Here is a 72089-nt window from a genome sequence, read left to right as displayed (position 1 = left end):
TGTTAAAACCTTGTTAAAACTCGAGCATAAACTCCCTCGAGATTCGTGGGGAAATTTTCCAGATTATTATATTTCTATCATCTGCTTAATTGTTTCTGGTCCTATATGTTATAACCAATTTACAAAACTCGGCTGGGTTTCTTCGCAACTCCATCGGGATTCCACCAATTTACAAAACTCTGCTGGGTTTCTACGCAACTCCCTCGAGATTCACACAACTCCATCGAGTTTCTTATGCAACTCACCCGAGATTAACCAAACTACATTATAAATACAACTCGTTCTCTTACTCTTAACGGATCAAAAACCAGCAAACAATGTTTTTAAACTTAAAAAGAAGGGAAAATGATGCCTTCACACTTAGAAAATATAACTTATACTCTGAAATCAAAAAAACTAACCTGATCGTTTGAAGATGACGAAAGGCACGTTTCAAACAATGGATCTTTCCGAGGTTAAAAAAAAACAATGGATCTTGCACGAAAGCACGTTTCAAACACTGAAAGTAATTGTTCTCTGCGGATGAAGAGAAGTACAAAAAATAACTAATCCATTTCGAATGAAACTAATTGCATTAATGATCGTACAAGAGGTTGGTGACTAATAAAATCTAGGTTGGTGAAATATATTGAAAACTCCGTCGAGTTCTATGCGATCTCCGTCGATTTTTTTTGGAGCTATACATTGTAGGTTTTTTATATAAAGCAGGGGCAGTTTCGTCATTTCACGGACCTTGATTTGTAAGCAAAAGAGGAATTGGGTCATATAAGTGAAAAATCTGAATTTGGGTCATTTGAGCAAACCTAAAACATTTTTAGGTCAAATCGGTCAAATTCCCCTATCTCAGACCTTCACACGCGAGTCTCAAACTCCCACTTCTTCTATCACTTTCCAAGTCTTAGACTCCCACTTCTTCTATCCCTCTTCAATCCTCCAAATCTCAGACTCACCATTGTCTCCTCCTTAAAAATCGTGATCTCGGACCGTTTACAATCTCATGTCATATTGAATCACAATCTTGAAGCCTCCCAATCTGATCACAATAAGGTTAGTGCACTCCAAATCCCCTCAATATTTTTTATTTGTTAGTTAGAGTTTTAATTTTCGGTGTTATTTGAAGCAGCCATTTGACTCTATTGAGTCTATTTTGGTGTTTTTTGTAGTTTGATTGTGTAAATCGTCATTTTTTCTTTGGAAAAGTTAGGTTCAATCTCAGATTTGATCCAAGTTGGTTTCCATTGGTTTTGATATGGGATTGAAGGAAAAGATGATATGGATATTATTTGTAGAGGCCCAAGATCAATTGCACCAAGATGATCCAGTTCTCCAACTCTGCCTTTCATCCCAGCCCCGATCCAAATATGTGATTATTTGTAGAGGCCCAAGATCAATTGCATCGAGATGATCCAGGCCTCTTATTCTGCCTTTCATCCCAACCCCGATCCTAATCGAGATCGAGACTGGGATGAAGGCAGAATAAAGTTTTTCTCATATTTTCAGTTATGGAAAATCTTTATTAACTCTATACTTGAATCTCAATGTTTGTTGTTTACGGAACTGTGAAAATGAGACTTAAATCAACCATGCAAATTGGTTTTTTGCCTAGTTAACGAACCTTTGCCCATTTATAAAAAACAGGATCTCAACCCAATTAGACATGTTTAAGAAAACATGTTGTGGTCCCATCATGGATGTGTACATCGTATTTAACAGTCCATTGATCCATTGCCTATTGTTGAGGGGGGTTGAAGAGCCTAAACCTAATGCCATTAGTTTGGACTTGTTAGGAAATAAGGTGTCCTTTAGCAAGAAGGAGTTTGACCTAGTTACTGGGCCCAAGCATTGAACGATAATTTAGATGATGATATCTTTAGCCAGAGACTTAGAGTACAGTATTTTAATGATGATGTCCATATTAAGAGTAAGGAGTTGGGAAAAAATATTTAAGAACCTTAAGTTCGATAATCACGAGGATGTAGTGAAGATTATTGTAGGTACTTTACAAAGCTTGTCATAATGGGTAAGGAGAGGAAGAAATTTATGGATATTAGTCTCTTAGGGATTTTTTTTAGGACGGAGAGACGTTTTGCAACTACGACTGGAGTACCATGATTTTTTATAGGACTCTTGGAGCTTCCAGAACGTCCTAAGAGATATATTAGCGACGTACCAAAAGAAGTCGAAGAATGATCCTATACGCGTCGAGATTTACCGTCTATACGATTTTCCACATGCTTTTCAAGTTAGTGTTGTTTTTTAAAAATATATCTATAGTTATTTAATATTATTTATTTAACTACATGTTTATATTACTTTGATATGATTGTAGGTATGGGTGTATGAGACTATTTTGACGTTGACTACATGTGTCGCACTTATGCTGAACGATGTCATTGATGCACTTATTCTTGCAGTTTTAATATGCTAGCCACTAATATCTTCGAGTTGACCCTTGTAAGTGATATATAATGTATTCTTATACTTGACTTAATATTTATTATTCATGTAAAGTTGAACATTGTGTTTCTTGCAGACAGAGATTAAATTACGTTTGGAGGCAACGAAGGTTGAAGAATAGCACATGGATCGTGTCATGCATCCACCGCAAGCTCGCGTCATATCCCCTCCAACACCCATCATTGATGCAGGAGCCAATCTTAAACCAGTTTATGATCAAGTAAGTGTTGCAGCAAAGGGTTTACCGACTATTGGGTATTTCCAACTTACGTTAACAGCACCAACAATATCAGAAAAATATAGAATATCGACAGGCTAAGTTTCAACAATAAATTTAACAAATAAATGAGGTAAAGAGAAGAAACGACACACTGATTTATAGTGGTTCGATCAACATGATCTACATCCACTATGACGATCCATCCATTCTATTCATATCACCAAGAGCAACAAAATACATGAAGTATTTTCAAGCAAGAAAGAGCAAAAAATTCAGTAGAAAAGTCCCAATATATCTCACTAAAACAATCAACCCACTTTCATTAAGATGGATACCATTAGTGAGAAATATATCCAAGAAGTTTATGCTACTCATAGACTCACTGGCGGCTAACTCTCTCACCAACGGCCCTCTCTGACAACTTTACAGCTTGCTGCCATGAGGAGAAGAAACTCATCTAAAAAATTTGGTTGTTTTTCTACCTTCACAATAAAGTAGGTACCCTAGGTACGTGTCTGTTTTCAAAAAAAAAAAATCTGCATTGTCAGCTAGCCCATATTTAATTTTTTAGCACATGATAAACTTGGCCCAAAGCTAATACATGACCTAACACCGACCAAAGAATAAAAGGACAAAAGGAAGAAGATCATGATGGAGACAATAGAACATCATTCATCCGTCCATTCTCCAATGGCTGGTGACTGATGGGATGGTATAGTGACCGAAGATGATGGAAATGATAAAGTAGTGAAGAAGAATAAGATAAAGAAGAAGAATATTAAAAAGGGAAACTGGGCACAATGCTTGAAGCAATTGAAAAGACTCAATAATCAAGTGGGTGGCATTGAGGCCACTATAAAGAGCATTCAGAAGTATCTGAAAAAAATTTCCAACCAGTATTGTACATTTTTAATAATATTTTTTTAATTTAATTTGTTGAAAAACTTGTTGCACTTCCGCTTAATAGCACGAGGGTAAGTGCAAATGCATACTGTCACAAGTAATAATCTGGAAATATTCCAAGTTCGTCTCCATAGGGACTAGTTTTCTTTTAAAAAATGAATTTGTAAACTACTTGAATGAGCAATCGGGTTTGAGATAAAAATTTGGTGAATATGTTGAGAATACGATTTAAAAACACAAAAATTAAAAAGGCAACCCCCCTACTAAGATTTAGTTCTAAAAAGATGAATTATACCTATCAAATGTGTCCGTAATTAAACTCAATTTATGCAAACTAGTTAAACTCCTATTTCATACCGCTTTTGGTTTGTATTTACATATGTCTATGCAACTCTAGAATCCTAAATAAATCAAGTTTCAACTTACGTTTAACGGGTAAGAGAGCCTATGTCTAGGATCTTGTTTTAGTTCTTATTTCTAAGTAACTTCCCGTTTTACCTTGATGAGATCCGTTTGACTCTAACCTTTTCAGAATTAAATTTCAAACTAATGTGATTTAAACAGGTGGATGAATTAAATCAATTAAGATAAGCAAAAGAGAGCATAATACGCCGTGCTTACTGATAGATGTAATTTTAAATAAACGAACTAAACCATTCGTAGGAAGGTTGAAGAAATAATTTAGCTACTCATGGAAGTAAAATAAATAACAAAACAAGAGAAGATAACAAAGTGATGCATTTTCATTGGAATTGAAAGGAAAGTGCAAAATTAGAACAAATGTAATTGAAATAAAATAAAAAAAGAACAGAATTGAAATGCTAGAATAAAAATTAAAAAACAATAGTTGATAACAATTGGAAGGAAAAACTAAAACATAGAAAGAAAATGAGATGATTTGAAGTGATGCTTGGAAACTCCTTTTATAGGCCATGGAGGTAACAAAATGTTGAGAAATGCATGGGAGGTTAGAATCAAATGAGGTTGTAGAGATTTTAGGAACTAATAACAAATCTTGGACCAATTACTTGGTCAAAAAGTTGTTATTCCCGTTTTGACAATCTAGACATCGAATGTGGCTGAAGCATTGTAAAGCTGGAACTTTCAAAGTAACTTGGTTGGCTCATTCCTCTAGTAAGCTATAAATCCTGGTTTTGCGATGTATCTGATGCATTGTGATCATAAATCTTCACTTTTCCTGATAAAATAAGCATATTTACACAAATTAACCTTCATTTACTGTTGGGATTTTCTCTACCTTTAAAAAGATTAGAGACTCGTGCAAGCGCACACGGTCATAAGTAATACTCGGAAATAATCCAAGGTCGAATCCTCAGGATCTTGTTGCTTTTCAAAATCAAGTAATGCAGTGAAATGGTCCAAATATGCAATTGTGCTTTAGGAAGAAAAATGTGATGAAATATTGTCATTTGGGGTTTTAACTAACAAGCAATTTAATGAAACTCAACCTCCTTTTCTCCTACCTTAAGTTTGATGCAAAACATGGAAAACACACTATGTTGGGAAAATGCACCAGGCGTAATTCCTGACTTTTCTTGGGATTTGAGTCCTACTCTTTCACTACCGCTTTTGGTTGCTGCAGAGGCTAGGTTAACCTACAATCATATTCCTATGTGTGATTACAATCCTAGAGAATATCTACCAACTCATTTGCATTATGGGTCAGAGGGCCTATGCCTAGGACTATGTTTTATGCGCTTATTCCTAAGTCACATCCCATATTGGTTTCCTATTATTTTACCTAACTCACCTTTCCCAAGGTTGAGCTTTGATGTATAAATCAAGTTCCCACTGGCCAAATGGAAAAAAGACGTAAAGAGAACTTTTAGAAACCAACCCAAAAAAGTGCCAGGCGCAATCTGGCCAAAATCCCAAGCGTACTGAAAATCAAATCATTTGACAAATGTGTGGAGGTTGATAACTAATTTATAACATAATTAAATGAAAGTAAATGCACGAAAACATAAAGAAAGTATTTTTCATTGAATTTAAATGAATAAATAAGCTGTACGAGGAGTTCTAGCTTGACCCTCTTCTCTCTCGAGCGTGAGGGGAGTTGAAACTCGCTAAAGAACTTTAAAAGAATAGAATGAACAGAGAACGAAAGTAAGAACTCGAATTAAAAGCACTACAAAAGGTAAAAGCGTGAAAAACAAAGAAATGAACAACTAGAACATGAACATAAACCCTAAAAACGTGTTCTACAACTAGAGAGCGTCTAAAAGAAGATGAAATGAAGCTTGAAAGAGATGATTTGCTGAGGGATGGATGACTTCCTTTTATAGCACCATAGGTTGGTTGAAACTCCCCCCCATTTTAGGTGGAAAAGGGTTGAGATTCACCTAACCACCTCACTTGGACTTGGACTTACGGTTTTGAACATGTGGGAAATGTCCTCCTTGCCCTTCATTAATCAAAACGTGCGTTTTGACAAATTGCCCTCCAAAAATGTGTCAGGCGCAATTATGCAAAAAACAGAATTATGTTATTTTCTTCCAACTTTGACCGCATTTATCTCATATTTTTCCTAAAGTACCATAATTTGACTTTTATGTAGAAATAATCTATGTATGTTCTACTTTAAGAATATGTGGTTCTTTTTGGCAAGTAATAATGGGAAATGGGTCAAAAACGTGGTCAAACAGGGCTACCGACACCTGTTTCTGCAGTAAAAAGTCAACCCTAACATTTACCTATAACTAGATTCCAAAGTCCTTAATCACAAAATATGCACATTTTCCCTAAATTATATGTATGAACATATATTTTTCATCTCAAATAACCATCAACTAAGCATAGCCTTTAATCAAAGCTTATCACAATTGTATTTATTTAATCGTTTTCTTACGTAGGGTAAGTTCTGATCTGATCCAACTAAATATCTCAAAGGGGATGGTGGGCTGAATGAAGAGGGTTCATCTAAATGATAACCGATAACTCTCCATAAGAGAGTTTTTTTAAGAGAAAAATGTCTTGGGTAGTTAAGAAAATGAACAAGTTAGCTCTAATTACAAGTGTCTAGGCCTAATATATGATCATTCAAATGAGAGCTTAATTTGTGTTGTCTGGTGTTGAATAATATGAAACACCTCTGATTTTGAATGATTTATTGTAGCAAAGATGATGTTGGTGAAAGGATCGAATCCCAAGCGGAAGCGGTTGATCGCTTGTTATTTAACTCGATTTAAAAACGATACGATATCGGTTTTTAAAAAACATAACGGTTTCTATTTTAAAGTAGAGGTTAAGCGCCTTTAGAGGAAGAAAACTCATATTTGAAGACTGTTAGCAAATGGTTTTCCCCCGAAAACGAATTTTGTGACAGCACGAACAAATACTCTCGAATGCAGTAACCTAAAGGTTGGACACTACCACCACGTACCTTGCTATGACTCAAGGACTAAGAACCAGACTGTGGGATCCTCCTTTGGAAAGAAAACGTACAGAGAAGAAAAATGCTTGAGATTGGTGAGAGAGAGATTGGTTCTGAAGAACCAAAAAAAAAAAAAAAACCACAGGGAACTCCCAATATAATTAACATTTTATTTAATTAAATTAAAACTATTTTAATTTAATAGATTATATTTAATTAAATAAATAATTAAACTAAAACTATTTTAATTTAATTAATAATTAATTAAATCTTATTTAATTAATTAATAAATAAACGTATTTTAATTAAATCTCATTTAATTAAATTAATTGATATTTGAACTATATTCAAATATACATATCCCTCATAACCTATAGTATTTAATATGAATCCGATTCACATTAAATTTTAAACCTATAGTTTTAATATGGATCTAATTCATATTATTCTCTCATAATATATAATATATAATTTTATAATGTATCATCATACATTATACTAAATTGTGTCACACACAATTAACTCAAATTCCTTTAAATTTGAACAATTCAAATTCCTTCTAAGATTTAATGTTCTTAATTACCCTTTACGAGCTAGCAAGGGGACCTTATGGACCTATAGATCAGAAGCTCCAACGTTACGAGATTAATTAGTTAAACTCATTAACCACCTTAATCAACATACCTTAACTACGGGTTACTCCACTAAAAACCCGCAGATGAACTCTTCTCATTATAGAATATTTCTGTGTCCACGGATATCAACCAGTAACGACAAGTCAATTCTTCACAAGTGTTCGTAACCACAGATGATCAAATTACCGTTTTACCTCTGTGTTACATCTTGTACCTTAAGTACGGCTGGTCCTCTAATGAACAATCCGGTTATGGTTTGACCAATAACTGGAGTCCCTCTCGGGCCAGTGAGAGGGTGGGGCGGGGCCCCATTTTCAAGTCCCGGAATCAGCACTAAAGGGAACACTCATCTACTCCCCTAAAGTCGGGGAGGAATGAATTCCATCTTGTGTACTTATGTTCCCAGCTCCCCACTCGGTCTCATCCCAAAATGGTGGGAATGTTGAGTCGACGACTTGAGCCACACTCACGCATACAGATCAAAGAACGAGCCATCATAGGCAGGAGTCCATAACCCACTCAGGATTGAGAATGAGTTGCTTGGTCATCCTATGAAATAGCAATCTGTTAGTCAATGACGTTACATCTAAAGATTGGCTATTTCGTGGTTTGGTATTATACAAACTCATTGTATAGGAATACCCCCAATTGTATGTCTCCACATGAACAACCTGGATCAGGTTGTCTATAACATTTACAAAGTGGGTCGTATCCATAGTGTTGCCAAGATAAGGTACCCAACCTTATCCATATACTATAGACCCTTCAGGTTATTCACGGGATATTATCCTCTTGTATATCGAGGATATATCAAATATATACCCAGTATATATACTATCCCAGTTACATAACAATAACCTTGGATATTTAGTTTATTGGATTATATAATTGCGATGTTATAAATTCAACAACAAATTGATTAAATATAACGTTATTGAATATAAATTTGTTTTTACATAAATACAAACTACGAGTTTAGGGCAACACAACCAACAAACTCCCACTTGAACTAAACTCGAGCGGGATGTACATAATCATAAAGCAAAGGGAAAATACAATAAACTATGGCATACACTATACCCATTACACTTCTCCTACTTATCCTAGACTAATCGTACAATGCTCGTAGACCTAGACTCTCTAGATGACCCTCAAACACTTTAATCAAGAGAGCCTTCGTAAAAGGATAAGAAATGTTATGCTCCGAAGCGATCTTTGTGACGATCACATCCCCTCGTTGCACTACCTCCCGTATTAGGTGGTACTTCCTTTCTATGTGCTTGCCTCTCTTGTGGCTTCGAGGTTCTTTAGAATTTGTCACATCACCACTGTTATCACAATAAAGTATGATGGGCAAGTTCATATTTGGAACGACTTCCAAATCGATCAAGAACTTCCTAAGCCAAACAACTTCTTTTGCTGCTTCACAAGCTGAAACGTACTCAACCTCCATCGTGGAGTCCATTATACATCCTTGTTTGATGCTTCGCCAAACTACTGATCCTCCGTTAAGAGTGAATACTGATCCTGACATGGAATTCCTTGAATTCTTGTTTGTTTGGAAGTCAGAGTTAGTGTTATCCTATAAAGATCAAATCTTTAGAGCCATACACGAGCTTGTAGTCCCTCATTCTCCTAAGATACTTGAGGATTCCCTTAACAACGGTCCAGTGATCATATCTTGGGTTGGATTGATACATACTGATCATCCCTACTACGTAGCAAATGTCAGGCCTACTGCACAATATAGCGTACATCAGGTTGCTCACTGCTGAAGCATAGGGTATATGTCTCATATCCTCAACTTCTTGAGGTGTCTTAGGACATTGTTCCTTAGACAAATGAATTTCATGCATGAAAGGCAATAAGTCCTTCTTGGAATTCTACATCGAATATCGAACAAGCATCTTGTCGATATAAGTTGCTTGAGACAAGGTTGGCGTTTTGTTCTTGCGATCCCTTAGAATTTGGATGCCAAGGACATACTAAGCTTCCCCCAAATCTTTCATTTAGAACTCAATAGCTAGCCACTTCTTTATGTCAGTGAGGTATTCTACATAATTCTCAATGAGTAGGATATCATCCACATAAAATACTAAGAAGGCTATTGTGTTGTTGACGATCTTCTTGTATACATAAGGCTCATAAATATTTTGATCAAAACCATAAGATTTGATCGCATTATCAAACCTAATGTTCCAAGATCGAGATGCTTGTTTCAATTCGTATATGGACCATTTAAGCTTGCAAACCTTTTGCTCTTGACCTTGAGCTATGAACCCCTCGGGTTGAGACATATAAATACTTTCTTCAAGATTTCCATTCAGAAAGACAATCTTGACGTCCATTTGCCAAATCTCATAGTCATAATATGTGGCAATGGATAAAAGTATTCTTATGGACTTAAGCATAGCTATAGGGGAGAAGGTTTCTTCATAGTCCACCCCTTCCCTTTGTATGTACCCTTTCGCCACAAGCCTCGCCTTGTAGGTTTATACCTTTCCTTCAGCGTCTCGTTTTCCCTTGTAGATCCATTTGCACCCTATGAGTCTTACCCCATCAGGTTAGTCGATAAGTTCCCAAACAGAATTGAAGTATATAGACTTCATTTCCAGGTCCATGGCTTTGACCCATTTGTCATTGTCCACATCTTCCATTGCTTGTTTGTAGGTCAAAGGATCTTCGCCCGGTCATCAGGTATGACAACTTGGGTTTCAGTTAAACCCACATAACGGTAAAGTTGTGACACAATCCTCCCACTACGTCGAGGCATCCTCAATTCTTGAGGTGGATGTGACTATCGTAACGTGCTTGCTTGATCAACAACTCTTGTTGATGTATTTGTAGCCTCTTCGAAAATCTCGTTTATCACTACCTTACTTCTTGGTTTATAATCTCAAATGTGGTCTTCTTCCAAGAAGGTGGTGTTTGTCGATACAAACACTCTATTATCTTGAGGATAAAAGAAGAGACTACCTCTCGTCTCTTTATGGTAACCTACGAAGAGGCATACTTTTGAACGAGGTTCCAATTTATTTGAGTTGGACATCCCCAAATACGGAAGTGACATAAACTAGCTTTACGACCCTTTCATAGTTCAAAGGGTGTTTCAGAAACACTCTTCGATGGAACGACGCTCAAAATATAAACCGCAGTCTCTACTGCGTAACCCCAAAACAAGTTAGGCAACTGAGCATAGCTCATCATTGAGCGAACCATGTCTAACAAGGTTCGGTTTCTCCTATCCGATACATCGTTCTGTTGTGGTATACTAGGGGTTGAGAGTTGGAAGGTAATTCCATATTTTATCATATAGTACTGGAATCTCAAGTCCATATACTCTCCACCTCGATCAGATCGAAGAGTTTTAATGGTTTTACCTAATTGATTTTCAACTTCGATCTTGTACTCCTTGAACTTTTCAAGGGCTTCGGACTTGTGTTGTATCAAGTATAGATAATCATACCTTGAATAATAATCTATAAAAGAGATGAAGTATTCATACTCTCCTCGAGCTTTAACATTCATCGGACCACAAATGTCTGAATGTATAAGTTCTAAGGGTTCTTTGGCTCTATAACCTTTTCCAGTAAAAAGTCTTTTAGTCTTGCCTTCAAGACAAGACTCACAAGGTGGTAAAGAGTTGTCTTCTAACTCGCTTAGAAGATCATTCTTAACCAATCTCTCAATCCTATTGAGATTAATGTGAGATAATCTTAAGTTCCAAAGATAGGTATTTTCTTTAGGAGAAACTTTTTGCCTTTTATTTTGAGTTTTAGCATTATTAAACAACTCAGTATTTAAAACTACTTTAGTTATAGTCGGTCTTAGCACATACAAGTTGTTTTCAAGCATATCAGAACAAATATTTACACTATTTCAAGAAATGAATGCTTCATTTAATTGAAAGGAAATGGAATACAAACATTCTAACAAATAAGACATTGAAATTAAGTTCCTTTTGATTATTGGAACTACGTACACATTATCTAATAATATATACAAATTCTTGTTCGTAAACAACTTGAGCTCCCCTACCGCCACAGCTGAGACAACCTCTCTCGTTCTGACTTTGAGAGTTATCTCTCCAGTTTTAAGCTGACTCCAGGAACTAATTACCTGAAACGAAGAACAAACGTGATTAGTGGCTCCTGAATCTAATATCCATGTGGAGTCATTATTCTCCACTAAACATGTTTCCAAAACAAGTAAATCATATTTACCGCTTTCTTCTTCTCAGCCAGGTATTTCGAGCAATTGCACTTTCAATGCCCGTCTACGTTGCAGTGGAAATATTTTCCTTTGTCTGCAGTTTGCAATCTTGCCTTTCTTATCAGCGGCAGTAATGGAGTCAGGTTTTGACCCCTTACCAGCAGCCTTCTTCTTCTTGAAAATCTTACTTCCAGAAGAAGAGGGTGCTTGGTTCCAGAGGACGAACCTCGATGAAACCTCTTTGAGGTGGCAACATTTGCCTCCCTTTCTTGTCCCTTCTTTTTCATAAGAGACTTGTAGATCTGCAGCTCGTTTAAGAGCATGGTAAGAGTGTATTTCAGCTTATTCATAACCATATTGCTGTAGAATGGTAGGAAACTCTTCGGAAGAGATTCCAGAATGAAGTTGACCTAACTCTGATCGTCTATGACGGCCCCGTTCAACTTTGCCACGTTGAAGTGGACCATCAGGTTGAGGACGTGTTCTCGCACTGAGGAGCCCTCCTTCATGAAGGAGCTATAAATGAACTTAAAGGTTTCATGTCGAGCCTGTGAGGACGATTGTCCAAACATGCTTTCCAGTAAGTCAATGATCTCCTTAGCGGTGATCGTGTCATCGTGCTTCTTAGCAAGCACATCAGATATGCTTGCCAAGATATACACCTTGGTCTTGTCATTGGCATTGATCCATCGGTCATAGATGTTACGCACCGCCACAGTAGCGTTAGGCGCAGGAGCTCGAGGACAATCCTCTTGCAAGACGACCCTAAGATCATCTATCACTAGTATAGTGTTTAGGTTCGATTTCCATTGTTTGTAGTTTTAGTCGTTAAGTTTTTCCACGGCAAACAAGGTAATAATAGAAGTAGACATTCTGAAAATAAAAAACAAACCTATATTAGTTTCATGCATTATCCTTTAAACCCGATCAAATTTTAGCAAAAGTAATTAACAAAATTGTTTTGCAACGATACTTCAGTGATTTAGAGCAATAGCGACCGTAGGGCAGACAGCTACCCCTTCACTAAATTAAGACGTTCTCAACTAAATCTTACACCAGAATAACTCTTATTCCTATAACCTTTAGCCATTGTTTATTCGGTCAAGGAATTGCTAACAAGTTTAACAACTCCCCGTAAGTGTGACCCACCATTTTCGGACCTCAAAGGTCCATCTCAATAATTCTACCGTTGGGAAGGAAAATATTGGAGTAGAACCTAAGAAACCTTTATCCATTTCTGGAGTTTGCCTTGGTTTCGATTCCATACAATGAACCCTCTGCAGGAATGGTCACTCCAGGACGACATGCAGATCATGTATGAAATCTCATGGTGCAAACCAATGATGGAGATCGTAGGATGTGTTGTCACACGTCCTTTTCCACTTACTATGAATACAATAAAATAAATAACTAAGTAGACCCGTTTTTGGCTTCATATGTTACAATTAAATTAACATAAACTAATTTATATTAATTTAAATAAACAAGAAAACACATGCGGAGCCTCGAACACACGAACGGATGCCTCGAAAAACACTCGGGACAGCACCGCGGTGCCATAGGGCAGCACTGTGGCACTTGTTGGAAAAATGCTGGCACCATGGTGCTGCTGTGCTGCTCTCTGTTCCAGCACCGAAAAACCTCCAAAAAACTCGAAACCCGACCTTTCTTCGCAGCAAATCTCTTCCACGAACAACCCAGACTGTACAAACCTGATTTACAACAAAATGCCCAAAACAACGGGCCCTTACATTTGATCGAATCAACAAAAATTGTAAATCTAAATGCCAAAAACCAAAGCCGCCTACAAATGCATGAAACAAATCCACCAAAAACTAGTACTGTTTTGTGTTAAACGAAATTGAATCATGATTTAACTCTGATACCAATTGAAGGGATCGAATCCCAAGCAGAAGCGGTTGACCGCTTGTGATTCAACTCAATTTAAAAACGATACTATACTGGTTTCTATTTTAAAGTAGTGGTTAAGCCTCTTGAGAGGAAGAAAACTCACATTTGAAGACCGTTAGCAAATGGTTTTCCCTCGAACACAGATCTTGTGAAAGCACGAACAAACTCTCTCTAATGCAGAAACCCAAAGGTTGGACACTACCATCACGTTACATTGCTATGACTCAAGGACTACGAATTGGACTGTGGGATCCTCCTTTGGAAAGAAAACGTATCGAGAATGAAAATACTTGAGATTGTGAAAGAGAGAGATTTGTTCTGAACAACAAAAAAAGACATAGGGAAATTTCCTATATTTTTAAAGTAAATGAGGGAGGAGGGACAGAGGGAGTAACCTCCCACTCTCCACCTCACCAGCAAAAATATTGGGAAATGGTAAGTAGTTATGGGACCGTTTGGTAACGTTCCCGTTTCTTATTTCTCGTTTTTCGTTTTCATTTTTCTTAAGAAATCTAAGTATTTTACAACTAACTTTGTTTCTTATTTCTCCTTTTCTGGGAACATTCTCACAATTTTATAGAAATTTTGGAAAAAATCAAAACAAGTTTATCTTTTCTTGTTCCCATTTCCAATTGATCGTAAAACATAAATAAAAATATTGTTTTATCATACTTGAATTCTTGAAGGTTGAAACCATACAACACATTTTTCTTCATTAAAAGTAAAGAAACAGAAATAAGAATCAGGAACGTTACCAAACGAGCCATATGTTAATTATATTAATTGATATAATTGATATAATTGATATAATTAACATTTTATTTAATTAAATAATTAATTAAATTAAAATTATTTTAATTTAATAGATTATATTTAATTAAACTAAAACTATTTTAATTTAATTAATAATTAATTAAATCTTAATTAATTAATTAATTAAACGTAATTTAATTAAATCTCATTTAATTAAATTAATTGATTTTTTTTAGAGAAAAGAAATTTCATTAAAAGGGATCTGCCACATGGGCTACAAAAGAAGTAGCTTCATTAAGAGTCAAGTTATTTAACCAAGCAGGAACATCGCCAATCCAAGAAGAAGAAGACGATGAACGGAGACTGAACTTTGTGAGAGAATCTGCCAATTGATTATGCTCACGACGAACATGCATGATGGAAAAGGGGCGGAAATCCCTAACCAGCACCTTGATATGTCGAATATCCACACTCCTTCAAGACCCATGGTTGAAGTATTTCCTAAAATTAGGTTGACAGCCCCAATCGAATATGAGAGAAGCACAATGTCATCACAGACAATCGTTCGAGCAAATCGGAGGCCTTCAAGAAATGCTCAAATTTCTGCAGACAAAGGAGAGAGGGGATTTATGAGAAATAGGGATCGAGCAGCTTGAATTTCCCCAGCTGAATTCCGTAGAACCAAACCAAGCCTCGAAGCGGAACCACGACAAGTAGCATCAACATTAAGGAAGAGACCGCCAGAGGACATGCTAGGTCCAATTGATCGTCGACGAGCAGAAATTGGAGGAAGATGACCATGGGGGATTGTGTTGGTGCGAGTAAAAGAAGCAATATAATGGGTAATCCAAAGACTCTTCGTTTCAGTGTCAGGAATAGGCTTGTTTTGATTAAATTAATTGATATTTGAACCGTATTCAAATACACATATCTCTCATAACCTATAGTATTTAATATGAATCCAATTCACATTAAATGTTTAACCTATAGTTTTAATATGAATCCAATTCATATTATTCCCTCATAATATATAGTTTTATAATGTATCATCATACATTATATTAAATTGTGTTACACACAATTAACTCAAATTCCCTTAAATTTAAACAATTCAAATTCTTTCTAAGATTTAATGTTCTTAATTACCTTTTATGAGCTAGCAAGAGGACTTAATGGACCTATAGATCAGAAGCTCCAACGTTTGGATTAATTGGTTAAACTCATTAACCACCATAATCAACATACGTTAACTACGGTTACTCCATTAAAAACCCGCAGCTGAACTCTTCTCACTATAGAATATTTCTATGTCCACGGATATCGACCATTAACGACAAGTCAATCCTTCACAAGTGTTTGTAACCACATACGGGTCAAATTACCGTTTTACCCCTATGTAACATCATGTAACTTAAGTATCGCTGATCCTCTAATGAACAACTCGATTATGGTCCGACCAATAATCGGAAGTCCATCTCGAGCTTGTGAGAGAGTGGAACCCCATGTTCAAGTCCCGAAGTTAACACTAAAGGGAACACTAATCTACTCCCCTAAAGTCGGGGAGGAGTTAATTCCATCTTGTGTAGTTATGTTCCCAGCTCCTCACTCGATCTCATCCCCAAAATGGTGAGAATGTTGAGTCGGTGACTCGGACCACTCTCACCCATATAGTCAAAGAACGATCCCTCATGGGCAGGAGTCCATAACCCACTCAAGCTTGAGAATGAGTTGCCTAGTCATCCTAGCTATGAAATAGCAATCTGTTAGTCAATAGCGTTACATCTAAAGATTGGCTATTTCGTGGTCCGGTCTTATACAAACTCATTGTATAGGATACCCACACTCGCATGTCTTCACAAACTAGGTCGTATCTATGGTGTTGCCAAGATAAGGTACCCAGCCTTATCCATATACTATAGACTCTTCAGATTATTACCAGGACATTATCCACTTGTATATCAAGGATATTCAAATATATACCCAGTATATATATTATCCCGGTTACATGACAATAACATTGGATGTGTAGTTTATTGGATTAGATAATTGCAATGTTATGAATTCAACAACAAATTGATTAAATATAACTTTATTGAATATAAATTTGTTTTTACATAAATACAAACTACGAGTTTAAGACAACACACCCAACAGCTGGAGTATTGGAGCTAATTCTAGAAAAAGTGAGCTGACAGTGACAACAGGCTTTTATTTGAGAAATTACTGTAGTAAAAGTTATTTTACCAATTTTTTCACAGGATTTCATGTGCCCTTTAGCTTTTGCCCTTTAAGGGGGGATATAAATACTTTAAGAGATGGATTACCCTCCATGGATTCTTCATCAATCCCAAGAGAGAACAAGACAAGACAGAAAGGAAGATTCTTACATTTTTGTTACGGAGGAACTGGAAGAAGACAGAAAGGGAGCTGATACAGTAAAATGACGACTATCATTCTTCATTTTCTTCTTCTTTTATATTCTCTAGTTCATGGGTTTTGTATTTTTCTTCTTCCCTTTACTTTGTTATGACGTTAAGTAGCTAACTACCTTAAGGGGGTTGTAAACCTTTACTGTGATCACTGATTTTTTGGTTTATGAAGTTGTTCGTACTTAGTTAAAAGCTTGTTTTTCATTTTTCATGTTTAATGTAATTGATCACCATGTTGAGTGACCTCTTTATTAGCTTTTGGGAGTTTGTAATAAGAGAGAGAGACTTTAACTTGTATTACATCTATCTTTGAGTATATTGTGGGTACTTAGGAATAAGACTCACCTAATATGACTAAAAATTGTTATGATATATCGTTGGTCCAATTGAGGTTTGGAGTAGCGTCAAAATCAGGGTAATCTGGGAAGATGTCGTGTTTGTTTGGCAAGTAGTTTTACAACCTTATTTTTTGAGCATCGGTTAGTAATATCATAGTAACAGGAACATAGCCCCCCCTACATTTGAGTCTCTGTTTTCACTTCTCTATTATTGTGTTTGTGCTAAGGGTTTGATACTTTTAAATTTGTTTTTATTAATGTTTTAATGCACTTTTATCTTATTTGCAAAGTTGTGTTAATTTGAAATATCGTCTATTGTTTATTTTTCTTAGTTATTGAGTGAAAGTTGGAGCGGTTTAGTTACTCAATCCCTGTGGATATGTTTTTTATCACTTGTTACGTGATTGTGTACAGTTGCACTAGGATTGCTAAAATCGTTAACAACAACTGAATACGAATGAGGATCAGAAGAAGGATGGGAGTCTGAAGAATGATGACGATCTGAAAAGCGATGGGGCTTATGAAAATGATGAGTATCCTGACGATCATCAAACCAATGAGAAATATTTAGAGGTACTAATACTTCCCTTATACTATAATTTTGATAATTTTGTATTATTAAGTTATTGTATGAACTTTTAGATAGAGGTGCAAAGGTAAAACCGAAGAAACCGATTAAACCGACAAAGTCGACCGAAACCGAAGGCAATTTGGGTGGCCTCGACATATCCAACCTGGAAATAGGCTAAACCTAGATTAGACGGTTCAGTTTTGGGTTTGATTGTACCAAACCCCGCTTGAACCCGAACCGAACTGCCACGTTCAAAGTAACGTTTAAAAAAAATATCCACCTCTATACAAATTGAGGACGTGTGTTGTGCTTGTCACTTGTCATGGATAAACATCAAATACGTTGTCATGTCACTTTCATGCTTTAGTTTTACTTTTTCTTTAATTTTAATTTTTGTTTATAAAGTATCAGACATTAATTTTTTTCATTTGTCTGGAACTTCTCTTCTCCTAAGTCCCGTTGGTGTGAAGTTGTCAACCAGAACCTTCTCAAAACATTTTATTTTAAACATTTTCCTTTTAAAGTTCAACTTCAGTTTTTGGTAAAGGTTTCTTTTTTTTTCCTGCAAAGGTTTTTTTTTCTTTGTTGCAAAGACAATGGTTTTTTTTTCTTCATGCAAAGGTAAATATTTTCTTCCTTAGACGCTTCTGTCGCAATGTCACCGTGACACGGAGTGGCCGACATCATCCCCTTAAGGGTCTCTTTCCTATTATTTTATTTGGTCCAAAAAAAATGTGTTTTTTTTATTTAAATGTCTCGCGTTATATTAATTTGCACTTTGTTATAAGATATGAATTAATAGATATGAGTGGCACACGAAGGCCATTAGAAAAATTTTATCACCTCTAGAATATTGGAAGGTTCCAATTTCCTTCATTGGAGTTTTCGAAATAATTCTTAAAAGCAATAATATAAATAATAATAATAATAAGAAGAAGAAGAGAGGGACATATAAGGGCTTAAACTTGTAATGTGGATATCAAACATCAAGTCCACTACCACCATGCCAACACATAATATTAGATTAGTTAGTTACATATAGTGTATTGATTATTTTTATATGTAATTGCTTGTATACAGTTGGGTGGTCTATATATAGACCTGTCTTTTATTAATAAAGATATGCAAGTTTAATTTACTCTCTCCTTTAATATGGTATCAGATGTATTGTTTAGAGAGTAACACGTGTTCTCCACTTTAAGCGGTTACCAATTCGTTTCCGCCATTGCTGCTTGCATCTCGATCTTCTCTCATGGAGGAAGACGATTCTCTTAATCCCACTGCTCCGGGTTTCATTCCGATGAATCCGATTGTTGTTGAGCAACATGCCAATCCATATTTTCTTCATCACTCTGATAACACCAGCCTAGTTTTGGTTTCTGATCTCTTGACTGATGAAAATTACACCTCGTGGAGTCGATCTATAGTTATTGCTCTTACAGTAAAAAACAAAATAGGTTTTGTTGATGGTTCGATTTCTCGTCCCACTGATGGTAGGCTGCATTCTTGGATTATATGCAACAATGTCGTAATCTCATGGATTTTCAATTCATTGTCCAAGAAAATCTCTGCTAGTGTGCTCTTCTCTGATTCTGCTCATGAAATTTGGCTAGATCTCAAAGAGCGATTTCAACGCCAGAATCGTCCCCGCATATTTCAACTCCGCAGAGAATTATCGAATCTTACTCAAGATCAACTCTCCGTCACTGCTTATTTCACTCGATTGAAGACACTTTGGTCTGAATTAGCTTTGTATCGACCTGCGTGTTCTTGTGGTCGGTGCTCCTATGGTGGCGTGAAATCTATTGAAGCGCATTATCAGCAAGAGTATGTTATGGCTTTTCTGATGGGCTTAAACGTGTCTTTCAGCCAAATTAGAGCTCAACTTCTTCTGATGGAGCCCGCGCCTACAATCAACCGTGCCTTTGCCCTAGTTGCACAGGAAATGCAGCAACGATCTATTTCGTTGCCCTCTGTTACTTCACCTACTGCTTCGGCTGTACGCGCAACTTCAAATTCCTCGAATTCTCGCTTGAATTCTTCATCGGCATCTCACATGAAACGAAAGGATAAATCGCTATGCACTCATTGTGGTATCTACGGTCATACCGTCGATAAATGCTATAAGTTACATGAATATCCCCCTGGATATCGTTCATCTGTGCATAAAACCACATCTTCGAATGCCACATCTTCACGGTCTGCTGAAGCTCCGTCCAAATCTGTATCGGCTACACCTTCAGGGATTTCTAATTCTCTTGCTACACTTACTGCTGATCAATGCCAGAGGCTTCTCACTTTGCTTCAATCACACTTAACCACTACCAAAACTGCTTCTGATAATGATTCTGGAACTTCTCATGTGGCAGGTACCTGTACATCCTTACCTTCAATTTATTCCTCGAATTGTTGGGTTATTGATTCGGGTGCATCCACACATGTTTGTTTTTGTCGGGATTCTTTTGTGTCTCTGCGCTCAGTCACTGGTGTGAGTTTATCTCTTCCGAATCATGATCGTATAAGTGTGGACTTCATTGGTGATGTGCATATCAACTCTGCCATAACATTACAGAATGTGCTTTTTGTTCCTACTTTTAGGTTCAACTTGCTTTCTGTCAGTGCACTTACAAAGTCATCTTTTGTGTTGGTTAAATTTGTTGATGGTTGTTGTCTTCTCCAGGACAAATTCTCTTCAAAGATGATTGGCAAGGCTTGTATCTCCTATCCACTCATTCTACTAAAGAATCTTTTTGTAATTTTGTTAGTATGAATTCTTACCAACTTTGGCATGATAGGTTAGGTCACCCATCCCCTAAACACCTACTGTCATTACGAGATACTTTGCATCTTGGTTCTCATAAATACAATAATGCAACCCCTTGTTTGATATGTCCTCTGGCTAAGCAAAAGAACTTACCCTTTGTCTCGCATAATTATAGATCTCCCACCCATGCCGGTTGTCGTTATTTTTTGACTTTTGTTGATGACTTCTCCCGTTACACCTGGATTTTTTTGATGCGCCAGAAATCTGATGCTTTTGTCATTGTTTCTCGGTTTTTTCAACTCATAGAAACACAGTTCGGAAAAACAATCAAGAGATTCAGGTCTGATAAAGCTCCGGAGTTATCTTTTGTTGAGTTTTTTCACTCCAAAGGGGTTCTTCATCAGTTTTCTTGTGTAGGATGCCCTGAGCAAAATTCAGTCGTTGAAAGAAAACACCAGCACCTTCTTAATGTAGCCCGTTCCTTGTATTTTCAGTCTCGGGTTCCAACTGCTTTCTGGGGTGAATGTGTGCTTACTGCTGCTTACTTAATTAATCGCACTCCAACGCCTGTTCTTGACTGGAATACTCCTTATGCTCGTTTATATGGACACTCAGCGGATTATTCTTCTTTAAAAGTGTTTGGCTGCCTATGCTTCGTGTCTACCTCTCCAGTCAATCGTTCTAAATTTCATCCACGAGCCCTTACATCAGTTTTTGTTGGATATCCACCGGGGATGAAAGGATATAAGCTTTATGACATTGAGAATAAGCGGTTTTTTGTGTCCAGAGATGTGATTTTCCATGAATCCATATTTCCATTTCATACAGTATCAGTTAACTCTCCGATTGTTGATCCTTTTCCGGGTGTGGTGATACCAAAGTCTTATGATTTGGTTGATACTTCTTCTGGTGCACCTGATGATCATCACAATTATGCTACTGGTTCTGCTGTTTCTCCTACTAGTGCTGATATTTCACCTACAGTGGTTATACCTGATGGTTCTCCTATTATGGTTGCTAATGAATCTGATGCCAATGGTTCTCCTATTCTGGTTGCTAATGAGTCTAATATTATGCCTAATATTGTTGAGAACTCTTTGATAAATCCATTGGACACTGATGTTGCCAATGTTGATTCTGCTGTCGTTGTTCCATGTTCTGATCCTTCAGACTCTGTTACTCTTCGACGATCATCTCGTGTAGCACAACGACCGTCCTATTTACGAGACTATCATTGTGGACTTATTCAAGCCACTGATCACTCTGCTTCTTCAGTTTTTTATCCCTTGCAGAAATATTTGGACTACAACAACTTGTCTGCCTCTTACAAAGAGTTTGTCCTAAGTGTATCTTGTGATTATGAGCCTCAATTCTATCACCAAGCTGTCCCATTTTCCCATTGGCGAGAGGCGATGCGTGCTGAATTACATGCTATGGAGGCTAATCATACTTGGTCCGTGGTACCTCTTCCTTATGAACATCATTCCATTGGGTGCAAGTGGATATACAAGGTCAAACATAAGTCTGATGGCTCTATTGAGCGTTACAAAGCCCGGTTAGTCGCCAAAGGCTATACTCAACAGGAAGGTCTCGATTATATTGAAACATTTTCTCCAGTAGCAAAGTTAGTTACCGTTAAGGTTTTGCTTACCCTTGCTGTTTCTTTCAACTGGACTCTTGTCCAACTTGATGTTAACAATGCATTCTTGCATGGCGACTTATTTGAGGAAGTATATATGGATCTTCCTCTAGGCTATAAACATGGAGTTGTTCCTAAACAGGGGAGAAACTTGTCTGCCGGCTTCATAAGTCTATCTATGGACTCAAGCAAGCTTCACGACAGTGGTTTGGCAAATTTTATCGATCTCTATTGCTTCTTGGTTTTACACAATCCAAGTCAGACTACTCTTTATTTGTTAGAGGTTCGGGTGATACCTTTATTGCACTTCTTGTGTACGTAGATGATATCATCATTACCGGGTCGTCTTCATCTCTGATTAATTCATTGAAGACACATCTTAACGATGTTTTTTGCCTAAAAGATTTAGGTGATTTAAGGTATTTTTTAGGCCTTGAACTAGCCCGTTCCTCCACTGGCATTTCCTTGTGTCAACGTAATTATACTCTGCAATTGGTTGAGGATTCTGGTCTTTTGGCATCTAAACCAACCTCTCTGCCTATGGATCCTTCTATTAGATTGTCTTCTTCTGATGGTGATTTGTTGACAGATCCTACTTCATATCGGCGACTTATCGGACGCTTGTTATATCTCACTATCTCGCGACCCGACATCACTTTTGCTGTACATAAGTTGAGCCAATATGTTGCTCACCCACGACAGTCTCATCTCTCTGCAGCACATTATCTTGTTCGTTATTTAAAGGGGACTCCTGATCAAGGACTTTTTCTAAGTCGTTCTGAGTCTTTTTAGTTACGCGCATTCTCTGATGCTGACTGGGCATCTTGTCTTGACTCTCGGAAATCCACTACTGGGTTCTGCATTTTTTGGGTGATTCCATGGTTTCTTGGAAAGCTAAAAAACAGACCACTATTTCTCGATCCTCGGCTGAGGCTGAGTATCGAGCCCTTGCTGCCACTACTAGCGAAATTATTTGGCTCACTTACCTCTTGGGTGACTTACAAGTTCCGCTTCGTTCTCCGGCTCTCCTTTTTTGTGATAACCAGGCGGCTATTCACATTGCTTCCAATCCGGCATTTCATGAGCGGACGAAACACATTGAGCTGGACTGCCATTTTGTACGGGATAAGATTGTTGATGGGCTTATCAAACTCTTACCTGTTCGTGCTGCACTTCAATTAGCAGACTTGTTCACTAAAGTTCTCCCAGTTCCTTCTTTTACTCTTTTACTGTCCAAGATGGGAATTATTGATGTACACTCTCCATCTTAAGGGGGAGTACTAGATTAGTTAGTTACATATAGTGTATTAGTTAATTTCATATGTAATTGCTTGTATACAGTTGGGTGGTCTATATATAGACCAGTCTTTTATTAATAAAGATATGCAAGTTTAATTTACTCTCTCGTCTAATACATAAAGATGTAATTTAAGTTCCTTTTCAAAATACAAACCTTTTACTTTTAAACTTTGTTTTTTAAAAAAAAAAACATTTTATTTTGTTTTAGATTTGAAATTCGTATAAAAAAAACTTATTTAAAACTTACTTAAAACAAACTTATTTAAAAAATCTCTTACTCACTTTTTTCAAAACTTTATTTAACAAATCCTTATTTTAAAATCAAACTTTTGCCCACTTTGTAATTTGAGATTCATTTAAAAATAAAATTCGTTTTCTTTTAAATCTTTTATTTACTTTCCTAAACCCTAAACCGTAAACCCTAAACTTCTTCCAACCTAGTTTTTACTAAATCAAAATTTTTTATTCATTTTTAAAAGAGAATTATTTTAGAAAAATTTACATTTTAAAAGCTTCTTTTTTTTTGTCAAAACCTAAAACAAAATTTTTAAAAACATTTATTCGGTGCTTACATAAAACAAAATCCTCCTTTGAAAAAAAACTCATCTTGTATAAACAAAAATTTTTATTTTAAAACAATTTTTAAATATTAAAAAAAAATTATGTATGATCTTTTTCACAACGTTTCTTTTCTTTCAAAACTTTTTATGAAAAATTGGTTTCGTTTACTGGTAAAAAAAAAGAAAAAAAAAACATTTTCTTTTCTTTTCCAGAATCATTTTTGTTTATTAACAAAAAAGTTTATCTTAAGAAAAAACACCACCTTTACTCATTTAAGTTGCCTTAATCATCGGAATGGAGGTCGCAGAAGTGATTGGTCGTCGCCGCATCAGGATCGGTCGCTGGAGTTTGTGTTCTTAGTGCCAGGTTCAGCTATGTCGTCGTTGGAAGTCCCGATATGTCAATTGCTACGAGTTAGTTGGAGGTTCATGGTCAGAAAGAAACCCAACGCCACCAAGAGATTGGAATAGATGGAGGTTTGGGGATTTGTTTTTTTGGTTTCTTGAAGGCTGAAACCGAATAAGAAGAATGAAAAGGAGGGAATGAAATGATTTTATGAGATGAGTATTGCCTTAATCACCGGAATGGAGGTCGCAGAAGTGGTGGTCGTCGCCGCACCAGGATCGGTCGTTGGAGTTTGTGTTCTTACTGCCAGGCTCAGCTATGTCGTCGTTCGAAGTCCTGTTGTGTAAGTTACTGCGAGTTAGTTGGAGGTTCATGGCCAGAAAGAACCCAACGCCACCAAGAGATTGGAACAGAGGGAGGTTTGGGGATTTGTTTTTTTTGGTTTCTTCAAGGCTGAAACCGAATAAGAAGAATGAAAGGGAGGGAATGCAATGATTTTATGAGATGAGTATGTTCAGGAAGCGTGGAAATGATGGAAAAAATGAAGGGAAGTGAGAGGGAAAAAATGTTTTATTTTTTTAGTAGTAGAGAGAGACAAAGAAAAGAAAAATCAAAATCCTCACTTTTCACTTAGTTCGTTCTTCTCTGCTTCCTCCGCCTCTAAAACCAAAAAAACCTCCTTATATAGGAGAACATGTGAATTAATTACGAAGTTAAATTGATTTTGAGAAGAAAAAAAAAGGGTAGAAGAACGAAACTTACTCCTCTCACTTGACTCTGAAAAAATAAAACCTTACAAATACTTAATCGGTTTTTTATGTTATTTTCTTTTTTTATAACAACAATTATTAAATAAATAATAATAATAATAATAACAAATCCTTTTTTTTTTTAACAAAAACTATTTTAAACAAGTAATTTAATTAAAACTTTACATTCAAACTTGTAATAAAGTATACTTATGTTAACAATGTCTACAGCTTCTTCTACTTCTGTGTTTTATTTATTTTCTCCAACTCTTCCACTTGGTCGTTGAACTTGATGGGATCGAATCTCCAATGGAAGCGATTTACCGTTTGTGTTCAATTTTTTTTTTTCGAATTAGAATTTACACAGAACAAAAATACAGGGAAGAAAACCTCTTACCCTTGAAGAACATTTGTGCTGTTAAATCAATCACACCACCAATAGATTTTTCTTGCTATCTTCCTTCGACGCTTCTTCTTCTACTTCTGTGTTTTATTTATTTTCTCCAACTCTTCCACTTGGTCGTTGAACTTAATTGCATCGAATCCCCAGTGGAAGCGATTTATCGCTTGTGTTCGATTTTTCTTTTTGAATTAGAATTTACATAGAACAAAAATACAGGGAAGAAAACCTCATACCCTTGAAAAACCTTTCTTCTCTTAAATCAATCACACCACCAATAGATCTTCCCTACTATCCTCTAGATGTTAGGAACTTGGTTTGTAGGAAACCGTGTTTGAAAAACATGAACTTTTGTAGAGAGTTATGAGAGAGAACTCCTTGGATGATCATCAACCCAACACAGTACAATTTTGTGTTTTTTAACGTGAAAGGGAAGAGAGAGAAGTGAGAGTAACCTCTCACTCTTCACCTCACCATTTCTAGCATAACTGTTGGAGAGTGGTTAATTAAATAATTTAATAAATAAATTAAATAATTAATTAAATTAAAACGATTTTAATTAAATTAATAACTAATTAAATCTTATTTAATTAATTAATCAAATAAACATAATTTAATTAAATCAACTAATATTTGAATCGTAGTCAAGTATACATTTCCCTCCTAACCTATAGTATTAATACGAATCTAGTTCACATTAAATTTTAACCTATAGTTTTAACATGAATCCAATTCCCATAATTCTCTCATAATATATAGTTTTTATGATGCATCATTATACATTATATTAATTGTGTCATACACAATTAACTCAAATTCCTTTTAATGAATTTGAACAATTTAAATTCTTTTCAAAACAAAATGTTCTTAACTATCCTTTATGAGCTAGTAGGGGGACTTGATTGACCCACATATCCGAAGCTGCAATGATACAAGATTAAATGATTAAACTCATTATTCATATTAATCAACATTTGTTAACTATTGGTCACTCCACTAAAGACCCACAACTGCACTCTTCTCACTCTATAATATTTATGTATCCACGGATATTAACCATTGTCAGCAAGTCAATCTTTCACAAGTGTTCGTAACCACAGATAGGTCAAATTACCGTTTTACCCCTATGTTACATCGTGTACCTTAAGTACTGCTGATCCTTTAATGAAGAACCTAGTTATGGTTCGACCAATAATCAGAAGTCCCTCTCGGGCCAGTGAGAGGGTGGGGCCCATTGTTCAAGTCCCAGAGTCAATACTGAAGGGAACACTCATCTCCTCCCCTAAAATCGAGGAGATGAATGTATTCTATCTTGTGAAGTTATGTTCCCAACTCCCCACTCGGTATCGTACCCAAAATGGTAGGAATGTTGAGTCGGTGACTCGGGCCATTTTCACTCATACAGATCAAAGAACGATCTCTTACAGGCAAGAGGCCATAACTCACTCATGATTAAGAATGAGTTGCCTGGTCATCCTATGAAATAGCAATCTATTAGTCAACGGTGTTACATCTAAAGATTGACTATTTCACGGACTGATCTTATACAAGCTCATTGTATAGGATACCCTCACTCGCATGTCTCCACATGAACGACCTAGATCGGGTCGTCTGTAACATTTACAAAGTGGGTCGTATTCGTAATGTTGCCACAATAAGGTACTCAGCCTTATCCATATACTATAGACACTTTAGGTTATTCCTGGGACATTATCCACTTATATATCGATGGTATATCAAATATATACCCAATATATAAAGGAAACCAAAGGACTCCTACAAATAGAAGTGGTCCCCTAGATAATATAGGTACGAAAAATGACACAATACCACTCAAAACTATTAAATTGAGTCTTCTCATTTCTCTCCCTTAGACTTTCTAAGGAATTAAGCATTGGAGCGTGTTATGTCGGCACCATGCTGGCGTTAGTTCACTCTTTCTATGTGCAGGTCAACCTTGATCCAGCTGTTTGTGTCAACAATCTATCTTTCCCCTATTCACAACCCGTCGGGTCAAATTTGGACCATCCAGTTCAATTGTCCTCCTTAAATTACGTTTCAACAAAACCGACAAACTGCCGGTTTATCGGTTCGATTCTACGATTCACCGATTAGCATTGCTTTGTAGATTTTAGGGTTTAAGGCTACTATAAATTTGTCTGCCTATTGTATTTGGTGTAGGTACGTCACTGGCGCGAGACAAGATTATCAAAAAGACGAGTGAGTGGGAGCCGAGAGGGGGAGGGAAAGAGAATGGGGAGGTGGGGGTGACAATGATGAGGGAGGGGGCACTACCTACCTTATTATGTTGTCGTAGTGGATTTACTTGTCAAGACGGAAGAGTAGGGGTGCAAGGCAAAACTACATCGACGGAGAAAGGCCGAGTACATTGGTTCTAGTCGATTTTCCAAATTTCTTCCTTTTTCGTCCATTGGTAGTTCCATTTTTATCATTATACAGAAGCCTGACTTAGATGCAAATGTACCTTGTAAGTTCTGTCAGGTGCGTTGCCCTAAACTCATAGTTTGTAATTATGTAAAAACAAATTTATAATCAATAAAGCTATGATTTCATATTCAATTAAATTGTTGTTAAATTTATAACATTGCATTGTCCAAATCCAATAAACTAAATATCCAAGGTTATTATCATGTAATCGGAACAGTATATTTCCAAGTAAACTTGGAGAGAAAGTTTGCATGAGAGACCGTGCACCATTTCACAAGAGTAGGTCATCGGTGGATGTGATGATGTAGGGTAGGGCTAAGATGATGGTACGTGGGTTGGGGTTTATGTTTAGCCGTATGGGTGGCATGTTGGCCGCAGAGAAGGCACGGTCAACACGACCTTTCAAGAGGGGGCGTAGCCAAGTGCGACCCTTCGAGCTGTCCCCAACAGGTTTGGTTCATCTCGGGTTTTAGACTACTTTTAGTTCAGCTTGATTTCCTATTTATCTATGATTTTTTATCAGTTTGGTTTAAGTTTGTCTAGAAAATCGAGCTAAACGAAACCGCTTACACCCCTACTTTTTGGAAATAAACATCGAAGAGGAAGTCGATATAACAAAAGGGGCATGTTCTGATGATCATGACATGAAGGATCCGGTCGTTGAGGTAATTTTGACATGTAATATATTAAGTTTGAACTACTATGATAACCTTATCAAATTACAAGACCTTATCATCAAGGATCAACCCGAGCTAACTAAAGTGGGTCGTTTTGAAGGTGACCAAACAAAACCGTTAGTCATCGAGGTATTTCAAATTTCCTTGTACTTAATTTTATTCTAGTACTATGATGCTCGTATTAATATTAAGACCTTACCATCCAGACTCATCCCGGTGAGCTAATAGGGAAGCACTTCAGTGACCACCGTACTTACCATTCACTAATTGAGGCAATCACATTTTTCCCATGGTAACTTACATCTACCTTAATATAATTCCAATACTCTGATACTCATATGAATTTTAGAACCTTACCATCGAGACACATCCTGATGAGACAATAGGGGCGGACTTCGATGATCGCCATATGAAGGATCCAGTAGATGAGGTAATCGCACTTTTCCATGGTAGCTTATATGTACTTTATTTTACAATACTTTGATGCTCGTATTAGTTTTAGGACCTTACCATCCAAATTCATTCATATGAGACAATAGGAGATAATTCTGGCGATCACTGCACAAAGGATCCAGTCATTGAGGTGATCGCACTTTTGCTGTGGTAACTTACACATACCTTATTTATTAATATGACATTCTGATGCTCATATTAAGTTGCAGGACTTATCCATCTAGGAGTAGATTGATGTGACAGTACTTTATGCAGAAGGACCACAGTCGTGTGAGGCCAGTCACACATGCGTTAGACATGCTCAAAAAGCAAAAAGGGTTTCTATTAAGGTAACCATCATAAAATACATTTAGCCAAAGTACTATACTTTGAGCTCGTAATGCGTTCATGAATAGTACGTAATATTTTATAGGTTGAGCTTGAAAATGCGACACAACCAATTGGTCGGGGTTTATAGAAGCGGTTTTATCCATGGAAGATTCGGGGCATATACATGCAAATGGACAAATGAATTAAGAAGGTGCAGAAGTACGACCCAACATGCCAAATTCCACCCAAGTTGACCGATAGTTCCAGAGTGGATGGATGACCCAAGACAAAGGGTCATGCTTGTTCGATTGTGTACACTTATCGAAGCAAGGATTGGTTTTGTAGCTTATTAGACCCGACTGTCTAGTTGGAGGACGAAGTAAATATTTTGAACCATGTATTCTCTTAATTTTCGATTAAAGTTATATCGATGTAAACATGTTTATGTGAATTGGAACGGAGAGTTGACGCGCTCATATTGTTCATGGTGAAAAGCCAGAGAAGTGTGTTCATCTTTATTGCTTGAAGTTTGAGATAAGTGATGTATACTTACGATAAGTACTCCATACCATTTAGTAGACAACACATAAATAATGATAAGCCTTACATGAATCTTTAAGTGTAGGATTTGCTTTGGCGAATGGATGGTTATATGCTACCATGCAGATTGGAGTACCATTGTCAAAAGTAGTATACGACTATAGTGCCTCCAACAACCTCCTCCGATATGTGCTCGATAAACAATCAGACTACAACACGCTCTGGATCGAAGTAGATATCGTTTATGTTCCAATAAACATAGGCTGGAATTGCTAGGTGTTGATCGGCATCGACCTCCGCAAGGGTGAAGTCAACGTATGTGATTCATTATAGTCGTGGAACTCTTTGGAGTCACTGTAGAAAGAGTTGGAACCCATGTGCACGGTCCTTACAACAATTATTCACCGTTGCAGCATATACTTCGTCAGGCCTAGCCTTCTAGTCGTTCCATGGAAAGTATGTTGTGTATATATACCCTAAGAGAATAGTAGAACCAACTGCGGTTTGTTTTGTGCAAAGTTTTTTTTTAATATGATGTAACTGGGTCCAATATGGACACGTTGATCTAAGACAAGATTGTACTCTTTAGACGATAGTTCACCGTATAAATATTGGCCCGTAGACCCTTTTTTTTATAATAAAGCATCACGTAGTATTAATTTCATTAGACCTTTTGTAGTAAAAACAACATGTATAATTAAAAAAAAGTAACACAAAAAATTTTGACCTAGGATTCAATCTATCGCAACCCGAATAGGGATTTTAAGCAGATTAGGGTGATCACGTTTTGTAAATAGTCTTGGTTCGAGATTCAATCTATCGCAAACCAAAATTGTACACATAATTCAGATTAATGATAAATAAAAGCCCTCGTCCGTTTTATAAGCAAGTGAAATCCAACACGAGAATCACACATAGTTAAGGAACATAAAGTCCATTAACTTTACATAAAATTCTTCTAAATGATACATACATGAACTTAAAATTCAAAGTAAATAATACAACGCATTTACGCGTAAAGAGGTTCATGGCATATTTTGCAATTATGGCCAGAAGTTTCACATCGACTGCACTTATGCGTTAGACACACCTTTCATGTCGATAGAATCCTCATTGTCTATCTCCTATCAACTTTTGAAATCCTCTTTGGAGGCTCCATTTGAACGTTAAACCCTTACAACCACTTCCATGTTGAGACGTATTCAACAGGAAATATTAGTTCTTCATAAACAAGCATCCGGTCATTTACCGTGTACATGTACTCGCACAGTGTGTAGGGATTTATGTTGCGTACGATTGCGGTAGAAATAGCGTGGGAGCATGGAATTTTAAAATATTCGAACTTGACAACTACATGACCTCACATGTAAATCCATAAACTCATTAAGGTGGCAATTGTGTACTTCAAAATTAAATTGGTTAATGTTGTGTACGACGTGCTTTGTAGCTATAGTCAAATTTTCGACAATGATGTTCTCTGTATAGTCAGACAAAGTGGTTGTTTGGAAAGATGCAATTGTCCACCGTTTATATAACCACCTTTGTAGCAAACATCTAATATGCTCCAGTAAAGTTGTGACTGAAAACTTGCGCGCATGCCTGAATATTAAATTCATGCACTCATCTATATTAGTGGTCATTTGAGTGTATCTCAATTCACATTGGAAACAATGCACACATTATTCTATTCCAATATTCTTCAAATATTCTTTCACACCTAGGTATGCATCGAGTTGGCCCCAATTCGACTAAAAAATGAATTCACGAAATGTCCTTGCAGCCTTTAAGAATAGTTTTCCGATCGCTTTGCTCTTGAATTTTACCATCATGTTCATTTTAATGTGATGGATACCAAAGCAATGAAATGTAGTTAGAAAGACTACCTCAATTGCCTTACCAATGGTGGGATGTCAATTAGATACGAAGACCAGGTTATTGACTACTCCAAGAGCACGTTTTATTTGAGTCATAAACCATTTCCAGGATTCATGAACTCGCCGCAGACAATTTCAAAGACAACTAGATAAATTTGGTTATCCGCATCAACACCAGAAGTAGATACCAACATTGATCAGATGCAATTAGAAAGTTCTAATCGATGGACTTAAGGCCATAAATACGTACTTGAAATATTTTCCCTATTCTAGTTCCAGTTTAAAAATAGTACTTTGGTACATGATTTTCAGGGCTTCCTCATGTGCACCATATGACAATTATGACTTATCTCAACAAGTTGGAGTGCTTCTTCACTCGACTACATTGTTTTATCATAACTCAAATTGACATCATCATTCTGCTTCATCTATGTACCCTTCATCTCTATTCGGGGGTTACATATAGTAAAAGAATTATGTTAGGTCGAATTTAGCTAAAAAAATAGAAGATATCAAAGTATAATGCATGAAAAACAATAATAATAGTTAATGTAATATATAAAAAAAAAAAGGAAAGCAAGTTAGAGAAATCACCTTGTAAGTTTGATCTATTTGTCATAGTGTTGTGCAACATCTTTTATTTGTTCATCCAAATGTCAAGATAAGTATTGCAAAATTCTTTCTAACTTATTAATGCTGAGCATCAAATTTTTAATAAATTGTACCGATGTTGAGTTTTTTCAACTCATCTTTTATTGTTAAATACAAACTGAAAGCTAATTAAATAAGTTACATGAATAACACTCAGTTTATTGTAGTGAACTTAGAAATGATAATGCAAGGTAGACTATATAATAAGACTACAGAGCCAACATGAAAACTCTATGTTCGAGGCACTATAGATTCCTCCAACGTCGTTACTCTCCTTGTGAGGATATGTGCGGTTTTGTTTTCTTCTCTCCCAATCTTTTGAGTTGAGATATCTCCATATGAGTGTGTATAAAGGAATGAACTTTTTATAGTCCACCAATTTTCTATAACACTAGAGCTACTATGTACGCTTTAACAAACATGCGACCACCCATAGAATCTGTTTCAATATAAGAATGATGCTTCTTTAAATTTGCGAAATTTCTTAGTCTTTCAACAATTGTCATCGCCTCAAACTGCTTAATTTCTCGGTGCAAAGTATCATATATATATTTTTTTTTGGTGATAAATTTCATTATTGATCTACATAGGTGCTTTGAATGGGAATATGAAAAACGTGTAAATGGGAAGACGAAGAACACTATGTGTAGGGGACCAAATAGATCTCAAAACGTAACGACTAATCTTGTAAGTCTCATGCATACACTAAAAAAAACTTTACCATTTATTATACTTTCTACATTAAAAATACTTAAATTATTTATTATTTATTTCCATGTGGTTCAATTTAAAAAAAGTCATTGACACAAGTCGAAATCGACGAGGTACGAGATGAGTAGGTCGGATATGTTGCAAACTTCACTTAGATATATCAGTCAATATAGGTTTCATTACTCTTAGGATTTATTCTATACACTTTGAACCATTTATATATTACATGTGTTGTTGTATCAATGAGATTCTTAGCATTTTGATCGTGTAACTTATTGCAATCTTCCTCTTCCCCTCTCCGACCAGCCGACCCACAATGGCAACGTCTCCAATGGTGTGGATCTTCCTTTGCAGCGTGTAGTCACATCTTTAGCTATAAAATCCACAATATTGTTACCTCCTCTAGCAAGATCTAAAATATACACGAACCCACAACTCCTCTCCGTAGCAATACGACATTGTAGACCACGATGTCGTGACTGGCTATGGTAGCATCGAGTAGCTTCGACGACTCCGCCACTCCACCGCCTGATAGGATACTTTTTTTTTCTTTACTTGTGGCATTAGATAAAATTATGTAGCATATAAAGTAAAGATATAGATAAAAGAAAATCGGCCTTAATTCACCAAATACCGATTCCTATGTTTGAAAAAAGATATTTTTACTTTTATTTTGATATTTAAGAAATTTGTTTAAAAATCACATATTTGGAGGTGAAATGTGTAATTTGGCCAAAACAAAAATATCATTACAGAAAAAATGACGACAATCCGAAGCCACAAATTTATCTAAATGACGAAAATACCCCTACTTTGAAAGAGGCCGTTACAGCCTGTTCATATTCTGCTACCAAACGGAATCAAAACTAGTGGTCGTAATCTCTCTCTCACTGTCACCGCCATTCTCACTCCTCACTTCACTTCACTCTGCCATTAACCAAATTCAGTTTTGATTGATGCCTACAGAAACACAGAATTCATCACAATCATGATCGTCTGCAGAGCTTTGAGGTTCAACTTGGGGACGCCATCGCCGTTGCCATTGCCATTGCCATTGCCGTCGCCGCTCACGTCCGGCGTCTATGCCAGACAAGCGGAGTATTGCCAGACGTCCTCCTCTCTTCCATTGCGCAGCAAGTGCGTCTCCCTTTCCGCCGCCGAGGGCTTCGACTGGGACTCGAGCGAGTATTTTGCGAAGAATTGTAATTTGAAGAGCAGGAGCGGTGGCTGGGAAGATGGCGGAGAGGGAGTGGGAGATGGAGAGAGAGCTGTTCATTGTGAAGTGAAGGTTATTTCGTGGAGGGAGCGGCGGATTCGGGCCGATATACTTGTTAATGCCGCCATTGAATCGGTTTGGAATGCTCTTACTGATTACGAGCGGCTTGCGGATTTCATACCCAATCTTGTTTCCAGGTACTTTTAATTTCCGACAAAGGGTCAGTTGTTTGTTTGTTTGTTTTTTATTTTTATTAGAGATAATTTCATTGATCTATGGAATTTACAAAAGAGGGGAGAGAGCCCCAAAAGCTAAGGAGTTACATGAAACTTCTACGATTGTTCAGTAATGAAACAAAACTATAGGAATGAAATAGAGGTGATAATATTATTCCAATAATATTATCTAGCAGCCTATTAGAAGATTGCTCTTTTCCAACCAAGAGGCTTTGGTTCCTTTTATTCCAAATTGTCCAAATGAAAGCTCTAATGATGTTCATCCAAAGTAGTTCCTTTTCCTTCTTGAAGGGGTGGTCTGCAAGTGTATTGGAGAGGAGTCACAAGAGGTAAGACCAACGACTATTTGAATGATGAGATGATCTCATCCCAGAAATTGGAGATAAAGGAGCTAGTGTCGAAGATACGATCTTGAGATTCCACATCCCTTTTGCACAGAACACACCAATGGGGCAGATGGACATATGGGGTAAACGATGCAGCAACGAGTCTTGTGTATTTAAAGGCTTAAGAGAGAGGTCCCAAGTCACAAAAGAAAGATATAAGTTGTTTGTTATTGCAAAATTTCTTCACGTGGCATACTTGAGGAGATTACAGTTTGATATCTGTGTTAATTAGTTGATCTCCTTTTCCCAGAGAGTCTGGGAACTTATGATGTTTGTGATGGAAAAATGTGGAGCAGACTTCTGGGGTTGGAGTGTCATTTCTAAGGTTGAGATAACAGTTAACTTAGGTTGACTGCCTAAAACTCTCTTAGTATTGTGTTGATTTTGGGAATCAGTTTGGACTAGATTAGTTGATTGAAAAATTCCTTTTGATTCGTTTTTTTTTTCTTTGGATAAACGACAATGTATTCAAAGAACTGAAAAAGGAGGGAACAGCCTAAGGGTAGAGGGTGGAGATCACCCTCCCCCAAGCTCTAAACATTGACAGCTTTCTAATGATTGACAATCAACTTTAGGCTATAATTACAAAATAATTTCTTGTTATTGAAAACTTCCTTAACTATTTTAACTAGGAGCATCAGTCAATGGTGGTAGTTCTAGCTGAATCAAGCTCCTCCAGGATATGGAGATATGAGTTACAAAGTTTTATTTGTGTGCATGTGTGGCGTTCGTTAGAGATGGTTCTGGCTGCGCTTCAGAGACATACCTTGGTTTGTTCTATTGCTTCTGCAACATGTCACCTTGGTTGGAATATGTGGGTCATGTGAACTATTAAGGTGGGTTGTCTTTGTCGCATGGATGGTTGTATCGAGTAGATGGGCAGGTTGAGTCCGTACAGTTTCAATATTACAAAATTAGTCGAATACCAAGAAAATAAAACTTGTTATACTAAATCGTCTATGATTTATATTTGTACATTCCAGAACAATAACGGGATGAATCAAATGTTTGTGTTATGATGACCATTAGTAATGAAACGAAAAAGAAACAATGTGTTACTGTAATATACTTAAATTATATATACTTTACTACAGAAAGTGCAACTGATATATGGAATATTGCTTCCAAATACATGATATGACTTTCAATTACTCACATATTCCCTGAAGATGTTGCTCTAGCTATTGTACATTCTTAGGGATTGATGTTTTCTTTATCTTTACTGTATAAGTGGACTGGTCATTATGTTATGTCCAGTGGGAGAATTCCTTGTCCACACCCCGGTCGGATATGGTTGGAACAAAGAGGTTTGCAACGGGCATTGTATTGGCATATTGAAGCTCGAGTTGTCTTGGATCTTCAAGAGCTTCTAAATTCTGTAAGAAAAGCCTTATTTATCTGTTTATAAAATCTGTTTTATCCTGACTGGTTTCTTTCTGAACCATGTCAATCTAGCATGTAGCCATGTAATTGGCAACATAGATATCTCGAAAAAAATCTATTTGCTTGTACCACTATTGCTATTGAGACCATATTACCTCTTAACAAAAGTCAATTGTTGTCCTTAGGATGGTAGTCGTGAACTACACTTTTCAATGGTTGATGGGGACTTTAAGAAGTTTGAAGGCAAATGGTCCATAAAAGCTGGTACAAGGTAAAATTTTGTTTATTTGTTCTTTGACCATAATTTTAAAAGTTTTAGAATATAACAGGACAGTTTTTTTATGTCATTCATGGACACTGGCTTATAAGGTTAAATTATTATTTTTGTCTTATAGTTAGGAGCTTAATTTCAATTAAAAGTTTCACTTTAGTCCTTATGGTTTGGTTAAATCTCCCAGAACTTTTTCCCTATTACCAAACTCAAACCATAGAGGCTAAAATGGTAATTTAATAGGCTTATTTATTGACCATAGATGATATATAATATATGACATGAAAGTTCCATGGTTTATACTTGGTTCATACAATGTTATAACTTCATTGTTATTTTTCTGCCAAATTGTTATTTGATATTTTCCTACCATAATACTAGTTTCACCCAATATGATCACAATTTGCTTTACTTGCACTCTATAAGATCATTTTCTTGTTGTTGAATTCTTCTCAAGTTTTCATGTTTGGTTATTTTCCTTTTTCCGTATTAATATGCATGGTTATTGCTACTATTTTCTGTAGGTCATCCCCAACAACATTGTCATATGAAGTTAATGTGATACCAAGATTCAATTTTCCTGCCATTCTTCTAGAACGAATAATCAGATCAGACCTTCCTGTGAATCTTCGGGCCTTGGCTTGTAGAGCTGAAGAGAATTCTGAAGGGGGTCGAAGAGTAGGAACCACTGAAGATTCAAAGTCCATGGTTCTCACTAATACAGTTAATGGTGCTTCATGTGAAAATGATGAATTACAGGAAACTTCCAGGAGGAGTAATTCTAATTCCAATTTAGGACCATTGCCCCCGTTATCCAATGAATTGAATAGCAACTGGGGAGTTTTTGGAAAAGTTTGCAGACTTGATAAACGTTGCATGGTTGATGAAGTTCATCTTCGCAGATTTGATGGTTTGTTGGTATGTGATAAACCCTAGCATGTCTGACTAATAGGGATAATTTGCGATCCTCTCAGCAGAAATATTTTCTCCTGAATCCTCTACTTCTTTATAATGGTTCTACTCTAACGTTTTATGGTGTCTATTGATGACATCCTTTTAGACCCATCATCAGAAGCATTATAGTAGTATAAAGAAATAGGTAGACGCATTTTCAATGGAGATGATCCAATTTCATACGTCAGGCTCTTTAATTGTCAAAATTGCTTATGAGATAAAATTTCACTGAAGGAAAATGGAGGTGTTCATCGTTGTGTGGTCGCTAGCATAACAGTTAAAGCTCCTGTTCGTGAAGTATGGAATGTTCTGACTGCTTATGAAAGTCTTCCCGAGTAAGTAATCTGTTCCTCTTTTCTTTAATTTCTATTTTAATTTTCTCTTCTATAAAATAAAATTTTATTTTCATTGCATAAAATTGGAGAGAGTTGTTTTGTAAACGTCATTGCATTAATTTTATTCTTTGCAAGAGTTTTTTCTCATGTTTTTGTTCAAACTTTATTGCGTTAATTTTTAGCAACTTCTCAAATGAAAATGTAAAAATTTATTATAGTTATAACTTTGAAGCATTAATTGGACAGAAGGGCTAGAGTTTGGGGAAAGACTCTCATTCAATGTGGAATGTTTGAACCAAGTTTTGGGAGATCGTATGTGCCATAAGGAGATTTGTGAAGCCTATTGATTTTACCCGTTACCTTCACTTGTCTCTAAGTCTATTGTGTACATCTATGCAGACACACTTTTTTTAAAAAAAAAAATTAATTAATGAATTTTTATTTATTTTTTATCCCTATTAAAATAATTCATTTTTCACATTAAGATTACGTAATATCCAATCCTCATCTAAAGTTAGAAGAGATGAGAGGACACAAATTTTATTTAGTTTTGCTACAACAGCAAGCTTTCGCAGGTGGCCAATCCCATATGGTTTCATAAATCTCTTGGCAACTAGTCAGACCTTTAGCATCTAATAGTGAATATCTATTTTCATCTACCAACTTTGTTTTCTTCAGGAAGATTAGTATACTTCTATGTGCCATTCTTTTCAAGAGCTTTTATCTCTTCCTACCTTGCTTTATTCCATTTGGGGTAATGGAGAGTTTCGTGGATGTTATTAGGATTTTGAGTGTCATCAAGGCTGGTAAGTTGCAATTATGTATTTAAGGTCCTGAGAAGACCTATCGTGTACTTACCTGATGTTCACACACCAATTGTTATGCTCATGCAAAGTTCGGGTTTGTTCATTTGGAGGATCATTTTTCTTCATTCGGGGTACATAATAATGCCATTTCGATCTTTAGTTTTCTTCATGGAATGATTATACTTGGGTTTGTTGTTTTCTTGGTTCTTGTTGATTTTATTCCCTTGAATGTCAATGGGATCTTGATTTTGTCTAGTATGTATCCTAGTGAAGATAGGTACTTTAGCAAGAATGAGGCTGGTAATATTTTCTTGAGTTTGGTTATTGCTGAAATCCAGATCAAGAGTTTGGAACGACTCCTGGAATCTTCTCCTCTTGAACATTAGTTTTGTCATAGTGAGCTTTATAACTTCCTTGTTATGGGAGAGTAATATTTGTAGCCTCAGCATATCCTTGAAAAAACATTTAAAGGATTTGGAGGTTGTTACTGAGGAGCCTACAACTTGGATAATACTTTTGGAGTGCTTGTAGATGAGTTAGGAACTTTGTTGTTTGGAACAGCATTGCGTTGATTATGTAAGTTGCAATTAGAACAACTTTGCCCCAAAAAGCATTAGTAGACAGGACTTTGGCTATTTCCACAAATACGTTTCCTAGCTTGGAGCAAACTCTAAGTAGGGTGGCCTCTTAAATTCTTTTTTTTAGAAAAACATGTGCATGAAAACAAATCATGCTAAAAAAGATTCATGCTCGTTTGTAGGGGTAGTCTTCAATCCCAAAAACTAATCAAGACATTATGTTGCACGTTTAAGTTGCAAGGATAGGGCTATCAGTTATCGGATCTGGATTTTGAGTCCTAGTATTTTTTGAGATTGTACACACTTTCTTGAGGGGAATTTCCTCCCGTAGCCAAAACATGATTTGCCTTGGAATTTTTATTGAGTTGGGTTCATGAATATTTCTGGTCTGCAGGCTTTTCAAAGAAACTAAAAGCTGAAATATAATATTTAAGGATAAACGATAAAGAAATACAATAACAGTCCCCAACTAAGAGGCACTGACGCTGAGACGCAACACGGACACGGCGACATGCCAATTTTCAAAAAAGTAGGACACGACACGCTAGGGACACGTTAATTTATTTATTTTTAAATATATATGTGTGCATATTTTAACATATTATCAATATTTAATACTATTTTTACCTTTAAACATCAACATAAATACCATAGGTCCATAACATTCATACAATAATCAATGTCATAAAAAACATCCAATATTCAATAAAACAAGTCTTACAAACAAAAACTACGAATCGAAATCAAACAAAGTCTTCTAAACATTTTCCCCAACATTGTTAGCATCATCTTCACCAATTTGAGTCCCATCATCAGTAAAAACTAACAAGGAAGATAACGGAGGAAATGGAGGTGAAGAGCGTAGAGAGGGGAAGGAGGTGAAGAACAGTATTTTTTTTTACTGTGCAAAGAACTAAAATTAGGTTTACAACATGATAATAATTTTGAACACTTGATTTAGGTGGAATAAAATACTTGTATTCCAATAATATATCTTAAGTAAGAAATACACAACCTTCTTATATAGGAGAAAGGCATAATACATAAAAGGAATGTAAATAGGAATTTAATATTTACAACTAATTACAACTAATATCCACAAATAAACCAACATAAACCCTAATGGGCTTTGGGTCTTAGTAAAAAAACTCATTAAAAGACAGTGTTGAAGTCCAAGTCTTTAAAAAACTCACTTTAACAGGAAAAAAAAAAAGGAAAAATGCTAATAGCGTATCGGACGTGTGTCGGCTGCATGTCCGACTCGTGTCTTAAAATAAAAAAATAAAAAAAATAATTTCGGACACTTTTTCACGTGTCGGACATGTGTTGGCGCGTGCATGTCCGACACCGACACCCAGCCTATTTAGGCATGTTGGTGCTTCTTAGCTCCCCAAGTATTTGAGGTAGTTAAACCTCCCTCTTAGTGTCCTCGAGCCTATATCAACTGAACCAATGCCTACCTTATTCCTTCCCACTCCCTCTATTTATAACCAACTCCTACTGACAAACTCTTTGGCTAACTACTAATATGACCTTGCTACCCCAATAATATTCCTAACTACTCCAATGACATTCCTAACAGTTTTCCATGAATGTGCCAACACATTTCTTTTGTATTGAACAATGGCCAGACCACATTTTTTTCCCATTTGTTATGATTCTCACCAGATTGTTGACTGGGTTGTCAGACAACGAAAGCTGAATCTCAGCATTTTATCAAGTAATTGGTGTTCCCAACATGAGTTTTCTTCTACTCTCATCATGATGAACCTCCACGAACACTTAGACTTGGACATAATGGACAACTCTTCCCTTGACTTTATCGAGATTTTTACTGAGGTGTTCTGATTTACATCTTCTGTATACTCATAGTTTTGAGATTCAAACACATCCAGTTGTTGCCAATATTGACTAAGAAGAGAAGTATTGAGATTTGAGATATAGGAACGTCACCTTGTCTGTAAATATAAAGAACTCCTTCTGTTTCAAACAACTTTGATGTGTTTTCCATGTTTGAATATGTTTTCTTCGCAAGTTCGAATAGTCCAAGATCTCCTTGACGGTTTGGCATAATCACTGATCCCAGATGGTATTGAGCTAATAAGTGAGGACATTACCATAGAGTTTTTGGTTTTTCATTCTTGATACTTAGTATCTTCGATGGTGGGTTGTTTTGATGCTTACAAATAAGTATTGTATTTGGCCTTCCTACTACCATAGATAAACATGTGCATTGAAGATGACTACTGGCGGCAGTTCCTTCCTGCCATTTAATTTGTGATTGCCGGTTGGTGGTGGTAGGGGTGAAAGTTGGTTGTTGTAGATCCTGCCAACTGCAGTCGGAGAGTAAAAGTAGAAACAAAATTATTTATTTTGTATACTCAATTCAATGATTCAATGGTCAAAAATGATTGGAGCTGGTGATTGGTGGTGAGTGCAACTCAAGGGAAAACTAAGAGAGTGGTTGACGATTTGAGTCAAAGGGTGGGAAGCACGACATTTCTATTGTGTGACCTAATGATTAGAGAAGTGAGAGTGTCTTTTTTTTTTTAGGGAGGTGGGGGGCAACTCTCCCCTCTATAGCCCTTTGGGAGTCATTTTACGTATAATTTCTTTTTAATACACTTGTGGTCTATGAAGTTTTAGTTTGGGTCTATTTAATCCTTAAAGTTTCGAAAGAGACACTTTAGTCCCTGAGATTTGGAAAATGGTTCTAAATGGTCAATTTGACCATTAGTTGACTAATGAAAAGATGATGTGGTAATTAAATTGTTGATTGGGTATTTGCCCAATGGATTCAATATGCTCATGGTAAAACTTCATATGGGTTCGATGTACTTTTATCTGTAAGGTATCCCTTATAATATTTGATATTCAAAAAACAAGAACTTACAGGACCAGCCAATTCGAGAGGGCTGGAAAACTCTCCAAAATAGCTAAGCTGCTATTCTCTTACACGAAAAACAAAACCTCCCTCCCTACAAGGGAACATTCTCCCTTTAATTCCCTCCTACTCTGCCCTGGGAGTGCGTACTCCCTTGCTCACTGGGGCCCACCATTTCTAACTAACTCACTGTAAAATTCCTCTCCTACCCCTCCTAGCGTAACTCCTTACTATTGGGGGCTAACAATTACCTGGTAAAATATATTAATTTTATATTGCTTTTCTCTGGTGATTGGATTGTGATGTGGCATCTTCTTCCCCACTCTTCCTCCCTCCTCCGACCAATTTCACCTGCTACCATTGCTGCCCTATTCTTCTCCAGAAAACCTCTCCTTCTCCTCCCTTGTCAAATTTTTTTCCATGCTTCACTCAGATCTGGAACCCTGTTCTAGATGTGGAACGAAGACCACCTTCATATTTAGAATAGATGTGACATTCAAGATTTGGATAGGCATGGCGACAATCTAAAGGAGTGTGGAGTGGTGAACGAACAAGAATAAAGATAACGAACAAGTGGAATGGGATGTGGTGTTGTAGAGCTTCCTTAGTTCATGGAATGAGCGAAGTTTGAACAATTGAACAGTGAATCATGGATAAAAGTAGACAACAGTAGAGAGCGCCGGACGTCGGTGAGTGGCGGCGGTGGCAGAAACAAGGTTTACTGGAGGAGAGAAGGAAGGAGATGACCATGTCAGTCCAATCAGCAAAACAAAAAAATGCAACTAAGATATGTTTGCCACTTAATTTAAAATTGCCACATCCTAATGTCCAATCAATATATTAATTGTCAAGTCAGAATTCCATTAGGTCAACTACTAGTCCAATTGACTCAGGGACCATTTAGAATATTTTTCCAAACCTAAAGTACTAAAGTGTTCCTTTTGAAATTTAAAAAGACCAAATAGACACCAAATTCAAACTTTAGGGCCAAAAATGTATTTTTCCCTAAAGTTTTTACATGTATTTTAAAAAAACTTTGACAATCAGTCTGAAGGGCTGAAGATGGAAAAAAAGAGAAGACAATGCTTTGATAACATGTTGAACGAGTGTTGTGCTAGTGTTCCTATTATTCTAACATATGCGAATTACAACCTTCAATACAACTTTTCCTTAAAAAAAAAGTTTCAATACAACTATTCTACAAAAGTAAAACGGAAAGGAATGTATAAAAAGAAAGAATTGTGCTTACAGAATGCTCCATCCTGATATTAGTAATGAACTAAACCTTTGGATTTGAAAATCTTCTTACTGACGAAATTAATTGATTGCAGAGTAGTTCCAAATCTAGCAATCAGCAAGATACTATCAAGAGAAAGCAACAAAGTTCGCATTCTTCAGGTAAAATCAGAATATTAATTGCAATTCAGATGAACCTCCTTTTAGCAGTTTTTATCCATCTTTAAAATATATGTGACTGGAGGTTTGAAATTTATTAATTCATGTTTTATTCGTCTAGTGAGCATTTTGAGTTAGTTTGATTCTTGTCGAGATGTCATCATACAGATTTCTAGCTAGAAAATTTGAAGGAAAAGATTTTTAGAAAAATAATTGGGGAAAGGAATGTCTAACAAGTAACAGGAAGCTAGAAAATCTGCAAAGAATGAGAAGAATAATATTTAAGTCTAGAGTCACTGGTCAGTATGCGGAACTTGCAATCACATTCTTTTCACACTTTTTCTTTTGAATTTTACTTGTGCTATGCATGTAGGGAGGAACGACGTAGCCATTGGCTTATTTAAGTTCGAATTATGATTCCATAACCACTAGCTACTAATAGTTCAATTTACAAGAAATTATTCAAAGTGGCTGGAATAATGTGGCTAGCCATTCTATACCATTGGATGTAGGAGAGAAATGACTAAAAATTATGGTTGAAATCATGCATCCGAGGATTTAGAGGGGGTAGCCACTCTGAATAATTTTTCCTAATTTAGATAGCTAAGCAGTTCATTGGTTTAGGATTCAGATAGGATAGCAGGTCAGTTGATTTTTGGAACGTGGCTGGGAATATAGTAAGAATAAGTAGAGTCAGGCCTCTCGTCAAGTGTTTTACTTGATAACTAGCGTAGAATGTGTTCCTAGCAGTTACTTGCTCTGTTAGTGGTAAAATCATGCTAATTTTCAGAAAGCGTTGATATGTGTAGGAAGGATGCAAGGGTTTGCTGTATATGGTTCTGCATGCCCGTGTAGTTCTGGACTTGTGTGAACAGCTTGAACAAGAGATTAGCTTTGAACAGGTTGAAGGAGACTTTGACTCGCTCAGCGGAAAGTGGCATTTTGAGCAGTTAGGAAGTCATCATACGCTGTTGAAATACTCCGTGGAGTCGAGAATGCACAAGGATACCTTTCTTTCTGAGGCTCTAATGGAAGAGGTTCCACTTTTTACTTTATCTTTTGTGTTTCTCTGTGGCTAATCTAATCTTGTTTCTATTTCATAGTTCCTGTAATTCCCTAGTTTTTTGTACATATATATAAGAAACAGAGGAGAAAAATATATATCTAAAAGAATGAAGTAGAGAGAAACGTGGAGCCTATAAAAGGAATGCCTCCCAATTTGAAATAACCATACGAAGGCTCTAATTACGAAAGAATTTCCTATGAATGAGTAGAGCACCACCAAGAAAAATTATTGATACACAGTATACACTATTACAAAGAATTCAGACAAGATGAAAATGACTTATCTTCTTAAGTTCTTTGGTTTTTCTCCTTCGGTAGATGCACTAGAGCTCGGTAGATGCAAAAGAGAGCTCTAGATTCCACGTAATCTCAGCCTTTCCTCTAAAGCACTAGCCAATCAGGGCTTCCAAGAGCCAGTCATCCACCCATCTAGGTAAGCAAATCAATAAGTCAATCTCTTTCAAAAAGATGGTCTAAAGTCTCTCCCTCAGAACATATACAACACACCGAGGGGGAATCCACATAGGAAATTTCCTTTGAAGCTTTTCATGGGTATTGAGGCTTTGATATGCAAGCAACCATGAAAAGAATTTCATGTTATTCCCTAGTTTTACGTCCATACTCTCATCTCAAATGCAGTATATTTAACCAAAAAAAAAAGGCAAGAATAGCTGGAAACATATAAACTTTAGTTCACTTTCTGTGTAAGAAAATATATTTCCATGCAGTAGTTATCACTTGCAGTTCTGTAAAAAATAATCATGTGTATTCAGGTTGTATATGAAGATCTTCCATCAAACTTATGTGCGATTCGAGACTCCATCGAGAAAAGGGGTTCGAACAATTCTTTTGAAGCATTTGATGAAGGTAGACATTCAGAGGAGAAAAGTGCCTCATATCATAATGATCAAATCAATGGTTATACGATGAAGGGTGAGGGAGTTTCAGATGACAATGGGAAAAATTCATGCAGACCGAAGCCCAAAGTTGCAGGGTTACAAAGAGATATTGAAGTTCTGAAAGCAGAGGTGCTCAAGTTTATTTCAGAACATGGGCAGGAAGGATTTATGCCAATGAGAAAGCAACTTCGCATGCATGGAAGGGTAGATATTGAAAAGGCCATCACACGCATGGGTGGATTCAGAAGGATTGCATCAATTATGAATCTTTCTCTGGCTTATAAGCACCGCAAGCCCAAGGGTTATTGGGACAAATTTGACAATTTGCAGGAAGAGGTATGCTTCAACTTGGATTGTAACTTGTTGGAAACCTTTTTAGTTTTTATGTTAAATTACAAATTTAGTTCTCAAACTTTGAAAAAATAGGTCCTTAAACTTTGTAAGTCTCTAATAGGTCCTAAAACTTTAAATTTTGAGTCTAATGGGTCTATGAACTTTAAATGTGTCAAGTCTCTAAATTTTCAATTTTGTGTCTAATAGGTTCTTGACCTTTTCGACGTTTTTTACAATTCACGAAACTATTAGATACAAGAATGAATTTTGCGTCTAATACTACCTTTATCTTTCAATTTTATGTCTAATCAACCTGTAATTTTTTTTTTTTAAAGTCTAATAGGCTAGAGACATATTAGACAGAAATTTAATTTCATGGACTTATTAGACCCAATTTAGAGATCTATTAGATACTTTAAGATTCAGTGATATATTAGAAACGAAATTGTAAGTTAAGGGATCTATTAGACATTTTTTAAAATTCAGAAATTTATTCGGAAAGTTCGAGGACTAAACTTGAAATTTCACCCAAGTTTAATTTCTCATTCTTTCTATTCATTAGAATTTGCATGTTTAGCATGCACATTATATATCGGGTTTACATTTACACGTAAATCAAAATCTGGAACTTGTATACAGTTCGGTAACTTCACTTTCTTAGATCGAGTTAGAGATCTTTTCAAGAGTAGGATTTTTAAGTGCAGTCCTTTTTATGTAGGCATTTTTTTTTTTTTTTGGAAGAAAATACTCTCTTAAAAGCACTTCAAAGATGCTCACACGGGAGTGATTTCCAAAATCACTCTTGCCATTATCAAAATCACTCTTCCCATGATCATTTTAAGCAAATTAAAAAATTGATTTTAGAAAAGTTTAAAATCAATTTAAAATCACTTTAAATTGATTTTTGAGGCATCACTTGTACGATGATTTTGGAAAATCAATTATGCTTAAATCTCTTTTTTCAAAATCAGCTACTCCCAAACACACCCTAAGAAATTTTTGAAAAGTGCTTTTAGTTAGCTTAAGAATGATTTTCACTGTTCCAAAAGTCATACCAAACTCGTCCTTATTCTGACTACTCATTCGCCCTTCGAATGAATGAAAATGTATACTTCATGCTTCTTTTGTTAGAAAAATACTTGTGCTTCACAGAATTCTATTGCCAACTAAACAGATAAATCGGTTCCAGACGAGCTGGGGAATGGATCCATCATACATGCCCAGTAGGAAGTCCTTTGAACGTGCAGGTATAAAACCTTTATTTTCAATCTCTGGGATGGCTTTTTTTCTTTTGACTTTTTTGATTGAGCTCCATCATTTGAGGATTCGTTTGGTAACGTTCTCTTTTTCTTTCTTGTTTCACATTTTCAATTTCTGAGAAACATAAGCGTTTCATAACTTTGTTTTTCATTTCCAACAAAATCAAGTTTGTTGTTTCTTATCAATATTTTTAGTTTTTTCAAAAACGTAGATAAAAGTATTATTTTATCTTTTTTTTATTCGACTTATAAAATGCATAGTAAATATCAAAAAAATAAATGTAATATAAAATTTGTTAATATTTACTTAAAAAGTTGTTTTTCATACCAAAGTTTTGCATTTTTAAAATTTTAAGTTTAGAGAAAAAAACAAGAAATGGCTAGTAGATATGTTTCTATTTCCTTTTTCAATAAAAAATAAAGAACCAAAAAAAACAAGAAAATCTATGCTCTCCTAACTATGGTTTCAAATAATGTTAATTATATATAAGCTCAATGTTTAAAATGACTGCCATTACTCAGCTTCAGCTATACACAGACATATATTTTAAGAAACTTGTGGATTGACAGAAGCGTTTTTGCAGGGCGGTACGACATCGCTCGGGCACTCGAGAAATGGGGCGGCCTACACGAAGTCTCTCGTCTTTTGTCACTAAAAGTGAGACACCCTAATAGACAGCCAAGCTTTGCCAAAGATAGAAAGAATGATTCTTTAGCTTTTAATGGTCATGATGCTGAAAATAAGACTGCATCTAGGCCCTATATTTCTCAGGATACTGAAAAATGGCTTTCAGGACTAAAATATTTGGATATTAATTGGGTTGAGTAGTGTAAATATACAAAGCTACAAAATGTATATATATTCAACAGAATTTCTATTGGTCGACCATTTTTATGGTTCATAGAAAATGTTTTTCCAAATTGTGAAAATAGTAGACTTTACTTTTAAAAATTGTGGTTAAAATACCAGTTTAGTTAATGAACTTTTAAGTTTGTGCATGATAGGTATTTGAATTTTAAAAATTATGTAATAGGTTTCTAAACTATTAGATTCATGTACTTTATAGATGTCTAAAAGATTATTGAAATTTCAAATTTCAATTTTATGTGTAATAAGTTAATGACATATTTTGATAGTTTGTTAAGTTAATGATTGACACAAAATCAAATTTTAAGCTTTCAAATTATAACTAATAGATCTTTGAATTTTAAAAATGTCAAATTAGTCCGATAAAAAATTAAAAATTTAAGGGTTTATTAGATCCCTTTAAAATTGAAAGTTTACATAAAGTTAATAGGTTAAACATGTAATTTAATTGTAAATGAATGGTTCATTATTTAACCGTCTTTGAAATGATCCCTAGGTTTGAAGATAAATTTCTATTTGATCCTTAAATTTAAAAAAACTGAGAGGCTAATTCTCGGCGTTTAAAAATAGTTTTAAATAGTCTTGCTTAGAGCCTTAACATAAAAATGAGGTGGTATTTAATTTGATAATCGGACTGTGATGATGTGGAGTTTTGAAATTAGGTGTCAAAGTATATTAATTTTATACTATTTTTTAGTACTTATGTAGCATTTTCTTTCCTCTCACACTTCCCCAAGCCCTAAACCACCTTTTTTCCATCCTTTTTTTTCCATAGTAGTCACCCATTCGCCTTGCTGTCTCCCCCTATGGTCAACTTAGTAATACCTAACTAACGATAAATATTGCTTAGTGATCATTTGAAACGACAAGGAAGAAAAGGAAGAGGGGTTGTATATTTTACTTTGATGCTAGTGAACATGGCCAAACTAACACGACATTTTTCCAGATTGAATCCAGATTCAACGCTATTCGAATTTTACTCAGAACAACAACAATTTAGCTTAGTTTTTAACCATGCTAGATGGGTTTTATTCCTAACCGGTGGGTCTTATTCTTAAGTACCTGCACTCTATACTCAAATGTACGTAGATCTAGCACAAGTTAAAGTCATACGTGTTGAGAATGACACATTGTTTTGAACAATTAAAATGTGGATGGCATAGCTTGTGTTGTGGAAGTCAAAGTGGCCAAATGACACATGGATGGCCCAATATTTTTGTGGAATTTTTGTTTTGTAAATTGAAAATCTATTTTGGGTCACTTGGTTAGTATAAATATGGACCATTTACTTCCAATTAAATCATCCCAATTGATTCCATCTCTCATTTGCAATTCCTCCGTTACACTCTTTTTTCATCTTTCCACTACCTTAAACTGATCACGAGATTGATTCCACTCCCATTCTGACGAGCGCACGTCTGAGTTGGAGGTTGTGTTAACCTTGGGAAGCATACCGGCAGCAAAACGATTTAGCACCGAGGTCGTGCCGATTTTGCTTTCAAGGCAGTGGTTCCGCCCACGGCACAACGCTTTTAGCTCCCAGTTCAATTTTGTCCTTTATTTCCCAACAATTTGAAAGCAAAATATCTCATCTACCCATGGCTGCTATTCGATCTGGGAAGGTCCTGTCGGACTTGTCAAAATTGGAACCACTCGACGGATCCAACTACCGCCGGTGGTCATAGAAGTTACTGATTTTTTTTAGCAGTTGGAGATCGACTACATCCTCACTACTGCTCAGCCCGCCGCTACTGCCACCGCTGCAGCTGCTGCCACTGCAGCCGCTACCACTGCCGCTGCTACTGCTACCTCCACTGCAGTTGTCACTGATCTGCCTGTCGTTGCTGCTGCCGCTGTTGCAGTCGTCGCTGCTGAGTCCGGGACATCTACTGCCACTATCGTTGAAACTGGAAAATTCGAGAAAGACAACAAAACGGTCTGTCGGCATCTTCTCAACCATATGAGCAACTCTCTTTTTGATCTCTTTGTAGTCCAAAAATCTGCAAAGGTCATTTGGGACACGTTAGAGTCTAGATATGGTGGGAACGATGCAGACAGGAGAAAGTACGTCGTCGGTAAATGGCTACAATTTCAAATGTTGGACGATAAACCGGTGATGGATCAGGTTCATGAGTATGAGAACCTAGTGGCAAGTGTGTTGTCTAAAGGTATGAAGATGTGCGAGATTCTTCAAGTCAATGTGTTGCTCGAGAAATTTTCTCCTTCCTGGAGTGATTATCGCCACCACTTGAAACATAAGAAGAAGGACCTGACTCTGCAAGAGCTGATCAGTCACGTGCGCACAGAGGAAGCCAACTGGCTAAAGGATAAGCTATTTTCTCAATTCCTAAACTTAGTTAAAGCTAATTTAGTTGAATCTTCTAGTGCTTCCAAAGACAGGTTCAAAAGTAAAGGGAAGCAAATTGCAAGGGATAGAGCTCAAAAGAACAAATGTCTCCAACCTAAAAATACTGGTGGTAGAATCGAGAAATCGAAACTGGTATGCTATGTCTGTGGAAAACCCAAGCACAAATCCTATCAGTGCACCCAGAGGAAAGATATGAAATATTAAAGGACTGCTCCACAAGCCAACCTTGCCGAGACGGATGATATCATTGCCGCTGTAGTTGTGGAGGCAAACTTGGTGGAGAACAAATCCGACTGGATTCTTGACACAGGAGCATCCAGATATTTCTGCTCGAATCGTGACCTCTTTCATAACTTTCAGGACTCCGCTGATGGCGAATATGTTTTTATGGGGAACTTGGCCACAGTTGGAGTACTTAGGAAAGGGAAGGTTCTCTTGAAACTCACATCTGACAAAACTTTATCATTAAGTAACGTATTGTATGTTCCTTCCCTGCGTAGGAATCTGGTGTCAAGAGGTCTGTTGAACCGAGCCGGACTTAGGATTGTGTTTGAGGCCGACAAGGTTATCATCACAAAAAATGGTGATTGTGTTGGTAAGGGCTATCTTGCAGATGGTTTGTTTGTTCTCAACACTACTTCAAATGAAATTATTTCTAGTTCTGCTTACATCGTTGAGTCTTTTGATGTATGGCATGGTAGATTAGGGCATGTGAATATTGCATCGATTAAAAGGCTTAGAACTTTGAATTTGATTAATGCTTCTGACTTGCTTGAAATTGCAAATTGTCCTATCTATGTAGAAGCAAAGTTTGCTAAAAAACCATTTAAACCTGTCACTGCAAGGTGTACCGAACTCCTAGAATTAATTCATTCTGATTTAGCTGATTTCAAAAACACAACTAGCAGAGATGGAAAAAATTACTATATTTCTTTTGTTGATGATTTTTCTAGATATACGAAAATATATCTCCTAAAATCTAAAGATGAAGCTAGTAGTATGTTTTTAAAATTCAAAGCCGAGGTAGAAAACCAATTAGACAGAAAGATAAAAATGATAAGATCAGATAGGGGTGGTGAATATAGTAATACTTCGCTTAGAATTTTTTGTGAATCAAGTGGGATTATACATGAATTTATTGCTCCATATTCACCTCAACAGAATGGAATAGCTGAACGGAAAAATAGAACTTTAAAAGAGATGATAAATGACATGCTATTAAGTTTTGGTCTATCTGATCATATGTGGTGGGAAGCTGCACTTTCTGCCTGTTTTATTCTTAACAGGGTCCCTCACAAAAAGTTGGATAAGGCACCATACGAGCTCTTGAAGGGGTATCGCCAAACTTGAACTACTTGAAGGTGTGGGGGTGCTTGGCAAAGGTGGCATATCCAGCATTCAGAAAACCAATGGTTGGATCTAAAACTTTTGATTGTATTTTCATTGGTTATGCAGAAAATAGTGTTGCATATAGGTTTATGAGCTTGAATGATAAATCAATATCTAAATATAGAGATGCAGTATTTTTTGAAAATATATTCCCTATGATTAGAACTGATGGTGAATCTAGTGGTATTTCAAAAACTGCATGCATCATTGCCCTCCATTTCTATTGATATGATAGACCTTGAACCTATATCCAATATTGCAATAGATAATGAACCTAGGAGAAGTAAAAGGCAAAAAGTTAGTAAAAACTTTGTACCTGACTTCCTAACTTCCTATCTAGTAGAAAACTTTGACAAGATAGATGATCGATTCGCATGCATGTATTTGATAGACGAAGATCCTAAAACCTACCAAGAAGCTATAAATGCCTTAGATTCTAGTCTATGGAAAGAAGCTATTAATAGCAAACTAGACTCCATAGTTATGAATCAAACTTGGGAATTGGTAGATTTACTAGCAGGAAACCAACCTATTAGGTGTAAGTGGATCTTTAAAAGAAAGATGAGACTAAATGGCACGATAGAAAAATACAAAGCTAGACTAATGGTTGTAGGTTACACACAAAAGTATGACATTGATTACTTGATATGTACTCTCCTGTAACCAAGATTGCTACAATTAGATCTTTGATAGCATTGGCTACTATTCGAGGGTTGATAATACATCAAATGGATGTAAAAACAACTTTCCTTAATGGTAATTTAGAAGAGGAGATCTACATGACACAACCTGAAGGTTTTCTAGCTATTAGTCAAAAAAATAAAGTTTGCAAGCTTAAAAAATCTCTCTATGGCCTAAAACAAGCTCCTAAACAATGGTATGAAAAATTTAATGGTACTTTGGTAAACAATGGTTATAAAGTAAATTGCTCTGATACATGTGTTTACTCAAAATTGTTTGGAGCTGATTGTGTGATAATATGCTTGTATGTTGATGACATGCTCATTTTTTGTTCAAACTTAGATATCATTAATGAGACCAAGTTGCTTCTTTCTTTACATTTTGAAATGAAAGATTTAGAAGTGACTGATGTAATACTTGGTGTAAAAATAAGGGAAAATGATAATGGGTATTCCTTATGTCAATCACACTACATTGAGAGAATGTTGAAAAAATTTGATTACTTTGATAAATTACCTGTAAGAACACCTTATGATTCTAACATGAGTCTTAAAAAGAATTATGACGATAGTGTATCTCAATTTGAATATGCAAAGATTATAGGTAATGTCATGTTTTTAATGAATTACACTAGACCTGATATTGCATATGCGGTAAGCAGACTGAGTAGATATACTCATAACCCTGGTAAAGATCATTAGACTGCTCTACATCGGTTGTTAAGGTATCTTAGGGGTACAATGGACTATTGTTTGCATTTTAACAAATTTCCTGCTGTGCTAGAAGGATATTGTGATGCAAACTGGGTTACAGATAATGATGAAGTGAGCTCTACTAGCGGGTATGTGTTTACTTTTGGGGGTGGAGCTATCTCATGGAAATCAGCAAAACAGACCGATCTACCATGAAATCTGAATTCATAGCACTTGAACTGGCAGGTCAAGAGGCTGAATGGCTGAGAAGCCTTCTTGGAGACGTGCCACTGTGGGGGAAATGTGTACCTATATCCATACATTGTGACTCACAAGCTGCCATAGGAATTGGCAAAAACAGTGTTTACAATGGCAAGAGACGCCACATACGTCTAAGACATGGAGCTATGAAGCAGTTGCTGAAAGATGAAATTATATCCTTGGAGTATGTGAGGTCCGAGAGGAACTTGGCAGATCCTCTCACCAAAGGCCAAACAAGGAGAGTAATTTTGGAGTCTTCAGAATGTATGGGATTCAAGCCATGATGCTAGATCCATAGCCCTTTTTTGGGTGGTCCATGAATGGACTTGATAGATACGGTGAAACATGTGAATCCATAGCCCTTTTTTGGTGGTCCATACGTGGACTTGATGGATAATGTTTAAAGTCTTCATAGCTCAGTTTTGAGTGGTTTATCAATGATAGACTTGACGAAGCGACAGCGTGACTGTGCAGGTGAGGCCTCCTTCTATGAAAGAGTTGTGGAGCCTCTTTCTAGAGCTTTCACGATGACCCAAGGTGTATGTGCATGGTCACTAAAAGCACTTGACAACTATCGCGGAATCAAAATCGAGGATTCAAACGTGTTGTGGGGGTCTCAACTATAAATATTGGAAGTTCAAGAGGTAACTCACTTTCATTATTCAGGTTGTTGCCCTACTTCACTATGCATTAATTCAAATCGAAAGATATTAATGCTTAAGTTTTATCCTTTGCTCAGTTTTTCAATCTTTCTTCTTACTTCTTTTTCCTATGTTGTCATTCGTGGGGGATTGTTGAGAATGACACATTGTTTTGAACAACTCAAGGAAATGTGGATGGCATAGCTTGTGTTGTGGAAGTCAAAGTGGCCAAATGCACATGGATGGCTCAATATTTTTGTGGAATTTTTGTTTTGTAAATTGAAAATCTATTTTGGGTCACTTGGTTAGTATAAATATGAGTCATTTCCTTCCAATTCAATCATCCCAATTGATTCCATCTCTCATTTGCAATTCCTCCGTTACACTCTTTTTCATCTTTTCCACTACCTTAAACTGAGCACGAGATTGATTCCACTCCCATTCTGACGAGTGCACGTCTGAGTTGGAGGTTGTGTTAACCTTGGGGAACATACCGGCACCAAAACGATTTAGCACCGAGGTCGTGTCGATTTTGCTTTCAAGGCAGTGGTTCCGCCCAAGGCACAACGCTTTTAGCTCCCGGTTCAATTTTGTCCTTTATTTCCCAACAATACGCTCTCTATTACAACCTCCCAAAAGTTAATAAACAACTCATCGAATATCAAGCTCATTTACTTTGTGATACAAAAGAAGAGAAGAAAAGAAAATAATAAACTCTTGCTATGAACTTCTCCTTCTTTAGTGCTTCCTTTGGTTCTTCAAGGTTATTCTCTCTTTCCCTTTGTCTTTTTGTGCTCTAGGAATTTATGTGGAGTGAAAGGATGAAAATGAATGAAATGGAATATTGGAGGCAGCCTTTAATATTAGTTTTTATACTCATCTTTGATTTTAGAGCAACAAAATGGATAAAGTGGGACCCAACTCGAATTTCAGTGCTTGCTCCGTTTTTACTACTATAACTCTTGGGTAAAATCTGTCGCTTTCAGCTATCAGTCTTTTTCCATTTTTAGCTTCAATTCTCCAGCATCAATAATGATGCCACAAGACTTTAAAAATTAGAAATATTTCGCAAAAGTCACAACATTAACTAGTAGCGCAAGAATACTGTGAACATTTACATACTAAGTCTAAAGCAATGGTAATTGGAGCTTCGTTGTGAAATATCTTCTCTACCCAAGGCATTTTTCCTCTAAAATAACTTTCTTATAGAGAGTTATCACATAGCTAACAATGTGGCAATCTATTATGCTTATCTCACACAAAACTAATAAACAAACTTTTGGACAAACTAAAAAAACCAGCAGCCCAACCAAAATGCAGCGAACAACTATGAACAAATATCATAAAATGTAAAAATAGAGTGATATGGAAACATATGGACAGACGAATTTGTAGTGGTTCGATCCAATTTGAGATCTGTATCCACTTTTTTCAGGTCGTCCACTAATTTTAGTAATCAAAAGGGTACACTAGCATCAAAGAGAATAATACAATTCTCAAGAACTCCACAATACACCACTCCATTTTACTCTTAAAGAGATATATAGCTACCGATAAAGAAACTTCGCCAAAAAATACCTCGATCTCACACTCTCTCAAAGATGAAGATGAAAATACCCAAGAGGAAGAAGAACTTCTTCTCTCTTTTACAATCGCACACCTCATACCCTTTCACGTTTTTTTTCTTTTTTATTTCTCTCTTTGCTAACCAACTTGTGCGCAAATAAAAAAAAACAAACAAAATGAGTAATGAGCCATTTTAAAGAGAAACCCAAATGAGATGCTGAGTGTGATTAATGAAGCTGAGTTTGAAAGTCAACATTCTGATTTGGTACTTCCTTGATTTCCACGTGGTTAAATAACAAGAGTAAAAAACCCGTCAACAATTAGCTGTCAAAATAAAGAAAGCTGAGGGGAATTAAGAAGTTGGTGCAAATGTTGTTGCTGAAGAAATACATGATGCTCTACTCCTTGAAGTTGAGGGCACTCATTACACATGGGTGGTGGATTCAGGTGCATCTTTCCATACTACAGGATAACGTGACATTCTTGAAAATTATGTTGTAGGAAATCATGAAAAGATGTATTTTGCTGATGGAGAGCCTTTGGATATCATTGGGATTGGTGACGTTAATTTAAAAATTGTGAATGATTCAGTCTAGAAGATTTGCTAGGTATCTCACGTTTAGAATATGATGAAGAACCTGATTTTCATAGGGTAGTTGGATAATAAAGGATGTGAAATACCCTTCGGTCAAGGTAACTGGAAAGTTATAAAGGGTTCTATGGTAATCGCTCGAGGAATAAAGTTAGGGACTTTGTATGTCAACAACAATGACAAAAACATGGTAGCTATTGTAAATCATTCGAGTGAGACCCAGTTATGACACAACATGCTGGGACATATGAGTGAAAAAGGTATGAAAATTTTTCACTCTACAAGAAAGCTATAGGGACTTAAGGCAGTATAACACAAGTTATGTGAATGGTGCATATTTAGGAAGCAGAGTCGTGTCAACTTCTCAAAGATAAGTTCAACACCAAAGTCTACAAAATTGGAGTTGGTTCACACAATGTGTGGGGGCCTTCTGAAGTTTCTTCCATTAGAAGTTTAAGATACTGTAACTTTTATAGACGACTCAAACAGGAAGGTATGAACTTATTTTTATGAAACATAAGTCTGATGTGTTTTTTATTTTCAAAACATGAAAGACTATAGTAGAGAATGAGACAATCCTGAAAATCAAAAGCTTGAGGTCAAACAATGGTGGTGAGTACGTTGATAGGGAATTCAAAAAATATTGTGCAGACAATGGAGTTATGATGGTAAAGACTATTTCAGGGACACCATAACATAATGGTATGGTGGAGAGAATGAACATGACGCTGAATGAGCGTGCTAGGAGTATGAGAATACATGTAGAACTGCCTAAGATGTTCTAGGCAGAGGTAATCAATTGTGCGACCTATCTAATCACAGAAGCCCAACCACATCACTAGATTTCAAATAGCCTAAAGAAGTCTGGACCAGTAAATAAGTAAACCTTTCCCATTCAGAGGTTTTTGTTTATGTATCTTACCTTCACATTGATGCTGCAGACAAGATTAAATTATATGTCAAATCCAAGAAACGTTTCTTTCTTGGGTATGGTGGAGCTGAGATAGGTTACAAATTTTGGGATGACAAAACAAGAAGATTATCAGAAACAAGAATGTGATCATCAATGAGGAAGTCTTATACAAAGACAACTAAATTTGATTAAAGAAAGACAGAGTCATATAAGATTATAGAAGAGAAGACTCGGTATATAAGTCCTTCTAAGATTGAGATCAAAACAACAGAGATTTAGAATCAAAATGCAGTTACTCCTGAGGAAATAGTTGTGGGATCAGAGGAAAAGGTCGTGGAATGAAGTATCAGTTGTGGAAACTGATGAGGTTTAGAGAACACTACCAATAGTAGTTAGAAGATCTAGTAGAACGATTAGACCACCACAGAGGTATTCCCCTACTTTGAACTATATTTTACTAACTGATGGAGGTGAACCTGAATGTTATGAAGAGGCGGTTCAGTTGGAAGACTCTGTTAGGTAGGAGTTAGCCATGAAAGATGAAATGAATTCTCTAATAACTAATTAGACATGACAACTTGTTGAGTTAGTAAGAGGTAAGAAAGCTTTGTAGAATAAATGAGGTATATAGAATCAAACAAGACCCGATAGCAGCAAAAGGTACAAGGCAAGACTTATAGTCAAAGACTTTCAACAAAAGGAAGGTATTAACTTTAATGAGATTTTCTCTCCCGTAATTAAACTAACTACCATTAGGATTATTCTATTGATAATGGTAGAAGAAGATTTGTTCTTGGAGCAAATGGATGTAAAAACAGCTTTTCTTCATGGTGATTTAGAGGAAGAAATTTACATGGTGCAACTACAATGATTTACAGTATATGGGCATGAGAAAATGGTATGCAAACTTCAGAGAAGTCTGTATGGTCTCAAAAGGCGCTTGACAATAGAATAAAAACTTTGATAATTTGATGTGCAGTAGTGGATTTTACAGGTGTCAGGCAGATCATTGCTACTACATAAGAACTTAAGGTAACTAATTTATCATTTATAGCTATATGTTGATGACATGTTGAAAGCAAGGCAAAAAAAGAGGAAATTCTGAAGACAAAGGCTGGATTATCTAAAGAATTTAACATGAAAGATTTGGGAGCTGCCAAACAAATTCTAGGAATGAGGATCGAGAGAAAATATGGTACTTTAACATTGTCGCAGAAAGAGTATCTGAATAAAGTGTTAAACATATTTAACATGGGAAATGAAAAATCAATGAGTACTCCTTTAGCTAGTCATTTTAAATTATCTAATGAGCACTCACCCACTATCGAGTAAGAAAGAGATCATATGGCTAGAGCTTTACATGCTTCAGCTATAGGAGGCCTGATGTACGCCATGGTTTGCACAAGACCTAATATAGAACATGCAATGGGAATTGTCAACAAGTATACGAGTAACCTAGGAAAGCAACATTGGGAGGCTGTGAAGTGAGTCTTCAAATACTTGAGGAAGACGATTGATTATGCTCTGTACTTTAAAGGGTCAAATTTTAAATTGCAGGGATATGTAAATATAGATATGACAGTGGATATAGATGACAAAAAGAGTACTACTGGGTATATTTTTATTTTGGGTAATACTGCGATTAGTTGGGTCTCTAGACTGCATAAGATAGTAGCACTTTCTACTATAGAAGCAGAGAAAGAGATGATATGACTTTAGTCTTACTTGTTGAGATTGGGAAAAGAGACTTTGCATTGTGCCAGTTAGAGCGCTATTCATTTAGCAAAGAATCAAGTGTTTCATGAAACACATAAAGGTAAGATACCATTTTATCATATCAACTTTGAAAGATGAGATGTTGCTGCTTGAAAAGATTTCAGGTTGTAAGAATCCATCGAATATGTTTACCAAGGGTTTCCCTATTGATAAACTAAAGTTGTGTACAATTTCAGTTGGACATCTCCACGAGTTTAGATGAGCTTCTGTTGTTGTAGATGAGACATATTTCTTGCTTCGTCTCCAAGTAGGAGATTGTTGGGAAAATGGAGCCAAGCTAAGAAGAAATTGAAGAAAAGGTATTACAGAAGGTTCAGGGTCGAGAGGACAGCGACGAAACAATAAAAAAAGCCCTTTTGGCAAAGATGGAGGCGTCGTGGCGCTGTCTTATAGCGCCATAACATTGCCTACCGATGCATTGCTGCATCATAGCAACACGGTGCTACCGCGATTTTTCTAGACATAAAAATTACGTGTTTTCGTGTTTTGAAGCGTGGTTTTTTCTTTTCTTCACCTGGGATGTCAAAGGTTTTTTGAGTTTTGAAAAACCTTATACTATTTATATTTGGTTTTGTGTCTATTATAAATAAGATAAAAGTAGCCATTTGATAGGTGTCCACAAATAGAAAGTCGTGAGTAATTCTCCAAAGAGAGAGAGATTGAGTGCTTAATACTTGTATATCTATTAGAGAGTTTTAAAAGACTTATAGAGTGATTCGTGAATGGTTTTTGTGTGGGGGAAAACCGAGAGAAATCATTGTGAAGAGCTTTTAAACTCTTGGGAGATTCTTCCTGACATTTTAGTAGAATCTGCAGCGGTAGTAGAGAATTGGACGCAATCCATATTGGGTGAACCAGTCTAAATATGGTGTTTAATTTTTTTCCTACCTAATCTTTATTTATCGTTATTGTTACCTATAATTTTATATTATTTTCTATAATCTTTTAAGTTGTAAGTTTCAATTTGAATTTTGAATTCCACTTTTGGGATTAGCTAACAAATACTATATGCATTTGTAATTGAGATAATTATTTCTTGGCTGCATTTTTCACAACACTTTAGATTTAAGGGCACTTAAAACAATGTCCAAAGTAAGATTTAGGAAGTGAGTTTAATAGGATTATAACCTTATTTTTGTCGACAATTTTCTCATCTATGTCGCTAAGGTCAAGTAGAATTTGGTTGAACTCATCTAAGTTCTGTTCTAGATCCTTGAACACATCTATTTTAAAGGGTTTTTGGCTAAATAGCCTTTTTAACAAGGTAATATTGTTTTTTACCCACTTTTTTCAAAACTTATGTTTTATAATCTTTGCTGACGTCATCTTTGATACCAAATTATTTTCATTATCCCTTCACTCATTTTTTTTGTTTAGATTTCTCTCTCTTATTCCTTCCCTTTTTTTCTAGAATTTTTTTTCACTCTCTCTATTTCCCTCTCTCTCTTTTCAAATTGTTTTTCTTTCTCTCATTTTCCATTAACTTATTCTTTATCTTTCTTATTTTCTTCTCTTTTTCTCTTTTCTGCAACATATTGGTATTTTTCTCTCATTCTTCTATTTTGTTTTGGATTTCTCATTTCCTTCCTCTCTTTTTTTAACTAACAGAAGGTAATAGAAGAGGGGAGACGGGGGAGAGGAAGGAGGAAGAAGGAAGAAAAGAAGAGGAGAGAGGAAAGAGGAAAGAGATAAGAGAGAGCGAGAGGAAGATGACAAAGGAGAGAGAGTGAGAGTAAGAGTAAGAGTAAGAGGAGAGAGGAAGAGGAGAGAGGAAGAGAGGGAAAGAGAGCAAGAGGAGAGGGAGGAGAGAGGGAGAGGAGGGAGAGAAAGAGAGGAGAGAGAGCAAGAGGAAGATGAGAGAGAAAATTATTTTTATTTTTATTATTTTGTCTTTCTATATTCCTCTCTCTCGATTTTTTCAACCATCAAAATTAATTTTCCTCTCTCTTCCTCACACCCTCTTTCTCTCTCTCTAAAAATAGAGTTTCCTCTCTTTCTCACACCCTCTCACTCCACGCCCAATATTTCTCTATCTTCTTCACACCCTTCACTATCTCTTCCTCACACCTCTCTCTCTAAGCCTCTGTGTATTAGTCGAATATGATCGTGATTGAGATTGAGATTATGAGCGAGATCAAGTTTTTGAGCGAGATCGAGAGCGAGAGTAGAGATTTTGAGCAAGATCGAGAGCGAGAGGAAAACGGTGAAACCGCCGACGACCAATAAAAAGGAAAACGAAGGTGCCCACGGTTGGATTTTGCTCTCGACGATCGGATCTTGCTCTCAGACGGTCTTATTTTTAGAGAGAGAGAAAGTGTGTCTATGAAATTAATTGGGTTTTTGTTTCATTCTAAATCTTATTTTTAGAGGGAGAGAGTGTCTATGAAATTAATTGAGCTTTTGTTTCATTATAAATCCTATTTTTAGAGGGAGAAAGGTGTCTATGAAATTAATTGGGTTTTTGTTACATTCTAAATCATATTTTTAGAGAGACAAAACGTGTCTATCATTTTAATTGGGGTTTTGGGAAAAAACTGAACAGAATGAGAGAGAAAAAAAGAAAAATGAGGAGAGAGGAAGAATGATGTTTTTTTGAAGATATGGAAAAAGAGGGAGAGAGAACAAGAGAGAAATCTGAAAATGAGTGGACGGTCGGTGAAAGTAATTTGGTATCAAAGATGATGTCATCAAAGATTAGAAAACATAGGTTTTGAAAAAAGTGGATAAAAAACAATACTCCCTTGGCAAAAGGGTTATTCAACCCAATTTAAAGAACTTTTCTTTAATGTAAAGTTTATTCGTTAGGGATTTTGTGAGATATATTGAGTCTAGCTCTAACCATAGCTCTTGTGAGCAGTTTTGGCTTCATGTACTTGCCTTAAAACATTATCTGGTAAGTACAAAATTATGGTGTTAAATGCAATATATTTTTTTTTATTTCAACAACTTCTTCTTCAGTTAGTTTTTTGGGCCAAACAGGAGATTCATCTAAAGCCTTAAAAACCTTTTGCTGAACAAGTAGTACTCTCGTTTTATTTTTCCATAAAGAAAAATCACCTTTCCAATCGAGTCTCTCTACTTCAAAATTTGCTATCATGAACATAATAGAGAAATAACTCTCGGCAAGAATTCATATGTAAAAATCAAGCACTAATACCAATTTGTTATGCTCAACTCACAGAAAACTAATAAACAAACTTCAAGACAAACTCAAAAGACCAGTAGCCCGACCAAAACTCAAAAAATGTAAAAACAGAGTAATAGGACAATAGATGGACAAATGGATATATAGTGGTTCGACCCAATTGGAGATCTACATCTAATCATTTTAGTAATCAAAAGAGTACAACAACATCAAAGGGAAGAAAGCAATTCTCAAGAACTCCAAAATACACAACTCCCTTTTACTCCTAAAGAGATACAAACAACTTCTGACAAAGAAACCTCACCAGACAATACCGAGACCTCACACTCTTTCAAGGATGAAGATGAAAATAACCAAGAGGAAGAGGAAGAAGAACTTCTACTCTCTTTTATAATCGAACACCTCACACTTGTTCACTTTTTTTTTTCTTTTCTTTTCTTTTTCTCTCGCTAACCAACCTGTGCCAAAAGAAAGAAAGCTCTGAGATATAATTCGGTTAAATTTCAAGTTAATTTCAAAACTTATAGTTTCGATTGATTTTTAATTTAATCTCCATAGTTTCAGAAAATTTCAGTACAGGTAGACTCAATTTTAATTTTGTCCCAATAATTATAGAAAATGATACATACAATCAGGGTATTAATTTTTCACCGGCATATCTACATTTCCTTACAAAATTTCCATTTGTCTATACATTCGACATTCACATCATACAGTATCACAAAAAAGCCGGTAAAATATTAAAAATATATAAAAAAATTCACTAATTTGAAAATAATATTAAAATTAATAATTTTAAACTTATATAAAAAGAGTGAAAGACTTGGTTTGTTAATTTAAATATTTGCTATGTTTTTTATATTTATATTTATTTTTATAATTTTTTCGAAATATTCATTGATATCGATATTTTCATGGACATGTTTCATTGACATTTTTATTGACGTCAACATTTAAAACCTTACCAATAGAGATACGTTCATTAAATCTTATAGAACATCTTTATTATTATTATATTCAATATATGACTTTTTTTCAATTTACATAATAATGAGTTCATATCTTTTATTTGTCTAATTCTATTTGTCAAACTCTGTTGGCTGGGTTTAGGTTGTCCTATAAATTAGGAGAAAATGAGTAAATTTTCATAGGACTAAAATACTATTTTGTTTTATCCTAGTTATAGAACAAAATTTAAATTTCACACACCGCGATAACCAATTTAAAATGAAGTACAAATTCAAGTCATTGACACCAATTTTCGATAAAAAATCGTGAGTTCGAATTATAAATAGTAACTCTTAAAGACCATAAAATACAAAATAATTAAGTCCACGCCGCATAACCAATTTAAAATGAAGTCCAAATTGGTGTCATTGACACCAATTTCTGGTAAAAAAATTGTGAGTTGCACCAATAATTAGTAACTCTTAAAATCATAAAATATAAAATAATTAAGTCCACACCACATGACCAAATTTGTAATTCAACTCTATAATTTCTTCCCATAGGGAGACAGAATGAAACGCAAGCACAGAGCGATAGCGCCCCCGCGCGGGAATCCCGAGCCTAGGCGCTGTTATTATAGCAGAAAAATTAAAAAGACGCTCACAACAGCTTCAGTCACTTCTTGCCCTAATTTCCCCGTCTCCAATAACTTCTCTCTTCTCTCAAATTTCTTCTTTCCCATACCTCAAATCACGAGTTCTTCCCTAAATCTATTATTATCTGCAGATTCCTCTTTCCACTCCGGCGAATTTACCCAGATTTTTCGTGGGTTTTTCGCTAGATTCCTCTCCAAGTAAGTTTTTCCTCTAAATCTCTATTTTGGAGCTTGATTTTGCTGGAACTTGCTGTTTCTTGTGGAAGTGAACTATGTACTTGAACTTCGATTGATTTGGTGCTGATTTGAGAAACAAAAAACCAAAAAGACAATCAAGTTTTGGGATAGATTTTCTGCTGTAAACTTCTCTTAATCTGTGCATCAATTTGTTTATGGCTCCAAAACGTGCCAAGACTAGTGGATCGTCTTTGGCATCTTTTGATAGAAGGAAGTTCATAGACTTAGAATCCTCAGACAAATTTATCAGTTCCGTAGCAAAACGTAGTGTTATTACAGAAAGGGGGCTACAACCATGTAGTGGGGACCAAAGGGACATCCATTTGAACATTGAGCAAAGGGGTTGGGAAGAGCTGGTTAAACAACCCGAGGCTGCAGTCGTCTCGGTGGTGAGGGAGTTCTATGCGAATATGAAAGAAGACGACATAAGCGTGTTTGTGAGAGGGAAAATGGTGCCGTTCGATCGTACTACGATCAATAGGTTGTACCATTTGCCCGACATCGAACACGACAAGTATAGCACCTATGCTAGGGAGGAATTGGACTTAGAACAAGTGATTTTGAAACTATGTAGACCAGGAACTCAATGGAAATTCCGAGGACATGAAGCATTGAGCTTCAAAACCTCGGAGTTGAGCGTTACCAATAAGGTCTGGCACAGCTTTATCTGTGCAAAGTTATTGCCAGTGACACATATCAGTGATGTTACTAGGGAAAGGGCGATCTTGGTCTATACTATCGTCACTGGTAAATCAATAGACGTAGGGCGGCTCATCGGACAGTCCATTAGACATTGTAGACGAGCGTCAACCACGGGCGGTCTAGCCCATCCTTCGTTGATCACTGCTCTATGTAGACAGGCTGGGGTTGTATGGGGACCTCATGAGGAGTTGCTTAACCCAAGGAGTGTCATGGACAAAAGTTTTATTCTTGGATTGAAGGGCTGGGTCCCTGCTGAAGACGCAATGGCTATAGAGCCATTGCAGGCTTGCTCGAATGAGCAAGCTCGAGCGTCGAGACCTCGTGCACAAGAATCAGGATCTATGGAGGAGCGATTAGATCGACTAGAGCGAAGACTCAACCACCAACATCAAGAGTGGAGGAGATTTATGTCGTATCAGGTGGAGTTCAACCGTAGCCTCGTTCGGATGTTTGCACAGTGTGGATTCAATCAAGGAGCAAATCCAATTCAATTCCCCAAACCACCCGAATTTTCAAACGATCCTCGACACGAAGAAGAGGGAGAAGATGAGGAAGAACTTGATTATTGGAGTCACAACATTTAGAGCAGTATCCTTTCACCCTTTATTTGTAATTATTTTCCTTACTGTTATGTAGCATGGATTTAAAATTTATAGGTTGCTTAACTTCTTATATTAAAAAAAAAAAGACCATGATAGCTTGTGTAGTTTCTTTGACCCTTGGTGGTAGCTTAGCTTATGAACGTTGAGGGTGTATATATTTTTTTGACTTTGAGGATGGCATGTTTAATTTTATCGTTCGCCCTTTTGCATCTCACTTGGCGCATAATCTAGTTCGTGGTTGACCTACATGGAGTCGACTCATTTAAATCAAATTTATAATCAATGTTTGGGAAAGCGGGTCTAAAAAAAGGCCCGCTCTTCTCATAGTGTTTAGCGCTTTGAACTCATGCTTAAGAAACATTGTTTGTAATCAATAGGAATACACTAACATTAAAAATACAAACCTTTTACATTCTCTAGAGACGTACAACATATGTCTACCAAAATGTTCAACTCTCATAGCAGCTCAACATAGGAGAGGATAAAAAGCCCAAATTGGCTGCAGAAGATTGAAAATTGTTCCACCAAACTAAACTATCTTATGCTGTGGTTTTCTATTTACATACCCTATTTTCACACGCCCTTTATTTGGCAACTTCACTCCACGGCGGCGACAAAACATCCTCCACCAGTGCAACTTCTTCACACCCTTCTTCCCCAACCTCGGCTTCCTAAGCTCTTTCTTCTTCATGGCTGTCGGTTTCCAAACATGGCTCCTCAGCCCCTCAGCCAGAGCCTGAAACCTTCCAACTTGATTCTTCCGAGATACGCTTCGGATTGCTGTTTTCTTTAGCGTTTCGTGTCGTCCTTTACTTGTTACTCTTTTCTTGTCTGTGCCATGGAAGATCTTTCTTAGCTGCTTCCACATGAAGAAGTTATTATGGCTGTTGTGGTGGTGATGGTGATGGTGGTGGTGATGGTGGTGGAAGATAAGGCCTAGTTTGTTTCTCAGTCTCTTGAAACGTCCGATCGCTTTCTTCGACCCCTTTTTCCCATGGCTGATTCTAAATGCTTTTGAGGAAATTCTGCTGCTTCTGTACCGGCTACTCACCTCCGATCCGGTTGCCGGTTGATCCTCTTGGTGACTTGAGGAAGAAGGGTAATCAGTGGTTTCAGTTTCACTTGTCTGCTGAGTTGCCCAACTTGAAGAAGAAACTGATTCTGATTCTGAGTTTGTAAATTCTGATTCTTGCTGAGTGGGCATTCGAGTCTTCATATGATTCAGCAAAGTTGGCCTCATGATCATATGACCAGGCAAATTTTGGCACCGCCTTTCGTGTATCTGAGTTCGATTCACGGACCGTACAGTAGCCTTGGATCCCACTGAACATCGAGATTTATCTATCAGAATCACTGGATTTATAACTTTGTTTTGTTTAGATACCTGGGTTCCAACGTTTGGAGGTTTCATGGCCTCAACATTGTCTTGAGACAGAGGTACTCTAAACCCGTGAACGAACTCGGAACAATGGCCATTGATTGGCTCAGCAACTCTGGCCTTCAAATTTGAGTGATCCATTCTTGACTGAACTTTCTGCTGATCTAATGGAGAGTTGGATAATTTAGCTCCATTGATATGGCTTCTTGTGTTCCTACTTTGACTTGTATAATGTTGCAGAGATAAAATGTGGAATTCAATTCTTCTGAGTGCTAAACCAATACCATTTGATAAGTCATTAGCAGCAACATTTCCCGTTTTTCTTGTACTTTGATTGTATTCCATCCATTCAGCAACTTTCTCTTCCACTGGCTTTGTCTGTAACAACTCAAAAGGGCTATGTATGTTAGACATAACATCCATAAGTGTAAACTCGAACAATTTTTCTGAATATCTAACATAGGCTAAATATATGCTTTAGTTCTTAATGTTTAGGTATTTTTTTTTCAAGCTAATCCTTAAGGTCTAATATAGGAGAAAGTAAGCCGCTTAAGAGAAGAAAGTTTCTAACTTCTTAAAATTTATTAGAAATTGTAACTTTTCATCTTTTATGTCATCTAGTTCAATCTCCAAATTTCTGCTGACCTACTAAATATCATGCCATGTAAGTTAACCATCAGGCAATTTCAACATTCACCAGAGTGTAAGTGAAAAAGGTTAAAACATAAGAGACTAAATTGAAAATTTTTAAACGTTTGGACTAAATGAGAAAAAGTACTGATAGATTAAGGAGTCCAGGGGTGTTCACGGGTTGGGTTGGATCGGGTTAGAGGAGTTTTTTGGACCAACCCGAATTTTCGGATTGGGCAGAACAGAGAACTGATGGAATCGAACAAGGCCAATCCAACCCAACCCAACCCTTATATTTTTAGGTTGGGTCGTCGGGTTGAGACGAGAGAAGGAAGGGAATCGAACGTCAGTCGAAATCCTAAACATTTTAAATTGCAGAAATCGATTGTTCGTCGTGTTCGTTGTCACATAAGAGAGAAAACTTCATACTCAGCCATCATCAGAAGAGGATGAAGAATAGAGGGGGTCGACTGGAGAAGGGGAAGAAAAGAATGATAGAGGAAGAAGAGGGAGGGGGAGATGAAAGGAGGGAGGGAGGAAAACAGAGACAAGATGAAGGGAGGGAGGGAGACAGAGAGGGAAGGGGGGTGAGGGACGGAGGGAATTGGGAGGCGCCTGCTAGGGTTAGAAAAACTGGGTTAGAAAAATTAGGTTTACTGTATATATATATATATATAATTTATATACATTATATATATTAAAAAATTAAAAGTAAAGCATACCGGGTTGGATTGAATCAACCCGAAAAATTTGAAAGGTCAACCCGAGACCGGATTGGACCTGGTCGGTTGGGATTCGTCGGGTTCGTCGGATTGTCGGGGTTTTTGAACACCCCTATTGAGGACTAAGACATATATTTAGCAATCTATCGACGCCAAATGGTTCATTTGTTAAAAAAGAAAGAATGAAAGAAGTTTTCATGCAAACCTTCGAGTGAAACTGGACAATTTCAGCAGTAGCATCATCGAGCAAATGCTTCAACAAAATTTGTGCCCTTTCATCCAGCTGCTTTGACAATAAAGCCAAACTACAATAGTGAAATATTCAAGTACAAAGTTCACTCCGACTGTTCTAATGTCTCAGTCTCTATTTGAATCAATCCACATAAAAATCACAGGGCAGCCAAAAACTATTAAATATCTGCAGAAAATTTGCTACAATAGTTTCATGCTTCATAAGATAAGGAGGGAGACAAATCATACTACAGTCACTTAGACAATCAGACCTATGAGTACAATGATTGAACATCTCCATTTCTCACGATAGCATTTATGGAATTGGAATAAAATTTCTTAGGGTTAAATCACAAATTTAGTCGTAAACTTTCAAAGTTATGTCTAATAAGTTATTTCACTTTAAAAAATATCTGATAGGCCAATAAACATTATAGTGTCTCGTAAGTCACTCAACTTTTAATATTGTATTTAATAGGTTATTCAATTTTTTAATGTTATGTCTAATAGGACCCTAAACTGATATAAAACTATATAGATTAAAACTACACTCGGATTGAAATAGATTGCAATTGATATTGTTTAGTATTCTTTCAAATGAGAATCAAATTTAAGTTGATGTGACATCAGAGAGAGCATAAAAAAAAAGGGTAAATTGCACAAACCACCCTAAAGTACGATGATCGTTACAATTACACTCTCAAACTTTCAATTTAAAACTTAAACCCTTAAACCTTTACAAATAAAAAAATTATACCCATAAACTTTCAGACCTAAAATTTAAACCCTCAAACTTTAATAAAGTGAAAAAAATTGTACCTTAAACTTTCAATTTTAAAAAATTAAACTCTTAAACTTTTTTTAAACAAAAGAAAAGATAAATTTGTTTTTATTCTCTTTTCTTTTTTCTACTCTCTCTTCCTGGATTTTCCTCTCCACTTTCTCTCATAGAGAACTTGTGTTTCTCCTTCCCCTGTCTTGCAGTATATAGAAAATTGTTGTCCTGTATGATCTTCTCAATTCCCGCAACAAATTCTCCAATTCCAAATTCCAGCATGCCGTTAACCAAAATTCTCTCCCCATCATTACCATGGCCCCTAAGAACACGAGTTATAGAAACTTTTTTTTCCCTGTTTCAAGAGACCGATAAATCGGTCATGTTTTTCAATTTCTTTTAAAGGGTGAGCAAGTACAACCGCTCTGTTGGAAGAAGAAATGGTTTATAGCCGAAATTTTCTACGAGAGCTCTGGGGACGTGTTCAAGAAGCTGGAGAGGAAGAAAGTTCTAAACAATATAGAAAAATCGGAGGAGCTAGAGTTTACGCTCTCTTGTCGTCTTCGTTGAGGGATAGGTGGTGGAGGCTGATAAATATTGCAGAGAGTGAAAGAAGAAACCAACCAGTTTTCTAGGAGGGGAAGTAGAGAGGACGACAACAAGGAGAGAGAGAGGAAATAAATTTTATTTTTTTATTTATGAGAAAGTTTAGTTTAATTTTTTAAAATTGAAATTGATGGGTTCAATTTTTCACTTTTAAAAGTGAAAGGGTTCAATTTTTACCCTAAAAAGTTTGAGGGTGTAATTGCAATAAATGTGATACTTTAAAGGTGATTCATACCATTTACCCAAAAAAAAAAAAAAGGAAAAATGGGAGACACTTATCCATTCTTTAGTAAGGTTGATAAAACAAGAAGAATGAGAATGATAATATCAGAAAGGCTTACAAGTTCTGAATTTGCATCTCGCAAACAGCTCTTTAAGAGGAGGATGTATAATTCCCTCAGTGCAAGGAGATCAAGATATAACTCATTAACTTCCATCTTGTCTGATTAATTACAAGCCAACTACTCCTACAGCATAAATTCAACTCATTTAGCAACTTAAGAAAACATTGTGCACCAAACTGATACTTTATCAAAAGCTCAGAATCCTATTCAAGTGGTAGCAAAATTGTCTGATAACAATCTAACTAGAGAGGTATCTATATATCTTCAACCAGCAACAACCAAGAAAAAGAAAAGATTCAATTGAGTAATTTTGAATCTTAAACTTTCAATCTCGTCCATTTAAACTCGGTTCGAATACCAGTTTGTTTCCTGTACTTTCAACTATTGTTCATTTTAGTCATTGTATTTTTAAAACGTATGTTGTGTTTGGTCCTTGTACTTTTAAAAAACGACTATTTCAGTTCCCGTCTCCAAAATTTTAACACAAATTCTATACACGATAGAAATTCTTAAATACAAGATTACGACTACATTTCATGAAATTTATTGAAGTAGTGCCATATTGAAACTGTGATTGAAAGAATGAAATAAAAATGAAAATGAAGAACCAAAATGATCATTTTTAAAAGTATAGGGACCAAAACTGATGCTTTAAGAATCCAATTACTAAAATGGACAAAAGCTGAAAGTATACGAACAAAATGGACGTTTTGAAAGTACAGTTGAAACTACAATTAACAAAATCAGTATTTAAACTTTTAAACTCGGGACTTTTTTGCAACTAATACCCCCACAAAACTAAATTTGAAAATTGATCCTAAACTAAATGCCCAAACCCGATCACAACAATATTTGAATCTAGCCACCACAAGTAAAAATCGCTCAAACTTATAACAAAGTGCACAAATTCAACTAATTAATAGCATCCAACATAAACTAGAAGAATCAATACTTGCAAAATTAGTCTTTCATCTCTAGCTGGTCACAATTTCTTGAAAAACCAATATCTTAACTAATTGATTAATTCCAGAACTTTAAATGTAGGGTTTAAATCACCCCTCACCTAAGCAGAACTTCTTCAAACAAAAAGTACTCAAAATCCTTGCCAATTCTACTCATAAATCATAGGCAAAATTTACGACAAAGAAAATGATTTCCAGAACTCTCGAAAGTCACACTACAGACATCCACTCTCTGAAAACTGCTTCGAATCAAACAAGAACAACGAAATTTGTACAGAAAGAAATAAGAAATTCTACAAAAACCAGGGCAGAATTGAATCTGAAGACGACATAAAAAATTCATAAACATACTTTCGACGGAAATTACATAAACGTTTTCGATTAATGATTCTATAAGGATTCCAAAATTGAGGATCAGAGAAAGTAAATGGGTATAAACGAAGCAGTGTCAAGAACAAATACTTACGAAATTTCTGGTTTCTGGGATTCGCAAACTCCGATTCGTCCTTCAAATTTTTGTTCCCTTTTCCAAAATTCTTCAGTTAGTCGCTGAAGAGATGAATGGACGCCAAGCGGGAGACGAAAGTGAAATCCGTTAAGTGAAGACTGAGAGAACAGAGAGTTGGTTTTGGAAATGGCTAAATGTCCTTTCAGCAAATTAGTTTTACAAAATATTTAAGTTAAAATATTATTTTGATATTCTACTTTTAGTTTTCGTTTATTTTGGTTCTACCTTCGAAATATTATTTTTCATGCATTACTTTCAAAATATTCGTTTGAGTATTGTATTTTTAGAAAGTGACTATTTTGATAATTTTATTTTATTTTTAGTCTATTTTTTCTATCAAAATTTCAACATGATACTACATTCAACATATATGTATTTGAAATGTAACCATAATTTTATATTAAAGAATTTCTGTTACGTGTAGAATTTATTTAAAATTTTTTCAAAAAAATAGAACAAAATGACATTTTTAAAAGTACAATGAACAAACGAACATTTTGAAAGTACAGGTATTAAAATGAATAAAAGTTGAAAGTATAAGGATAAAAATGAAGATTTTAAAAATAAAAGACCAAAACGAGAAATTGACTAAAATGACCCCCTCAAATTTCCAATTTGCCCAAGTAACCCACCCCTGAAAAAATGTTTTCAATA

The 72089-nt window shown here is 36.1% G+C and overlaps 3 protein-coding genes across 9 annotated transcripts; 2 read left to right on the top strand and 1 right to left on the bottom strand.

Annotated features, from left to right (window-relative positions):
• The first annotated feature begins 18965 nt into the window (after positions 1-18965).
• LOC111022065 (retrovirus-related Pol polyprotein from transposon RE1) lies at positions 18966-23625 on the top strand. The gene is made up of 2 exons (XM_022299227.2): positions 18966-20192; positions 20894-23625. The coding sequence occupies exons 1-2, from the start codon at positions 19076-19078 to the stop codon at positions 22546-22548; spliced, it is 2772 nt and encodes a 923-aa protein (XP_022154919.1). The 5' UTR covers positions 18966-19075; the 3' UTR covers positions 22549-23625.
• A 10488-nt stretch (positions 23626-34113) lies between these two features.
• Positions 34114-48132, top strand: LOC111022083 (polyketide cyclase/dehydrase/lipid transporter). 3 transcript variants are annotated; one of them, XM_022299244.2, is made up of 10 exons: positions 34114-34656; positions 36339-36459; positions 36650-36735; positions 37260-37653; positions 37924-38024; positions 43624-43690; positions 44590-44724; positions 45526-45987; positions 47159-47231; positions 47828-48132. In XM_022299244.2, exons 1-10 carry the CDS (start codon positions 34232-34234, stop codon positions 48070-48072), a joined length of 2109 nt encoding a protein of 702 aa, XP_022154936.1. In that variant the 5' UTR covers positions 34114-34231; the 3' UTR covers positions 48073-48132. The 3 variants fall into 3 exon arrangements, with proteins under 3 accessions (XP_022154936.1, XP_022154935.1, XP_087978508.1); XM_022299243.2 differs by having other exon boundaries at positions 44497-44724; XM_088122382.1 differs by having other exon boundaries at positions 34517-34656; positions 36313-36459; positions 44497-44724.
• Positions 48133-65669: 17537 nt separating this feature from the next.
• On the bottom strand, positions 65670-71534 carry KPL (kokopelli). 5 transcript variants are annotated; one of them, XM_088122911.1, is made up of 4 exons: positions 71394-71532; positions 69963-70088; positions 68215-68314; positions 65670-67035 (listed from the first exon to the last, which is right to left on the bottom strand). In XM_088122911.1, exons 2-4 carry the CDS (start codon positions 69977-69979, stop codon positions 65809-65811), a joined length of 1344 nt encoding a protein of 447 aa, XP_087979037.1. In that variant the 5' UTR covers positions 69980-70088; positions 71394-71532; the 3' UTR covers positions 65670-65808. The 5 variants fall into 5 exon arrangements, with proteins under 5 accessions (XP_087979037.1, XP_022154939.1, XP_022154940.1 ...); XM_022299247.2 differs by having other exon boundaries at positions 68215-68292; XM_022299248.2 differs by having other exon boundaries at positions 69963-70082.
• Between the last annotated feature and the right edge of the window lie 555 nt (positions 71535-72089).

The sequence above is a fragment of the Momordica charantia genome (assembly GCF_013281855.1).
Source record: "Momordica charantia cultivar OHB3-1 chromosome 1 unlocalized genomic scaffold, Mcharantia_2.0 BLBB01000001.1, whole genome shotgun sequence".
Lineage (NCBI taxonomy): Eukaryota > Viridiplantae > Streptophyta > Magnoliopsida > Cucurbitales > Cucurbitaceae > Momordica > Momordica charantia.
The sequence above is the reverse complement of the archived record's forward strand: the minus strand, read 5'-3'. Positions and strand labels throughout refer to the sequence as shown.

Coding starts and splice junctions, on each gene's coding strand:
- LOC111022065 (XM_022299227.2), top strand. CDS start 19,076: ATGGAGGAAGACGATTCTCTTAATCCCACTGCTCCGGGTTTCATTCCG. Junction 20,193..20,893: donor TGGAACTTCTCATGTGGCAG/GTACCTGTACAT, acceptor TTCAACTCATAG/AAACACAGTTCGGAAAAACA.
- KPL (XM_022299247.2), bottom strand. CDS start 70,058: ATGGAAGTTAATGAGTTATATCTTGATCTCCTTGCACTGAGGGAATTA. Junction 68,293..69,962: donor GAGATGCAAATTCAGAACTT/GTAAGCCTTTCT, acceptor TTGTCAAAGCAG/CTGGATGAAAGGGCACAAAT. Junction 67,036..68,214: donor TTGTCCAGTTTCACTCGAAG/GTTTGCATGAAA, acceptor GAGTTGTTACAG/ACAAAGCCAGTGGAAGAGAA.
- LOC111022083 (XM_022299243.2), top strand. CDS start 34,232: ATGATCGTCTGCAGAGCTTTGAGGTTCAACTTGGGGACGCCATCGCCG. Junction 36,736..37,259: donor TCCATAAAAGCTGGTACAAG/GTAAAATTTTGT, acceptor TATTTTCTGTAG/GTCATCCCCAACAACATTGT. Junction 37,654..37,923: donor GCAGATTTGATGGTTTGTTG/GTATGTGATAAA, acceptor ATTTCACTGAAG/GAAAATGGAGGTGTTCATCG.